The 56,531-nt window shown below is 42.8% G+C and overlaps 1 protein-coding gene across 1 annotated transcript; it reads right to left on the reverse strand.

The window, feature by feature from the left end:
• Positions 1 to 243: 243 nt before the first annotated feature.
• THOC1 (THO complex subunit 1) lies at positions 244 to 31,409 on the reverse strand. Its single transcript, XM_075826368.1, has 21 exons — positions 31,302 to 31,409; positions 31,083 to 31,156; positions 30,925 to 30,985; positions 30,187 to 30,253; positions 29,027 to 29,145; positions 28,292 to 28,340; positions 28,097 to 28,192; positions 22,948 to 23,030; positions 22,749 to 22,822; positions 21,004 to 21,112; positions 13,163 to 13,294; positions 12,454 to 12,554; positions 10,079 to 10,145; positions 9,946 to 9,996; positions 9,796 to 9,866; positions 9,156 to 9,251; positions 7,849 to 7,914; positions 6,532 to 6,615; positions 3,884 to 4,031; positions 2,001 to 2,079; positions 244 to 666 (listed from the first exon to the last, which is right to left on the reverse strand). Exons 1-21 carry the CDS (start codon positions 31,347 to 31,349, stop codon positions 377 to 379), a joined length of 1,965 nt encoding a protein of 654 aa, XP_075682483.1. The 5' UTR covers positions 31,350 to 31,409; the 3' UTR covers positions 244 to 376.
• Positions 31,410 to 56,531: the final 25,122 nt, after the last annotated feature.

Genomic DNA, 56,531 nt, shown 5'->3' on the forward strand with positions numbered 1-56,531 from the left:
ACAATTCAAAATTTAATAAAATCAATAAAATTAAAATTGGCAGTGCACTTTGAACAAACCTTGCATAAATCAGTAGCATAAGCGAATATAAGGAACTTTGTCATATAACTCAGCAGAGAAAAATGCCTGTCCCCACTTCAGACTCCTCCCCCACTCCCTAAATTTAAAATGCATCTAAACAAATATTGCAAAAGCCAAAATATTTATTATTACAGGTACTTCAAAAAAGTTTCATTTAAAAAAAAAAAAAAAAAGTCCTCCTACAATATCCCAAACGCTGCATTATAAAGCTTTACTTGGCATTTCAGTGTCATACGAGAGCCAGATGGAATGATGTGTATATCTCCCTTAACATGCAAATCCAACCGGTTTATGTTCAATTTTCCATTTCATTGGACAGGTTTTCAGCCAGGTCACTCAACAGAGCTTGATTCAAAGCAGCTATCAGATTTTCAACAGTCGCGTGAGCTCCTTCTCGATCCTGCCACGCGACCAGCAGGAGTTTGGCCCTCATTTTCACATCCTCACTGTCAGATTCAATGCCTTGAATGTCTGAGTCTTTCATCTCTAAGTGAGGGGCCAAAGACTTCCACTGCTCTCCTAGCTTATTAGCAAGTAACTCGATGAGCTCACCAGTGACTACCTTCTGCTGCTGGACCTCTGGACCTGGAATAATATTTAAAGGTTATGATTTTACTGCACAAATATTAATGACTTCATGAAAAGCTAGCCCAAGTAGAATTAAAAACCTGAAAAGCTAGATCTCTAGGCAAGAACGATACATAAATTGTTTGCCCATCTATACGCAATATACAACCATAAAAGAAAATCAAAACAAATAATTTTATAAGTGAGAAAATGTCTAAAGAGCAACTGTATTATATTTTTTAGGATAAAACAGAAAAATGTAACTATTTAACCACAAGAAAAAAAAGAAACAACTAATTTCTAAAAAGTTCTACAGCTCACGACAAAATGTCTTTATTTATTTATTTATGTATGACAGCTCTGGCCTGTCAGAAAAGTAGAACACCTGTATAAGGGCCCCATGCACGAGACCGTATTTTCATCTATCAGTAAATACTGCTCATAAATAAGGATCCGTAATTCATCCGTATTTACGGATTGTTATCCACAAATACAGTCCGTATTGCATCCGTATTTGATCCGTATATATGGATCAGTTTAAAAAAAAAAAAAAAAAGGAGGGCAACTGCAAATGATGTCAACATGTTGCCTAGCAACTCTTCCATAAATATGGACGATTTACGGATGCAAAGCCGTAGCCGTCTGTATTTACGGAAGCTCCCATAGATATAAATATACTGAAAGGTGTCTGTGGCCAATAGAAACGAATGGGTCCGTAATTACAGATGAAAAATATGGTCGTGTGCATGGGGCCTAAGTCTGTGTTCACACTGAGGTTATTCTGAAAGGGGTTCCGATATCTTTGACAGCAATAGCATAATCTGCAGAGCTATTTTTTGAACCCCGACGGAGCCCATTAGAAGTCAATTGGATCCATCAGGATTTGTTGGGATCAGTTTAAAAACAGATCTGTCATAGCTCTCATGGTCCATTATAAACAAAAGCCAAGGAGCTAGTTTGAACAGAGACAAAAGCTGTCTTAGGTTATTGATAAAATGCACAAATATGACTAATAAGCCTCTTTTGAAAGACCATAATAAAAGAAAAAAAAAAAAAAGGGAGGCATATGTCAGGGAAGAGAAGGGTCAAGTATGTTGAAATTCAACATGCCCGATCCTTTTGCTCGATAGTAGATAAGCCGCAGCCAGAGGAGTCTAAGAGCAGGTTTCTGCCTTCTCCTCATTGAAAACACAAGCAGGCTCGGCAGCTGCAACACATTGAGAAGTTTGGCCTATGGTTTCCATTGCACTTCATTCACTATCTTTTTGTTGCTTTGTTTTGAATCCAGACCATGTGGAGATCCCTGGTGTTTATAGACCTCTTAAGTTTAGTGATGTGTAGAATATACTTACTTTCATTGTTTTCCTTCAACAAAGATTCATTATCTTCATCATCCTCATCTTCTCCTGTTTTTATCTCCTCTGAAGGGGGCTAAGGACATTATGCATTTTTAGTATTATGCAAAGGAACAACAGTTGGCACAGACTATAAAGTTCTATCCTCTAGTAAATTAGAGAGGCTCTGTCACCAGTTTATAACTGCCCTATCTTCTACCTAATCTAATAGGCGCTTTAAATGTAGATTAGGTGTTTGTTTTTTTTAAAAAACAAACTTATTTTTGACAAAGTTATGAGCATTTTAAGTGTTGGGAATTAAGAATAAATTTGCATAAGTGGGTGTAGTAAAGAGAAGTGTATGATGCTGACCAATCAGCGTCATACACTTCTCTTCATTCATGTCCAGCTTAATCCACAGCACAGAGTGATCTCGCGAGATCACGCTGTGCTGTCACTTACTCCCGTAGTTCCTTCACACAAGCAACGGGAGTATAACCAGACGTCGATGTCCAGTCATTTTCCAGTCGCTTGTGTGAAGGAACTACGGTAGTGACAGCCCAGCGTGATCTCGCAAGATCACGCTGTGCTGTGGTTTAAGCTGGACATGAATGAAGAGAAGTGTATGACGCCGATGGGTCAGCGTCATACACTTCTCTTTACTACGCCCACTTGGTCAAGGGTAAAAAAAACAAAAACGCCCACTTGGGCATTAAGAATAAATTTGCATAACACTTAAAATGCTCATAACTTTGTCAAAAATAAGTTTGTTTTTTAAAAAAAAAAAACAACACCTTACTTATCTACATTAAAGCGCCTATTAGATTAGGTTAAAGATAGGGCAGTTATAAACTGGTGACAGAGCCTCTTTAAAGGGATTGTGTCGCTAGAAATTATTTATTATTTTCAGTTAAACAATTTGTATTTGAGTGATTACACATTGTTTTAATTTTTCTATTTTTTTCACAAGTCAGGAAATATTATAAATTAGATTCTAATTTATAACATTTCCATGTGCTGGGCACTAGAGGGAGCAGTTCCCAAAATTGCAGCATGGTCACTGTGGTAAAGCAACCTCATTGATTTATGCTGCAAATTTGGGGTGGACACACTCTCCTCTAGTGTCCTCACACAATCCCACCTCCCTTATTCTGGCTAGTGCCAGGAGGAGGGGTTTGAATCTTCAAACCTCCTACACTGTGTGCCGCCATTTTCTGAGCGACTGCACAGTTTAGGAGGATTAGATACAGGGCTCAGCAGACCGTATCACACGAACATAATACACACATCACATACACGAACATAAATTACCTGCCGCCGCCGCCGCCTCCACTAGTCTACGCTCCTATTCCTTGCGCCCGAACATATGGCCGGAAGCCGCGGCCGGAAGTCGTCATCTTACTGTCCGGCAGCGGCTTCCGGTCCACAAGAAAATGGCGCCGGATGTCGCTTGGCCGAAGACCTTTCATTTGGACTGTGTGGGAGCGGCGCATGCGCCGTTCCCACACAGACGGCGTACACTATAGTGAATGGAACGGCTCCCGTTCGCATTCTCTATGGGGTTGTATGTGCCGTATTCCATGTCTGTATGTGTCGTTAATCGACACATACAGAGATGAAAAAAAAATGGCAGCCCCCATAGAGAAGTAAAAGTTTGAACACAGTAAAAATTAGAACGTGACAACACTAATAAATAAAATTTTTGTTTATATTTTATTAAAAGCAATATAATAAAAAAAATTTAAGGTGCTTTTCTTTTTTCTGCTGGGATCATGCGATGTGATCTCTTAACGTTTTATTCTCTTTTAAACCATGAGTTTGAGCAAGTTGGGAGCTAGATGCCGGCAGTAACTGGAAACAATACGTTGTGACTACTTACTGGCAACGTTGTGACTACTTACTGGCAACTCTTTTGCTATCTTGATCACCATATTCTCCAAGTATTCTGGTAAACTCTTAAACTGTTGATTGGTAGGCTGGAAAAAGTGGGGGCTTCTACGAGCCAATAATCTCAGTGCTCTCCAGCCATAATTAGAGTTGTTTACCACTCTGAAAAATAAAAAAATACACCTTAATATTGATACAGCTATATATCTATATACACACATATACATTATATATACACACACACGCACACACATTATATATACAATTATAGAGAGTGTGTGTGTGTGTGTGTGTGTGTGTGTGTGTGTGTGTGTGTGTGTGTGTACACACTATATCCAATTTGAGGGGGTTGATAATTCTTAGGTTTTTTTTGTCTGCATCTCCCAATTTTGTCTGCGTATTGAAGCCTTTTTTTACCCATCTCACATGCCTTTTTTTACCCATCTCACATTCCACAGTCACTCACAGACTATAACCTATAACTGAAGACAGTCAAATGAAAATTGGGCCACCTGTCAGGAGGGTCGTTTAAGATCAGCAGCCATCCTTCCATTGAGTCATGTTCGACACTCTAAAATAGGGGTCTCAAACACATGGCCTGCGGACCGCATGTGGTCCCTGAGGCAATCATCTGCGGCCCGTGGGGCACCGTAGCCCCCTCGGGAGAGGAGAGCAGGTCGAAGCAGAGTGCGCCAGCGAATGACGAAGCCTCTGACGTCATTGTCCCTATATGGACAGTGATGTCAGGGGCTTCCCCCGAGCAGAGCTTATAATAGCTCTCTGCTCTGGGACTCCTGCTCTGAGGGACCCCCTGCCATCACTGTCCATACATGGACAGTGATATCAGGAGCAGAGATTGAGCCCCAGGCAGAGAGCTAGTAGCGCTCTGCCCAGGACTCCGGGCCCTAGGGTTGCCCCTGACATCACTGTCCATATATTGACAGTGATGTCAGGGGCTTCCCCAGAGTTCCGGAGCAGAACCTATACTAGTGCTCTGGGACTCCGGCTCTAGGATTGCCCCTGACATCACATTCTGGTCCAGGAGGATCCCCTGACGTCACGGTCTATGGACAGTCACGTCATGGGCTCCTCCAGCAGAGGAATCCCCTGCCTAAGCGTCGGCAACGCTCTGGCTGGGGATTCCACTCCTAGAGGGAGCCCCAATCGAGCTATCTACAGGGGTGTATGTGTGTGGGTGGGTGGCACCATCTACAAAGGGTACTGTGGCACGACCTAAGAAGGGGCTGCCCAATTTTCATATTTTTGTGTCAGCTCAGTTGGCAGCCAGACTGCATTTAGCGACACTTAAACTGAATTGTTAAAATAAGCACGTGGAGTAAACTCGCAAATTTCTGTTGTTAAGTTTAAACCTAGCGCTATTATTATAGTAATGTCGTATTATACTAATGTAGTATTATAATAGAAGTTCAAATAACTAATTGAGTAACAATAATTTTGTATTATATCAAATTTGAAAGTAATGCGGCCCGTCAACTTGAAATTTTTTCTATGTGCAGCCCATTTACTCGGCCAAGTTTGAGACCCCTGCTCTAACATCATTCTTCCTAATATCTCACTGTCTAAAGAAGCGGCAATGGACGTGAAGTGTAGAATACCACAATCTTGAATCAGGCAGGAAATTGCCAGAAGGGGAAGAAGTTACAAGTTTTTGGGTTTCCTCCACCACTTAGGAAGCCAGTTGATCTATCAATATGTTTTCAATGAAATAGGCCTGTCTCTGTGTGTCTCAAACATGGCAGGACAAAACACTGGAGCCAGGTAACCAATACAGCTAGAAAGTAGTTATTTTTCTATTGATGTTTAACCCCCTAAATGACCTGGCCTGAAAAGGCCTTAGGTAAAAATGTGCTGGTCACTCCCTGCCTTTCAGCAGCCATAACGGTTTTAATTTTTCATTGACATGGCGGTATGAGGCCTTTTTTTATGCGGGAGAATTTTTTTTCTCGCAGTTTGGGGATAGAATTCTTTTTCTTGTTTCTTTTTTATCCCGTTCACGTTTAATCCTAAATAACCTGTTGGATTAATTCTTCAGGTCGTTTAGATACCGAATATGTGTAAGTTTCTTGTTTTTAATGTAGGGACAATAAAATATATTTTATGCGCTCATCAGCCTCTTCTACATAGACGCTACTGTAGACGAAGCACCTTCACCGCCTGCCGCCAAAAGACGGTGGGTGGTCGTTAAGAAAGTTTTTTGTTGGTTGAATACTAAAAATCAATCATAATAGCTGCTAAAGTCTAGACCCGGATCTTAAATAAGGAAAGGATGTGGGTAAATACAATATTTGATATATAGTGCCAACATGCCCTGTACTAACATTACATAAAAAAATAATTAAATGACATCACGACTCTGTGCTTCTTCTAAGCCAAGAATGCTTCAAAAGGGCCTGTACGAAGCCCTGACAATCAGCTGTGAAATCGCCAGAGGAAGCAAAGAGCAGCCATACATTTCATGTGCGGTCAATTACATGGTACTTTGACCACTCGGAGACCCGCTAAAGCACCAGCTGCTCTTTCAGTGGCTCCCTACTCTAGCTAGAGGGAGGGGGTTTCTTAATGATGCTCACATGCTTTAATAGGGATATGGACATGGGTTGCCCATTTGGGATATCTGTAAGAGTACGCTGTAGTGACATACTTGTATTGATCCTCAACCATGTTTTCAGGGTCTGCTTGCTCCATTGCCTCTTCAAAGAATTGTTCCAAAGATGGCATAAATTCCCTAAGATATAAAAGAAACGTAAGACAATTGGGAAGTTGTTAGTAGCACATCAATTTAAAAGGCACATTGTCTTCTAGAAATTGGATCTTATCTGGTTAGGGAGACCATGTGGGAGATCTAACAAAACTGGTGAAAAGCAAAAGTGGAGCAGTCGCCCATGGCGAACAATCAAGGTCGCTGCGTTTATTTTCCAAAGCGCCTCTAAAAAACAGGAGGAGGAATCTAAAGGGTTTCCATGGGCAACTACTAATATGTGCGAACTAACATTTTAAAATCAAGAACTTACCAGGTATGTTTATGGTTTATTAACCTTCTGTGCCCCAGGTCTCCCTGCTGCACACTGTAAAATAGGTTTCTAGGAATCCATATTCAGTACAGGGGTTCGTAAACAGGTACACGATTGACTAATAGGTGATGGCCAGCAATGATCGCTATAGCAAATATGAATTCTTAGGAGCCAGAACAGGTGCCGAGGAGAGTTAGGCTGAATTTCAGATTTTACTTGAAGTGGGAAAGAATCTTTAAATGAACCCTTAATATTTCATAACTACCTTGACATTGTCCATCCGCTTTAGCTCCTTACTATTCATTCTAAAACCATTATACTGCAGATTGTTATACATTAAACTTTTATGCCACTGTCTGGTTAACAAATTTAAAGGGGTTATCCGGGGACCAAAAATTTCATTGCATTAATATTTTTATGTGAAACGAAGTCACTTACTAATGTACTTTAAAATTCGGTGCTAAATCATGCAGTTCAAACCCGATGAATTGTTCCCGGAAGTCCTGTAGCTCTTCTAATATTGAGGCCGCTCCGACACGGCCACACGTGACTGAGGGCTTGATTGCTGTGCGTGTTGGCGTGTTACTAAGCGCATGACCGCAAGGAGCGGTCACATTGCCTATTGCTGGAGTCCCGAGCAAAGCGCTAGCTGATGTAAATGAGTATAGTATATGCTGTCCTGCAATGTTTGCTTACCGATTTGTATTTTTAGTAATATTATTCTAATTAAATAAAAACTTTATTAAGAAAGAAAAGAAAAAAAAAAAAATAAAAAAAAAAAAATATATATATATATATATATATATATATATATATTTATTAGAAGAGCTACAGGACTTTCGGGAACAATTAATGCAATGCAATTTTTGGTCCCCGGATAACCCCCTTAATGCAATTCTCGGCAGAAGGTGGTTACTTATGACAGACAGGTATATGTTCTACCTCACCTGGTCTCGGACTTGCAGGCTTCTATGTTGTCAGGACACAGATTCCAGAGCCTTGTTAACTCTTCACTGAAAAGACAGATTCTAGTTATAAGAGCAGACATTCCCATGTGTGCAAAAACAGCTTTTCCAGCTTAAAGAGGCTCTGTCACCAGATTTTGCAACCCCTATCTGCTATTGCAGCAAATAGGCAGTTATTACAGTAACGTTTTTATTTTTTAAAAACGAGCATTTTTGGCCAAGTTATGACCATTTTTGTATTTATGCAAATGAGGCTTGCTAAAGTCCAACTGGGCGTGTATTATGTGTGTTACATCGGGGCGTGTTTACTTCTTTTACTAGCTGGGCGTTGTGTCTCGAAGTATCATCCACTTCTCTTCAGAACACCCAGCTTCTGGCAGTGCAGACACACAGCGTGTTCTCGAGAGATCACGCTGTGACGTCACTCACTTCCTGCCCCAGGTCCTGCATCGTGTCGGACGAGCGAGTACACATCGGCACCAGAGGCTACAGTTGATTCTGCAGCAGCATCGGCGTTTGCAGGTAAGTCGATGTAGCTACTTACCTGCAAACGCTGATGCAGGTAAGTAGCTACATCGACTTACCTGCAAACGCCGATGCTGCTGCAGAATCAACTGTAGCCTCTGGTGCCGATGTGGCCGACACGATGCAGGATCTGGGGCAGGAAGTGAGTGACGTCACAGCGTGATCTCTCGAGAACACGCTGTGTGTCTGCACTGCCAGAAGCTGGGTGTTAACGAACAGAAGTGGATGATGCTGATTCGTCAGCATCATACACTCCCATTCCTAACACCCAGCTAGTAAAACAAGTAAACACGCCCAGATGTACTTTTACTGTAAACACGCCCAGTTGGACTTTTGCAAGCCTCATTTGCATAAATACAAAAATGGTCATAACTTGGCCAAAAATGCTAGTTTTTTAAAAATAAAAACGTTACTGTAATCTACATTGCAGCGCCGATCTGCTGCAATAGCAGATAGGGGTTGCAAAATCTGGTGACAGAGCCTCTTTAATAGGCAAATCGAAGAGCAAAATGTTTTCCAGAAAACACACAAGGACTGCTGCAGAAAGCAAATTATTTAAAGGGATTCTCCAGGACCAACACTGATAGAAAGAATAGGCCATTAATGTCAATGAACTGAGAACCCCCTTTAAATAGGGAATAACCATTTTATACAGAGCCAGAAAACAAAAATATAACCGTCACAAAACTAAAATCTGAAAGGGCAGATCAAAAAGAAAAGATCGACAAAATCTCAAACAGAAGCAAACAGGTCTAGAATCTTACTTTCCCATTAACATTTTTTTGTTTGACCCTTTGCCTAGAAAGTCTTCAGGGGACGGTCGTTTCCTTGCCATTTTCAAAGGTTTACTGTCAGGTTGTCTAATTTGGAATGGAACAAAAATACTAATCAGAACAAATTACACAGAAATTCACAAGTTTGTACCATAAAAGATATAAATAATTTAGATGGAAAATGCAACAAAAATATAAATTAAAAATTCCCACATGAACTACCCATACACTAGTTAAAGCGTACCTAACTCTCCTAACGATTCCTGCTCTATCTCTGTAACATGCATAGAAGCTGCAGCAGCGTGGAGATTATACAGCAGTAATGAGCAGTGTGGCTGAGAATCCAGCATTGGGGTGACATAACTCTTACCAGCTGCTGCTCTCCCCTCCCCATAGACCTCTATGGGCAGAAGTAACCTGATTTGAGCTGATAATCCATCTGGTCTAAGGCAAGACGGGGAGAGCATTTAATTCAGAGTGAGTAAACAGTTTAGGAGAGAGAAAGATACTTTTTTTCCTGTAATAAGATATACTACAAAGTTTCCTATATTTTTAAGCTCTCTTATACGGTTGATTTATACAAAGTTTGGTGAAAGGACAGTGCCTATTTAGGTGACAAAAAAGCCCATACCTCTCTTTCACAAAACTGGGGCAGCCTTCATTTTTCCAGGAGTTCCAGTTTTCTTCTGTATTGAGTATGTGCTGAAAACAATGTTTTAGACATTAAGTGCCGCAATGTGATCTGCCAGCTCGCAATGCTATTGAATCGGAAATAGCTCACCTCCACCGTTTTAGAAAACTTGTCTCCGGCAGAAGGGGTTTCACAGAGTAACTGAAATGAAGAAAAGAAGAGCTATTAGCCATGGTCTCAGAGTTTAAAATGTGACAAACTTCTGTATTAAAGTCATACAAACCTGGTGAACAAGTTTGGTAGTGTCCTCAATCCAGTGAGATTGCTCATCCAGCAAGACATAGTTAGAGCTGAAATATAAGAGAGTTATTTCTATTAGGTTTAGAGGTAAACAATTAGATGTGCCCAGACTGTTTGAATCTATTAAACCAAAACCTGTTTGGGTAAGTTACAAGCAAACATAGGGAAATATCAAAGTTCATTAAAATATAGAAATAACCCTCAGCAAGACACTTAAAGCCTGTGGGCACCTTTGGTGTTTTTTTTGGTTTTTTCATTCATGAAATTTACCACAAAAGCACTTTTGTATTTAGCTTTTATTAAAAATGTTGTACTGTTTAGCTTCTGCAGCTTAAAGAGGCTCTGTCACCAGATTTTGCAACCCCTATCTGCTATTGCAGCAGATCGGCGCTGCAATGTAGATTACAGTAACGTTTTTATTTTAAAAAAACGAGCATTTTTGGCCAAGTTATGACCATTTTTGTATTTATGCAAATGAGGCTTGCAAAAGTCCAAGTGGGCGTATTTAAAGTAAAAGTCCAACTGGGCGTGTATTATGTGCGTACATCGGGGCGTTTTTACTTCTTTTACTAGCTGGTCGTTCTGACGAGAAGTATCATCCACTTCTCTTCACAACGCCCAGCTTCTGGCAGTGCAGACACACAGCGTGTTCTCGAGAGATCACGCTGTGACGTCACTCACAGGTCCTGCATCGTGTCGGACGAGCGAGGACACATCGGCACCAGAGGCTACATTTGATTCTGCAGCAGCATCGGCGTTTGCAGGTAAGTCGATGTAGCTACTTACCTGCAAACGCTGATGCTGCTGCAGAATCAACTGTAGCCTCTGGTGCCGATGTGGCCGACACGATGCAGGACCTGGGGCAGGAAGTGAGTGACGTCACAGTGTGATCTCTCGAGAACACGCTGTGTGTCTGCACTGCCAGAAGCTGGGCGTTCTGAAGAGAAGTGGATGATACTTCTCGTCAGAGCGCCCAGCTAGTAAAAGAAGTAAAAACGCCCCGATGTACGCACATAATACACGCACACTTGGACTTTTGCAAGCCTCATTTGCATAAATACAAAAATGGTCATAACTTGGCCAAAAATGCTCGTTTTTAAAAAATAAAAACGTTACTGTAATAACTGCCTATTTGCTGCAATAGCAGATAGGGGTTGCAAAATCTGGTGACAGAGCCTCTTTAAAGAGGCTCCGTAACCACATTCTAAGTGGCCCATCTTCTACATAATGTGATCAGCATTTTTGACGGAGTTACGACCTATTTTACCTTTATGCTAATGAGTTTCTTAATGGACAACTGGGTGTGTTTTACTTTTTGACCAAGTGGGCGTTGTGGAGAGAAGTGTATGACGCTGACCAATCAGCATCATACACTTCTCTCCATTCATTTACACAGCACATAGTGATCTAGCTAGATCACCATGTGCTGTGTAAATGAATGGAGAGAAGTGTATGACGCTGATTGGTCAGCGTCATACACTTCTCTCCACAACGCCCACTTGGTCAAAAAGTAAAACACGCCCAGTTGGGCATGAAGAAACTCATTAGCATAAAGCTAATATAAGTCATAACCGTCACAAATTATTGTTTTTGTAAATAAACAACACTGCGGAGATCTACATTACAGCGCCGATCATATTATGTAGAAGATAGGCCACTTATAATGCGGTGACAGAGCCTCTTTAAATGTCTCAGTACGTAGAAACTGCAGAATGCCGTTCTCAGCCGAACCGGTCAAACAGATGGTATAATGGCTTGGTCTAAAGCAGCTCCTGAGCCATCATCTAAGCCTAATACTGCTCAAATTAAAGTTGGAGATTTTCGGGGCCTTTATAGTGAACGTTTCCAACATACACTTCAAATGCAGTGTGGATAGACATACTTTGTTTACTTTCTGCTAGAAGGGGAACTCTCCTAGCAGATATATTGGACAAGGGACCACGATAGCCACCACCTAAAAAGAGGGGCCACACTAGCTTACCCCTATATGATCACATTGGGCAGGGCCAGGGAACGGGGTAGCAATACATACACAGCAACATTGGAAGCCCATCTTACATCTGTATATTCTTTTGCCAAATACAAGAGCAAATTGCAGTAATTGGAAGCAGGTAAAACTTTTACGTTTCAAAAAAAAAAAAAAAAAAAAAAAAAAAAAAAAGGAAATAGTCTTCCTATGGTCAGATGAAATGGCATTTAAAAAAAAATAAAAAAAATTTAAAAATTCAAAATAAGTCCTGGCTGAACGTGATGCGCAACCTTCTAAAAACGACACATTTGAGCCCCCTCCCTATATCAGTATTGCCAGATGACAACCACCGAGTTAAAACTACATATTGAAACAAAATAAAAAATTACGTTTTAAACTTCACTTGGCCTTTCAAGTACTGGAACAATATGAGATACTGCAGCAAAATATGTCGACGAAAGTTGCTGTCACTTAGTTGCAAATCCATTAACTAAAAGGAAAAACAAAAAAATTAAATTAATTTTTCACACAAGTTTAATATTTGCTTAGTTAATTATATTATATTTAGTTAAAGGGGTTGTCCACTTCCTGAAAACTGATGACCTATCCACCAGATAGGTCATCAGTATATGATCGGTGCATGTCCAACACCCGCAACTCCGGCTGCTTACGTGCACCGGATGTTTGGAATGGTATGCAGTAGTTGGAGCCGGAAGTAGATGGCTCCGACCACTGCATAGCGGCCATTCGCCGGAACTGCAGATCTGCTCCTATTCACTTGAATAGGAGCCGAGCTGCAATACTGCAGCTGGGCCATTGTTCTTTGACCGGAGCCATCAGATTCCGGCAACATCGTCTGGCTCCCGGAGGCAGCAGGCGTGCCGGATCGGTGCGGGGTCCGGGTGTCTGACACGTACCGATCATATACTGGATGACCTATTCGGTGGATAGGTCATCAGTTTTCAGAAAGTGGAAAATCCCTTTAATTATACCATGTAATTCTAACATGTATGTAAATAGAGTAATTTCTGTAAAACATTGGAAGATCACAAAATGTAGAACTCAAAGTAAAGCGCCAGTGGGGTAGTTGGGCGTTACCTTCTCACTTGTCAGGAATTTAGCAAAGTATACGTGTTCACCTCCAGATTTCAATTCCTCAATTTTTTTCCGTGATGCTTGTGTGTCGTCCAGCTTGTAACTCTTAAATACTTGCAGAACCTCTTCTGAGAACTATGGGAAGGACAAAGTAATAAATATATAAAAATGATATGCAATGGGGCTATCAAGGAGGTTAGATGTGTTAGGAGAGGGCAGGAGGGGCTTGGCATGCAACGTGGAGATATTATATATTTAGGAGCGCTTTTTACTTTGTGAGTACATGGAATAAAGTACCAAAAGATTTTATCCAACGCTGCAGTCTGCGCTATGTCTGTCTGCTTTTATCCTCTGCAGAACCACTTTATGTGAAGGCTGGGAGACTGCGCAGTAGAAACATCAAGCGTGTTCTGATACTTCATCTACCAAATCTAACCTCCTTGATATTGGGAATGGTGAGGAACTTTTCCTGGAATCAGTGAGTTTAATTTTTATCCGGACTATACAGTGTGTAGCCACATTACATATCATTTTTATATATGTATTTCTGAGTGAACGGGTGGACTTTATTCACTGCAATTCTGTGCTCCACTGAATACAGAAACAGTTTAGTGCAAAACATATATGTTAGTACATTATATAAAAGGACAAAGTAATGTAATGAGTTCAAACTAAATTATAGCACTACTCAAAAGGTGTCCAGATACACTGTCCAGTTATAGCATTAAAACCACCTAGCGAGTATTGTGTAGGTCCCCCTTGTGCCGCCAAAACAGTTCTGACACGTTGAGGAATGGACTCCAAGAGACCTCTAAAAATGGTTTCCTGTGGTAACCGGCATCAAGACATGAGCGTCAGATCGGGTGAGGCCTGTAAGTGGCGATGTGGGGCCTCATGGATTGGACTTGTTTTTCCAGCTCATCCCACTATGCTTAATTGAACGGAGATCTATAGAATTTTGAGACCAAGTCAACCCGATAAGCTATTGGACATGTTCCTCAAACCATAATGGATTATTTTTTTTGCAGTGTTGCAGAGCGCATTATCTTGCTGGAAGAGGCCACTGCTATTAGGGAATACCGCTGCTATGAAGGGGGTGTACTTGGTCTACAATAAGGTTTACTTTAGGTAGCTGGTATGTGTCAAAGTAACATCCACATGAATGCCAGGACCCAAGGTTTCCCAGCAGAATGTTGCCCAGAGAACCACACTGCCTCCGCTGGCAAGCCTTCCTTCCATGGGACAACCCGGTGCTATCTCTTCCCCAGGAAAGCGACACACATGCAGCCAGCTGTCCAGATGATGCAAAAGGAAAACTTGAAGCATCAGACCAGGCCAACTTCTTCCACCGCTCCATGGTCCCGTTCTAATGTTACTCTGCCATTTGTAGATTCTTTCCACATTGAACAGGGGTTCGCTGGGTATTCTGACCGGTCCGTGCCTACTTAATCCCAAACGCAGAAAGCGGAGATGCACTGTGTATTCTGACAGCTTTCTATCATAACAAGCATTAACTTTTTCTTTTTTTTTTAAACTTGTTTTTATTGAAAAGTGAGTTTGTTTTATCACATTATGAAGAATAAAAAAACAAAATGCAAAGGACAACAGTGTCCCTATCAATACACCTAAGCACTCGCAGGTGCTGAACAAATCTCAACAGTATTGCCATCCTGTTTACTTCACTTACCCAAAAAAAAGGCATAATAAATTTTTTTAACAGATAGTACATCCATTCGCTTCACATTTTCACAACTGTATAAAATTCACACAATATGTTTATATGTGAGAGGTCCGGGAGATCCACTACATTATCCGTCTCATCCCTACCTGCCTATCTTCTCCTCCCCCCCCTCCTTGTATCCACAGCCGTCTCTATTTCCCTCGGAGTGTATGTTGTCTCAGTGCTGTTGCACCATATGTCCCATATTTTGTGGAAATTGTCCGGCCGATCTCTATGTTTAAAAATGATACGTTCATATGATATAGTGGAATTAACCATCTGCTTCCATACTGTAACCTTAGGAGGTCGACGATCCATCCATCTCATAGAAATGCCTTTGCGGGCCAAGAAAAGGGTCTCTTGTAGAAATATTTTGGTATGACGGGACCATATGTCTTCCTCCAGTATTCCAAATAGACACAACTCTGGAGTCCCTACAACAGGAAATGGTAACATTAAGTTGAGGAAACCGATGATCTCTGACCAGTAAGAGCGGAGGTGTGGGCACATCCATACCATGTGCCAGAAGTCAGCTGGGGCATGTGAACATTTCGGACAAGCCGGTTCTGATATGTATTTCATTTGAAATAGGCGCTGAGGCGTCAGATACGCCTGATGAATATAGTACAGCTGGATGAGCTTATTATTAGCAGCGGGTGACACATGTAAGTGTGATTGTAGTAGGTCTTCAATGGAATCCTCCGTCAAAGAAGGGATTAGTTGAGACCACCTGGAAATAATCGGCAGTGGGTTCGCATTAGCCTTCTGTTCAATCAAGTGAGCGTAAATAGTAGAGATCAGACCTCTGGGGCCCTGTGATCGGACCACCCCGATGAGTGGGTAGGAGGAGATGGGTTGACGCTGTCTCGGAAACTGCTCAGCAAGGAGGTGACGCATCTGCAGATATCTGAAGAAATGCTGTCGGGGAAGCCGAAATTTTTCTTGCATTTGTTCGAAGGACAAAAGGATATTATTTTCATACACATCTCCAAGCACTGTGACACCCACATCAATCCAGTATGCGGCATCTGGGAACTTTACCAAGGATTCCAACACCGTGTTATGCCACAGAGGAGTTTCTGCGGGGATGTCTGAAGAACTCGATATAGTCATAGCCACTTTCCAGACTTCCCTTGCCACTCGACAGACAGGCAGTAAAGAGGATCTTGGCACGTCCTGATGAAACAACACCGGCCACAATGACTTATGTGCAGAATAGTCCAGTAACATACCCTCAAGGCCCGGGGGCCGTTTGGTTTGCGTCCAGGTGCTTAGGTATTTGAGTTGGCCGGCCAGATAGTATAAATAAATGTCCGGGAGAGCAATACCAGCCATCTCCTTTGGTCTTTGTAGCTTCTGTAAGGCCAGTTTTGACCTAGACCTTCCCCATATAAAGGAAATGATGAGGGACTCCAGTTTCCGGAAGAAGGACTTTGGTATGGGAGTGAATATATGTTGTAAAATATAAAGACTCTTAGGAAGTATCACCATTTTAATCAGATTAATTCGTCCCATGACCGACAATGGGAGGGCCGCCCATATCTTAAACTTTTCTCTGGCAATGGATAATAGAGGATACACATTGAGTTGTAGGGAGATTGCCGCCTTTCTGGTAATGAGTATACCCAGGTATTTAAATTGGTCAACTACAGCAAGTCCTTCTCTCGTGGAGCCCGCCGACTGTGTTTCCCCAGGCTGTAAAAACAAGATGGTCGATTTGGACCAGTTAATGCGCAGTCCAGAGTAATCTCCAAAGGTGTTTATAAGATGCATCATTCTCGGGAGGGAAGACTGTATCTGCGAAACAAATAACATAATATCATCTGCGTACAGTGCAATACGGTCCTCACCCGTCGTGTGGGACCCCTTTTACTTCCGGATCTGATCTGATGAGTATTGCCAATGGTTCCATTGCCAGTGCAAATAGTAGGGGTGACAGGGGGCAGCCCTGCCTAGTTCCCCTACCTAGGTCAAAGGAGGTAGATGTGAGGCCATTCAGCGCTATATTAGCCCTGGGATGCTTGTAAATTATCTGTATCCATGACACAAATGCAGGGCCGAATCCAAAACTAGACAGAACACTAGCTAAGTAGGTCCATTCCACAGAGTCGAAAGCCTTAGCCGCATCCAAGGAGGCCAGGGCCCAGTTGTTTTTGTTACGCTCGCCTATCTGCGCCACCGTCTGGACTCTCCTCAGATTATCAGACGTACTCCTCCCAGGGATGAACCCCGATTGATCCGGGTGAATAATGTCAGAGATGACGGAATTTAGTCTAAGAGCCAGTACTTTAGTCAGCAGTTTGTAATCTGTGTTGAGTAAAGAGATGGGCCTGTAAGATCCGCAATCCATTGGAGTTTTATCCGGCTTCAGAAGTACAATTATAGTCGCATCATACATTGAGGCCGGCAGAGTTCCTTTTCCAAAGGAGGCATTCAATATTTCCAGTAGTTGTGGTAGGAGTTGCTCCTGATATTTAGTGTATACCTCCAGGGGGAGTCCATCAGGGCCCGATGCCTTGCCCTTTGCCATGGTGGTCAATGCTTCCGATAGTTCAGGTAGCGTGATAGGGGCTTCCATAAACTCCCTCTGTGACTCCGTTAGTTGTGGAATCTCCATGTCCAGTAGGTAATCCCTGATGTTCTGTGGAGACACCTGTATTTTAGATTCGTAGAGTTCTTTGTAGAATTCAGTGAAGCGAGACATAATCCGCTCATTGTCGTGTACCACTACCCCTGCCGCGGAGTGAATACGCAATATTGCTGGCGAGGACGAATTACTATGAATCATGTGTGCCAGCAAGCTGCTGGATTGATTACCCAGTTCAAAGTATTTCTGGTTGGAGAAGAATATGCGACGCTTCGTTTTTTCCTGCAGGAGATGAACATATTCCCTGCCTCTCTGTAGCCACGTCTGTTGGTTCAATGGGGTGGGATCTTCTATGAATGCGGCCTCTAAAGTTGTACATTCAGCTGCCAGCAGTTGTTCCACCTCAGAGGCCTGCCTTTTGTGGTAGGAGATCGAGGACTGCAAACACCCACGCAGGTATGCCTTCAATGCGTCCCATAAGGCTGAGTGGTTGTCAAAGGGAAGATTTTCTGCAAAGAACACGGTCAATTGATCCGGGATGCGGTCCTGATCCCCAAATACTTTAAGCCAGAATGGGTGAACTTTCCTAGGCCCTCTATATAGGTGATGGGGTCGTAAATTGAGCTTTACTATTATAGGAGAGTGATCTGACATTGCTCTAGTTAAGTGAGAGATACTTTCCAACATGCCGTAAGCTCTGGCGTTACTACACACATAATCAATCCTGGATAGTGAGTTTCTCCCAGGTGTGAAGCATGTGTATTCGCGACCATTGGGATGGCGCTGTCTCCACATATCTATCCAACCCATCTCCCCCAAAAAGCCCGCCAGTGGAGTAGACCCGGGCAGATGCCCAGGGACCGGACCTGGATAAAACTTGTCTGTGGAAGGATCTAGAAGAAGGTTGAAGTCTCCCATACATATCACCCCAGCTGCTGGAAATTGGGATGCAAATTTGGCCGCCTCATATAACACAGTCATGGAGGCCGGAGGAGGAAGATAAAGCCCAATCAGTACGAACTGCTGACCTTCAATCCATGCATGCACAAAAATTGACCTGCCCTCCTTGTCTGTCTGCAGTGCACCCGGTTCCCATCTGAGCGATCTATGTATCAAAATGGAAACCCCTCTAGAATATGTACTGTGCGTAGAATGGGCCGACCACTGAATCCATGTTCTATTTAAGCAGCTGACAGTAGATTGTATAAGATGTGTTTCTTGAAGGCATATTATCTGTGGACCTTGCTGCCGGATAAATGAAAAAGTCAGGTTCCTCTTATGGGAGTCTCCCAGACCCCTCACATTCACAGAAAGAATAGATAATGTCATAATACTTCAATTGCTAAGAATATACCAATAAGAGAACAATGCTAAATGCTTTCAGTTGAGATATGCAGTAAAACAGTCAGGTTATCAGCAATAACAAATATAGAACAACCAATGCTATGCACTGATTGCTACGCTTTTTTATTATCACAAAAGTGATAATTGAGGCAAAACGGGGGATCACCTATATATCAGATGACTAATACAGGTGAGCAGGAACAAAGAAAAAAAGGAAGGAAGCACAATTGAGGTAAAAGGAACCGGCGTTGTGATTCCCAATTTCGCGGGTAATTGTCCGCTAACTACAAACATTACATATTGTTTTTCTTAGAAAAGATAAGCCAGTTTCCACCCGCCCATTATGCAAATTATCAACTTAACTTGAGGGGTCATGTATACAGAGAGTAATACCCTTTATAGTCATCTGCTTTACGGCGCCCATTACATCAATATAATAATAAACAACGGTATTACTACATGTTTCGCAATTCTTCTCTCAGAACTTTGCATATAAGAAATTACGAGAATAATATAAGGCAGAACTTGCATGAGAACATCGTTCCAGGATAAGATAGATTAATACTCATCTGGACATCCAAAACGAGATCCCGTGTAGGAAGGCAGGTGTAACAAGTGTTCACAGTGAACAGTTCCATATGTTGTTGCAGTCTCCAGTTCTATCTTCGAGGAGAGCGTCCCAGTGAAGACAGCCATTCATCCGCCTCCAACGGTGTGTTGAAGAAAACCGTCTTGTCTTGGTGTATAACCCGCAATCGCGCTGGAAACGCCATTGAATAAATAATTTGATGATCTCGCAACCGTTTCTTGACTGGTACAAATGAAGCCCTCGTTTTCTGTAATGCCGCAGAAAAATCCGGAAAGAGCAGGATAGTGGTATTCTGGAATCGGATTTCTCCATGCGTACGGGCAGCTTGCAGGATAGCGTCCCGGTCCCGACTGCTGAGGAAGCGTGCTAGCAGAGGTCTCGGTGGGGCGCCCGGCGGCGGTGGTCTGCCAGGTACACGATGCGCCCTTTCAATGGTATAAGATGACGATAATACAGCATTTGGTAGAATTTCTTTAAACCAGGCTTCAATAAAGGAACTGGGGTCTCTGCCTTCACAGCGCTCAGGGAGCCCAAGGATCCGTATATTATTGCGTCTCAGGCGATTTTCCAGGTCGTCTGCTCGCTGTAGCCATTGAGTCGCCACTCTATCCAGCTGTGCCAGCTTTCCTGTCTGTGGCGCCACTTTATCTTCTAGCCCAGAAATGCGGTCCTCCGTCTCCCTCACCCGGTCCCTTAAGTTCTGCAGGTCCTGTCTGAGGAGTCCCACATCCGACTTTACTTCAGCAATCTTTCCTGTCAGGGAAGAGGTGGAGAGCTGTATAGCGTCCAGGAGCTTGGCTGATACCTGCGCCAGCGTTAGTTCCGGCTCAGGAGCAGGCTGAGCCTCTGGCTGTGTGTTCTCTGGTGGAGGAGGCGGCAAGGAGGAAGAGGCGTCGGCGCCATCTTGAGGAGCAGCGCGGGCAAACTCCTTCAACTTCTCTGCAGCCATGGAATGCCGTGTACGGTTCATGTTACCCTCTTTATGTCGGCGAGGTTGTCTTCTGGCTCTGTGAGGAATTGTAGCGGTATGTCAGCAGGATAAATGTAGGGAAATCGGGGCCGAAAGCGGAGCTCCTAAATCATGCGACCGGTCCCGTCGGCAGTTGGCCACGCCCCCACCAACTTTTTCAGTCATTTATGCTATTGTAGCTCTTCTGTGGGATCGGACCAGACAGGCTAGTCTTCTCTTCCCATGCACATCAATGAGCCCCATCCCCAGGTCACTGGTTGGCCTTCCCTTGTAACCATTGCATACCGGGAACACCCCATAAGACCTGCCGTTTTGGAGATGCTCTGCCACAGTCGTCTAGCCATAACAATTTGGCCCTTGTCAAAGTCTAGGAGAACCTTACTCTTGCCTGATTTTCCCTCTGGTTCCAACGGATCAACTTCAAGAATTGACCGTTCCCTTGCTGCCTCATACATCCCATCCTTGGACTGGTGCTATTGTAACGACATAATTAATGTTGTTCACTTAACCAGTCAGTGGTTTTGGGTTATGACTGAACGGTGTATAGTCAGCAGATCACTAATGCTTTGTGTACCATGAACCAATGCCACGTAAAAGCAAAACCGCACTTCTAATAAATACAAAAAACATTTACCTTGAGGAAGGTTTTCCAAGAACTTTTGTCATAGCACTGAACAGGATTCCTGAAGAAGTCCTGCAGAGACCAGAATTTTCTATACAGATTGTAATCTATGGGAATAGAACTGAAAGAAAATTTATATTTTTTTTTTTAACAAATTATAAACAAAAATATTAAACAGATAAAACAACAAACTTAGCACATTAAGTAAGAAGATGCTGAATATTTTAAAAAGTAAAGTGAGTTTTAAGGGTTTGTCTGGTTTCAGCAAATTCTTATGATTTTGTGTATAATTAAGTTATACAATGAACCAATATACTGTCTGTATTGATTCCTCGGTTTTCAAGATCTGTGTGTGTTGTCATTCAGAAGGAACATTCATTGTTCACTTCCAGTGTATAAAATCTATCCTGGTCATGTGATTGGCACACAGGTGCACAGTTCGTTACAGTATGGCTAGGTTCACTCATCGCATCAATATGGCACAGTTGTGCCGTAACCGTGGCAAAAAAAAGCATTTTGACCGTAATATGTGAACTCAGCTTAAAGGGAATGTGTTGCTAGCAAAAAATGTTTTTTTTTTTAGTTAAACAATTAGTGTGTAGGTGATTAAACATTGTTCTAATTTTTTTTATTTTTTTCACGAGTCAGGAAATATTATAAATTGGATTCTAATTTATAATATTTCCTATTGCTGGTCACTAGATGGAGCCATTCCCAAAATTGCAGCATTGCATGTGGTAAAGCAACCACATTGCTTTATGCTGCAAAATTGGGAAAAAATCCCTCGCTCTAGTGAGCTCTCAGAATCCCCCCCTCCTTTATCCTGGCTAGTGCCGGGAGAAACGAGGGGATTGAACGGTCTAACCTCCTACACAGTGTGTCGCCATTTTTTGAGCTAACACACAGTGTAGTAGGTTTACATACAGTAGTAAACACACACTGAACACAAACATACATAGAAATCCCTTACCTGCTCCAGTCGCCGCCGCTCCCTCCGGTCCATCCGCTCAGTCTGCTGCCGCTGCTCCATGTGCACAAGTCCGGAAGCCGCGACCGGAAGTAGTAATCTTACAGTCTGGCCGCGACTTCCGGTCCACAGGAAAATGGCGCCGGACGGCGCGCATTTCAAATTGGACTGTGTGGGAGCGGCGCATGCGCCGTTCCCACACAGACGGCGTACACTATAGTGGATGGAACGGGCCCCGTTCGCAGTCCCTATGGGACTGGAGCTGCCGTATTCCATGTCTGTATGTGTCGTTAATCGACACATACAGAAATGGAAAAAAAAATGGCAGCCCCCATAGGGAAGAAAAAGTGTAAAAATAAAAAAAAGTAACACACAAACAAATACAAACGTTTTTAATAAAACACTAACATCAAACTGATATAAAAAAATTTTTGTTGGTGACACTGTTCCTTTAAGTGTATCAAAGCAATGTGTTCTAATGATCCCAGCATCTGTGTGTAAATCACAAATGCTGTGACAGGATGTTTATGGAGAGTCTATAATACATTTTGAGCATGTCTACACACACAGCGTTTCTGTTTGTGGCGCTTTTGGGCTCAGGTTGTTTTTGTTTTAAATTAAACATGCTGAAGTTATGGTGCTTTTCAGGTGTTATTCTTTTTTTCAAGGTTATAACTTCAAAATGGGACAACTAAAACCACATAGATTATTTTTTTTGCCTTGATTTGGGGTAGTGATAGGACTGTTGAAGGTACCCCAATTCGCTTATTGTAGATAAAAGTACACTTACGAACTGTTAGGTGCTTCATCATCTCCCATTTCACCTTCCTCTATCTCCATTCCATCTTCTCGATCTTCCACTTGCTGGAAATTAAAAAGAGGTTTGATATTATGCAATGAATAAGTCAGATTTTAATGGATGGTGGCATTCTGCCTAGTGCAAGTAAAAGCTTAGAAAAAAAATACTGCTAAAAGACATTACCACTTACTTTTTGCCCCAGAGTGCTCTCCTGTTCATTGACGTTAAAAACGGTGACATTCTCCAAGTTGAACTGACTTTGCAAATTCAAACCTTAAAAATAAAATACTGATAATTATTACACGCTGAGGATTTCCTGAATGGTGCTGAAGCGAGCCAGATGTGTAAGGGTATGTTCACATGATGAGAGGCATTTACGTGTGAAAAGACAGACTGTTTACAGCTGCCTCGTTTCACACGTAAATGCTCCTCCTCGTAATTTACGAGGCGTCTGAGACGCTCTGAGACGCTCGTAAATCTTGAGCTGTGCTTCATTGAGTTCAATGAAGAACAGCTCAAATTACGTGGCAAAGAAGTGCCCTGCACTTTTGCCGAGGCAGTCCATTTACGCGTCGTCGTTTGACAGCTGTCAAACGACGACGCGTAAATTACAGGTTGTCTGCACAGTACGTCGGCAAACCCATTCAAATGAATGGGCAGATGTTTGCCAACGTATTGTAACCCTATTTTCAGACGTAAAACGAGGCATAATACGCCTCGTTTATGCCTGAAAATAGGTCGTGTGAACCCAGCCTAAATGTATAAACTAGGAAATTATTCGCAGCTCCCGATAGTGAGGCGGGCAACCAAGATGTACTAGTCAATATGATATTCATAAGAAGCAATATTTATAATGGCAAGGTCCATCATCAAGGCGATTTTTTTATGTCTTTTTTTTTATGAGGGGCTGCAAGCATTATGTAGGGATGCCATAAATAAGATCACCAGTTGAAGAGAAGCTCCAGCTTTATATAAGATCAGCTAATTTGTCTCCCTGTACTTGCTTTACGATCTTCTCACTGAACTCCAGTCTCATGCAGACCATTTATACTGCGGATTAATTACAAACTGCTGCTAGTTGCCTAGGGGAGCCCCTCACAAACGGATACGTATCCTCACACAGGCTCCTTCCACTAGGCAGAGATAACAGCTTCCATTATGGTTACCCCGAGTTTCAATGCCTGACTGCCGACACGTTTCTGCATACTTATACATGTAAGGCGGCGTTCACATCTGCGTCAGGGCTCCGTTCCGACGTTCGTTTTGATTAAATAAATAGCGTAGTCGACTATGGTATTCATTCCGTCCAAACGACGGATCCTCTGCACAATAAACGGAAACTATTTACACTGCATCAGTCTCCATTTAAATCAATAATGTCAGACAGGGCTCCCTTCCGACAGAATTTTTTTTGTCGGAACAGAGCCAAGACGCAGGTGTGAACGCATACTAAGTTGTAGAGCCTTGCTTCTCAGAGGGTAAAGAGGCGGTTATCTCTGCATAGCAGGAGGAGCCATCACAGGTTACATGCTGTGCAGACCACAGGTAAACACATTACTGGGGGTCAGGAAAGCACATGAATAATGGCAGAACAATTCCTCATTAAACACATTGGTGCTCAGGGATGAATACTACATACAGCAGTACTGAGCTGAGAAGTAGTTGTCAGTCATCACACAGAGGGCGGAGGTCATGGCCTCACAGCAGACTGGAGAACGGAACTTTGCAGAATTATTGGAGAAATAAAGACACAAATCTCCCAATGAAGTAACTTATACCTGTATAACCTGTTAGAAGCAGAATCATAGCTGCTATGGACTGACTAGCCATCATTTTTACAAGCATATGCCCGGAGCTTCTCTTTAACCCGTTAGGGACCGCCCGTAGGTGTTTTTACGGCAGCCACTAACGGGCTATTCTTATGCAGTAGCCTATTTATGGCGCTGCATCAGAATAAATAAACAGAGCAGGGAGCCGTTAAATCTACCAGAGGTAGCTGAAAGCGGGGAGTGGACCTGCTCTAACGGGAGAGATCGATATCAGTATTGATCATGCCCGTTTAACCCCTCAGATGTGGCACTCAATAGCGAGTGCCGCATCTGATTGGTTTTGGAGAGCGGGATGGAGCTCCCTCTCACCCCACCGGCACCCTGCGTAAGATCGCAGAGTGTCTGTGTCTTCTATGGCAGCCTCATAAAAGGCCCCCAGGTCTGCCTGTAGTGAATGCCTGCTAGGCTTTAGAGGCATGGCCTAGCAGATGCCTGTCCATTTTAAACAGACAGGCAGTAATACACTACAATACAGAAGTATTGCAGTATATTATAAAAGCGATCAGGTGATCGCATAGTAAATTCCCCTAGTGCGACTAGTAAAAAAAAAAAAAAAAAAAAAAAAAAAAATAATTAAAAACCCACTTTTTCCCCTTACAAAATGCTTTATTATTATTAAAAAAAAAAAAAAAAGTTACACATATTTGGTATCACTGCGTCCATAACTAATCCAGCTATAAAGTTATTACATTATTCAACCCGCTCGGCGGACTCCATACAAAATAAAATAACAATGCAAGAATTGCTGTTTTCTGTGTATCTTGCCTTAAAAATAACGTGATAAAGTGATCAAAAAAAGTCACACGTACTCCAAAATGTTACCAATAAAAACTACAAGTCGTCCCGCAAAGAAAAACGCCCTCATACAGCTGCATCGGCCAAAAATAAATAAATAAAAAGTTATGGCTCTTCAAATATGGAGACACAAAAAAAAAAAAAAGAAGTTTTTAAAAGTAGTAAAACTAGGGATGTCACGATACCTGAATTTGGACTTAGATAACAATACTGTGTGTAGTATTGCAATTTCGATACCAAAACAATACTTTGCCAACAGTAATAAAAAAAAATATTAAAAAAATTCTTCCATTTTGTGATGACGTGTGATGAATTTTGAATGTGCCTCACATTAATAGTAATTAATCCCATTATGTTCCTCAGTCATAATGGGTTAATGTGTAAGGTACATGATGGGGTTAATTACTATTAATGTGAGGCACATGGAGGTTAAATTCATTGCACCTCGCGCCCCACATTAATAAGTGACAGAAAGCCGTTTTTATTTGATTTTTTTTACAGCGTACACATCATAAATGACGCAAAACTATTGTTGTGCAGGTTATTACGGCCGCGCCAATACTGAATATGTATATTTTATGTATTGAGACTTATTTTTATGTTTATTGTAAAAATGATGTCTTTTTTTTATAGAATATTACTTTATGTTTTTACTTTAATGTACTGGCATATATCTATATTACAGTACATTAGCCTGTGTACGGATAGTACACAGGCAGTTGTTAGGACATACCTCAGTATGCCCTAACAACAGGAAATATGGTCAGACAGCCCTGGGGTCCTTCAATAGACCCTGAGCTGTCTGCCCATATATGGTATGTCCCTCAATCGCGTCACAGGAATTCCCTGTGATGCAATCCAAGTGGCATCCCCCCCCTTCTCATTTTCCCCTGAATGCTGCAGTCAGCTTTAATCGCAGCATTCAGGAGAAAAGTGGCGGAGATGAGGTTTTTCTGATCTCCGCCGTTTTAGAGCGGGACTGCGGTTGTGTAATACAGTCATTGCCCCGCTCCTGACATTAAGTGCGCGCGCCGTCAGCAGGAGGTAACGCGGGCGGCGCTGCACTAATGAGCGGCGGAGCAGGCATGGAGGACAGAACATGGGGGTGTTTTGCAGCGCGCCCGCCATGTTCTCTGTCTTCATTTACGCTGCTCATTAGTGCAGTGCTGGCTGCATCGCATCATCCTGACCCCGCGCACTTGCCAGGACTCAGGAGCGGGGCAATGGCTGTATTACACAGCCGCAGCCCTTCTCTCATACATTCAGGTGTTACTATACTGAGCTGTGCAGCCGCACAGCTTAGAATCGAAATACATAAAATAACGGCATCGAACCGTTTGGGGATGCACAGTATCGAAGTTTCGATGCATCGTGCATCCCTAAGTAAAACATAAAAAAAACCTATATAAATTTGGAATCGTTGCAATTGTAACGACCCGCTGAATAAAATTGTGCTATTTATACCACACGGTAAACTGCGTAAATTTAGGACGAAAAAAAAGAGTGGCGAAATTGTTTTTTTTTTTTCTATTCCCCACCCAAAAAAAGTTAAAGCAATAAATTATATGTACCCCAAAATGGTGCTATTAAAAAATACAACTGGTCCCGCAAAAAACAAGACCTTACACAGTGAGGTCGACGCAAAAAATAAAATAAAGTTAAAACGTAAAAAATAGCTGGTCATTAAAGAGGCTCTGTCACCACATTATAAGTGGCCTATCTTGTACATGATGTGATCGGCGCTATAATGTAGATAACAGCAGTGTTTTTTATTTAGAAAAACGATCATTTTGACGGAGTTATGACCTATAATAGCTTTATGCTAATGAGTTTCTCAATTATATGGCCAAGTGGGAAAAAGTACAGAGGATTGCATGACGCTGACCAATCAGCGTCATACACTTCTCTCAATTCATTTACATAGCGATATAGCTATATCGTTATGTGCAGCCTCATACACCCACACTAACGTTACTGCAGTGTCCGGACAATGAATATACATTACCTCCAGCCAGGACGTGATGTGTATTCAGAATCCTGACACTTCGCTAACACAATCCCGACACTACAGCACATCAACTGTAATCTCGTTTGAAATGACCGTTGACAGCATAATCTCGCGAGATTACGCTTGCTGTGCTGTAGTGTCGGGATTGTATTAGCGAAGTTTCAGGATTCTGAATACACATCACGTCCTGGCTGGAGGTAATGTATATTCATTGTCAGGACACTGCAGTAATGTTATAGTATGTGTATGTGGCTGCACATAGCGATACAGCTATATCGCTATCTTCAGTGTAAATGAATGGAGAGAAGTGTAGGACGCTGATTGGTCCACGTCATACACTTCTCTCTATAACGCCCATTTGGCCAAAAAGTAAAACACGCCCAGTTGTTCATTAGGAAACTCATTAGCATAAAGCTAAAATAGGTCATAACCCCTTCAAAAATGATTGTTTTTCTAAATAAAAAACACTGCTGTAATCTACATTACAGCGCGGAACACATTATGTACAAGATAGGCCACTTATAATGTGGTGACAGAGCCTCTTTAAGGCCTAAAATAGGCTGGTCATTAAGGTGTTAAATATACAACTTATATAAACACGTAAATACATAGAAGACATATAAACTGTCTCTAGAACGTGTCCAGGCGAATTGAAATAGAATATAAAATCATTACTTAATTATATAAATAAACAATTTGAATCTCACCAGATTTTTCGGACAGGGGAAACAAACGTGCAAGGAATAGCTGAATTCTTCCGCAGAATACAGTATTTTGAGATTTTGAAAGTCTTCTTAAGAGATCTGAGAAAATACATTTCGATGATCATTCAGCCATTTAACAGTATGCAGCATTGATGCTTTAGTTTAGGAACATCTCCAACAGCTTTCCAGGGATCTTACCATTACACATCCGAAGCAAGTAGTTCTTTCCAGCCGAATAAAACATATTCTGAAACCAGAAGAGACAGATTATGCTTTAATCTAATAGAAATGATAGATATACACACACATACTTATTTCAGATAAGTTATGCAAAGTATAACTAACGAAATCAATAATATTTAACAGGGTTAAAATAGTGATGACTTGTTAACTAGATATTTGCCATCAATGTCAGTAAGTGTCTGACTGCTGGGACCGCGATCAACCCCTAGAACGTAACCGGCTATAGTGCCCTCAGTTTTTATTCCACAACAGCCCCATTCTCAACTCAGTGCTGTCCAAGAACTTGTAGTGCAACACAGCCCTAGTCTAGCTTGCGGGTGGATTAGAGGTTTGGGCATGGCGTCTCTTAGCACTGATTGGACTGCATCAGAGTGTTAACAGCGTCAGACTGTGCAGAGAAAAACCCAGTTGTCAATGTAGTCATACATTTCCAGGAAGAGTAACAGAAGAATTGCACAGAGCGGAGTTCCATAAAAGATGCTCAAGAATGGTAATGTCATGGGGAATACGAGTCAGGAAAGCTGATAAATCCTTTTTAAACACATGACATTGTATAACCAGTTCATTTTTGGTACAAAAGAAAGAAAAGAGGTTTAGATAAGTTCGCATGAAACCTCAAATTTATCCACGTTATAGTATCATTACTGTCAGATTTACTTATGCAACATAAACTATATAGAAAATACTTACAGATTTCCAGGTTCCAACATTTTTCTCCACAAATGTGAATATTTTATCGCACTGATCCAGAGGAAGACAATCAAGCACATCACCGAGCAGCACAAACGGTGTGGTAGCGGTGCATATGCCTGGAAAGAAATGAAAGTCATATGCACATTTAGAAATTGGCAAAAATGTCCCGTCCCCCCCCCCCCCCCCCACACTTACAACCCTTTACACTATGGCACGGGCCCACTGCTTCACTGCCTTGAACTTATACAATGGTCAGGACAACAGTCAGTGTTTACATTCAGAACACTAATTCAGCTACAGGCTTTTCACTGAACTCATCGACATAACTAAAAATAGACGGCCAAAAGATGACCTGAAGGTGGATACATATAATCAGATCACCATTAAGACTAATGTACAAAATTGGTTCAGGACCGGGCTATTTTGAGCCTTCAGGACCAGACACCGTTTAGCCCGTGTTAGTTAAATGGCTATAACTTTTTTATTTGTTGGGCTAACAACGTGATTTTTGCGACGTTTTTTCCGTAGGCAATGCAGGTTTCATTTTTTATTGTTTTTATACACACCTTTTTTGCTATTTTAGAATTTTTATTCATAAAGTTTGAAAATAGCAAAAAAATAAGATTTTTTACGTTTCAGCTATTTTTTGGGGGTAATAACATAGTTTTACCCTAAAATAGACCTTTTATTTGTGATCGTCATTGTCTACCGTAAATTTTAATATATTACATGTCTATATTAGGGTAATTGGGTCAGCGCCAGCGGTCGGGAACCTCTTAAAGAGAACCTTTCACCTCCCCATACATGTGCAGCTGAGCGCAGCATGTAATGGGGAGGGCTGCACAAAGCATGGGGCACTTTAAAAAAAAATTCTACCTCTACCGCTATTTAGATATTGGTGCTGTTATATTTGGCGCCCGATATTTAAATAACCCCCTGAACTGTCAACGGGGCGTGTTACTATGGCTGTGACACTGTCCAATCAGATATGGACAGTGCCACAGCATGAGACAGTGTGCGATTGCAGTCTTTTCATCCGAACAGGTAAGGGGGCGTGTCAGTGCTATGGACAGAGCTGAGGAGAGAAGAGCGCGCTGAATAATAGCAATACATAACTTGAAAACACATTCATATTCTTTTCTATAATGTCTAGTTACCTTCTGTAACTCCATTGATAGCAAGTGAAATAGTTGCAAGGCAGTTTTCACAAGAAGCTTGATTTATCTGCATTTAGAATAGAGAATGCCACGTTAAAAAAATAAAATAATAATAATTCATAAATACAAGCAAGCTTCTCTAGCAAGCAAAAATGCTAAGAGTCCCTACCTCCCCGCGGGAATACGGTCCCATACTGTAATCATGTTTTCAGAACGGGGCAATAATCCCGTAGGCAGGCAGGGTCTCCTAGCATCATTTCCACCATGTCTGAACATGCCCTAACACTTCGCCGGTATTTTATACCCAATCCACATGCTCAGGAGAATATCTGCGCTGAAAGATGAACATGCTGCAGATTTTGAAATCCACAGCATGCTCAATTATTGCTGTGGATTCTGCGCTTTCCACGCTGTGTGAACATGTTCCTGTGGCTTTAGATGCAAATACAATAGTATCCATTCACTTACATAAAGCAGAGATCTTGAAAACGGTGAAGAATTTAAACAATGTATATTAGAAAGTTGCAGAACTTATACGCATAAAACTCTGTAAATTATTTGAGATCTAAGACAGCCACAGTTCACGGTCAATGGTGAGAGGAGTAGATGAAAATCCCAATCAAGCAACACAGCACAGAACTGTATCTAGATCTGCCGCATGGTTTAACCCAGCATGCACTACCCCTGGCATTTTGGTTGGTATTATTGACCTAATCATCAGCCCAACAAGTTACTTACAATTTCCTCCTCCAAAACAACTCTGAAGACTTGATCGAGGGTCGGCTTCTTCTCATTTTCACTGTAAGACAACACAATGCATAAGTCAATGGCCACATACAGTACATGGAGAGAAGAAGACATGTATGTGTCAGGAGGGCTTGTCATCATCTTTATACCTTCCAGGGACTTGACTGAACACATTTAATAAATGCTTGACGTTCCGGCTGGGCACAGCCTCCCTGGTCGCACTCTGATATAAAATACAAAGACAAGGCTGTAATTACAAATACTCTCCTCCGGACTGGGTAGGTCACTCGGTAACTCACAGTCACACGAACTAAACAGCAAGATATAATATCCCGGTGACAGGGCAAATACACACAGAAGTCTCTCACCGTAAGTTTACTCCGCGCCTCCGGAAGACTGAACAACGGAGGAGACATAGTTCACCGAATATTCTCAACATCTACGGCGCATCCTGATGACGTAGCGACACCATCGGCTGCATTGAAAGGAGTGCAACGAGAACTTCCGGTGAATTAGTGACGTTCTAGCCGAACAGAATAGAACTCTATGCTACTTGGCGGTATTGCGCATGTTCATGTCGGCTTTTTTGCTCGCTGTAGCTGGAAAGACGTAGGTTTGCCAAAGTTATAATAGGAATAGAGTAATAATATTATGACGATATGGTGACTATTACTGGTAACACGACGTATATGTTAGTCAACAAAGGGGAATAATTATAATGTAGACACATCAAATGGACCTTTCAGGATTTATCTTTAAACCATGTAGGTCAGAGGTTATATAATCCATGAAGCCTTCAGATACATTCAAGAGCAGCAAAGAGTCTCGTGATTTTCGGTTTTGAGTCTACAGGTCAATACCTCCCAACTTTCAAGTATGGCATAGAGGGACAACCGCTCTGGTAGGGGATTTCGCTCCAGGAGTAGCCCTTGACGTCACTGTCCATATATGGACACTGACGTCAGGGATTCCCTCTAGAAGCGGAATCCCCGGCCAGAGCGTCGGCAATGCTCTGGCAAGGGATTCCGCTGCTGGAGTAGCCGCTGATGTCACTGTCCATATATGGATAGTGACACCAGGGGCTTCTCCAGGAGCGGAATCCCCAGCCAGAGTGACGTTAAGGGCTTTTCTTAGACCGGAGTCCCCGGACCGAGAGCTTGCAATGCTCTGACCGGGGCTCCATAGTTGAAAGTCCGACATCACTGTCCATATATAGACAGTGACGTCAAGGGCTTCCCCGGGCTCAGCACTGAAAGTAGCGCTGTGCCCAGGGTCCTTGACAAGTGGAGGAGCTCCCTCTGCTCCTTAGCTCTACTAATGCGGAAGCAGGGAGCTGACGGTTCCTTCTCAATTGTGTCTGCATCCTGACATTTTTAGTTGCTTTGTGAGGTAGCCTACTTGCGGTGTTTAACTGTCCCGCGAGATTTACTTACAATTCATTATCGTGTAGCGCTTACCTTCTCCTATTTTGGCAGTCTGGGCGAATTGTCCCTGACTTCTACTGCGCCTGCGCGTGCGGCTTGATGCGGCCGATGATGACCCCTGGTTGTCAGCTGACGGCGGGGGGTCACATGGGCAGGTGTCACTAATCGTGAGGGTGTGGGGATTGGTCAGTTCATGTTTGCCGCTAGAATACGAGGGGTGGAGTTTAGCGTTTATAGTAACGTAGCGCCTGCAATGAAGTATGCCGTTGACATCAATACGTGCATCTTTGCCGTGACGCACAGCAGAATATCTGCTGTTAAAGGATTTTATCGCTGGTGTGAAGGCCAGAGTTACCATTATACGGACCCCTGAGGATGAGTACCTGAAACGCGTAGGGTCGTTGTTTTGTTTATGGAATGTTTGCATTGGGGATAGTCATATCGTGTTACACCCAGCACTAGGAGACCCGATCTATTCGGACGCCTGTGCTTTATTTTGGGATTGTACTACTGATGTGCCCTGGATATATGCTGTTTCCAGACATAATATTGTTATAAACACTGAGTTAGATGTATCACAATGACTCAGTGTTTTTTTGTTTAATACATTTTTTAACAATCACGGTGGGGCTTATGTCACAGTGGTGTGTTACCCCTGTTTTTAACTAGTTACTAATTAAAAGGTATTTTTTACTTTATTGTTACTTCAGTGAACTATAAAATTTACTCATTTTGTGGGAGCACAATTAGATTTCTATCAAACTAGACAGTGAAATTACATTTAATCCATACAGTTAATAATTTCAGTTTATCTAGGTATGGCAGCCTTTGCACTTTCTGAATTAAACACAGATGGGTGGATGAGTGAGGCCAAAAGCGTCTTTTCAGAGTGTGAACTGACGTATACAGTTCAGGGTGCATCTCTCAAATCCACCTTTAAAAATCTTAATAGACTGCACAAAGATTATACCAGAAGTTGGTGGGAGATCCAGAGTCTGGAAAACTATTTAAAGAATAAGATAGTTCCCAGAGGTCTCAGGGTCCCCATTGTCCCAGCATTAAGATTAAAAACCGCTAATATTAAAGAAAGGTGGGAACAGGAGATTACAGGGAGCTCACTTAGGCTGATGCAGATCTTGGTAGAGGAAGAAAAAGTCCAGTTTGACTTTATTAGTGTTGAGCTTAAAAAAGAGATTGAGGCAGCCAAGTCCTTGGTAGATACCCCAGGTTTTGAAAAAAGGGACAAAATCCTCCAACAAACTTTGGAAAGGTTTACTAATCATCTTAAAGAACGAAAACACTTCCAATTCCAGAGAGACCTACAGGAATTCAGGGAGAAAAAAGCGTATGATTTTGTCACTACACAACAACAGCAATATCAACAGACCAATAGGGGGCCGAGGGAATCTGACCCTTCCACATCAGAGAGTGAAACTACAGACTCTGAAAGAGTGGGCCCATTCTTTGGCGGTAGTGGTGGGAAACACAAATTTAGGGGAGGAGCAAGAAGTAGAAACAGAGGCCGTGGGAGAGCCTCTTCTAATAGTGGCAATAATTTTTTAGCCAACAATCCTCCCATTTCCCGCTATATGCTGAGGGGTCAAAAGGATTAGTGAAGGGGAATAACATGGATAGGCTTCAAATCATTAACCTTTCTGAATATAATTTGAGTGCATCAGAGATTACACTATTAGAAAAGGGACTTTCCTTTGTCCCTACAGTTAAATTTGACTCATTTTCGTGGATAAAAGATCTTAATTTATTTGCTCGCAAACTTAAATGGATAAAATTTTTTAAACACCATAATAGAAAAAAATGCATGGAATTAGGCCTAGAGGAGTCTGATATGGAAGGTCTTTCGGCCCTTGAGGGGCTACTAGAGGAATCTGGACGCACTCCAGGTATAGGTCCCTTCACCAACCTTAAAATGAAGAGTAGGAAATTGCCACCTATGGGAGACTTTACCAATGTGGATTTATTTGTGGATATGGTGGGAGACGAGATCAAAAGTCTCAGTCAGGATAGCAGGGGAATGGATAATAATTTGTCTTGGTCTGAACGATTAGCTCTGACCACTTTAGAGAAAAAAGAGAATATTGTTCTCAAATCATCCGATAAAGGTGGGAACATTGTGGTCATGAGCAGGGATGGCTATAAGAAGATGTGTGAGGACATCTTATTTAACCATGACTGCTATACCATTTTAAAGGATAACCCCACGGCATTATTCAAGAAAGAGTTGCTGAGCATTTTGAGTGATGCAAAGAGCAGATCTTTGATTAGTGCAGGGGAATTTGGGTTTTTATACCCACAATTTCCTGTTATGGCGTGCTTCTATAGCCTGCCCAAAATCCACAAAGGTTATCCTCCTTTACGTGGCAGACCTATTGTTTCAGGCATAAATAATTTAACTCAAAATGTGAGCACGTATGTTGACCAAGTGTTGCGTCCCTTTGTTTTGAGTCTCACATCATATGTGCGTGACACAATGGATGTCCTGAAACAGATTGATGGCATTTCCCTGGAGAAAGATACAATTTTGGCGAGTCTGGATGTCGAGGCGTTGTATTCATCCATACCGCACAAATGTGGCTATAAAGCGGTCGAGTACTATTTGGGATCTAGAGGTACCCAGTTTGTAGCTCATAACCAGTTTGTCATGCAGTTATTACAGTTTGTTCTTGAAAGAAATATATTTATTTTTGAAGACAAAATTTTCCATCAGAAATGTGGTACTGCAATGGGGAGTCCTGCTGCTCCCACCTATGCAAATTTATTTCTTGGCTGGTGGGAGGAGACAATTGTCTTTGGGGACAAATTTGTCAATTGGACTTCATCTGTTGGATTATGGATTAGATATATTGATGACGTGTTGATCCTCTGGAACTCTACAGCGGATGAGTTCCATAATTTTGTAGCAGCCCTCAACAAGAATGATGTAGGACTTAAATTCACATGTGAGATCAGTGAAAAAGAATTGTCTTTTTTAGATTTGAAAATCACAAAAACATCAGATGGCACAATCCACACTAAGGTACATAGGAAAGAAACAGCAACAAATAGTTTCCTACAATGGAATAGCTGTCATCCCCATTCCCTCAAAAGTGGCATACCAAAAGGCCAATTTATGAGAGTACGTAGGAATTGTAGTTCTATGGGTGATTTTGAGTTCCAGGCCAAGGAGCTCAAAACTAGATTGAAGGACAGAGGTTTCCCCGAGAGGGTTATCAGGAAGGCCTATGAGGGAGCAAGGGATGCTGATAGGCAATGTCTTCTGGTCCCTAAAAAACGGAAAGAAGAACAGGTCACAAGACTCATAGGTACCTATGATTCCAAACAAAATGATATTATGCAGATACTGAATAGGTATTGGCGTATTCTCAGTTCTGATACAGATCTGGTAGATCAAATCACACAGAGGCCGTCTGTCACCTATCGGAGAGGGAAAAATATAAGGGACAGAGTCATGCACAGCTGTTTTGACCCCATTTCACCTAGGGGCACGTGGCTGGACAGACAAATACCAGGCACCTTTAGGTGTGGTAGCTGTAAAGCCTGTGATTTCATTTTTAAAGGCAATAGCTTCACTAGCGTCACCACACAGAAACAATACACTATTCGGGATTATGTCAATTGCAAGTCTGCGGGAGTGGTCTACCTAATCACATGTCCATGCCCCCTTAACTATGTGGGAAAAACAGCACGACAATTTCGTCGCCGTATTAGGGAGCATGTTGGAGACATTGTCCATGATAGGGACACCCCAATATCTAAGCATGTGCATGCCAAACACCAAGGCCAGGCAGCATGTTTAAAGTTTCAAGCTATTGAACTTGTTAGACCCCCCAAAAGAGGAGGTGATTGGGATAACCTGATTTTACGCAAAGAAGCACAATGGATCCACAGATTGGAATGCATACATCCAGCAGGTTTAAATGAGCAGACTAATTATACATGTTTTATTTAACACTCCGTATGGACGACCTATCTCCCTTGGGTTGCCCAGGGGGTGGGTGAGTTCATTTTTGCCCAACACATGTAGTTTTGAGATGGCCCTATTGGTCTGCCGTTTTTTAACGGCGATCGTCTCTCGATCCCCCATGTCATGAGGGATCGTATTTCCTTCCACCCTATATGTGGTTAATTACATTTTTAGTTGCTTTGTGAGGTAGCCTACTTGCGGTGTTTAACTGTCCCGCGAGATTTACTTACAATTCATTATCGTGTAGCGCTTACCTTCTCCTATTTTGGCAGTCTGGGCGAATTGTCCCTGACTTCTACTGCGCCTGCGCGTGCGGCTTGATGCGGCCGATGATGACCCCTGGTTGTCAGCTGACGGCGGGGGGTCACATGGGCAGGTGTCACTAATCGTGAGGGTGTGGGGATTGGTCAGTTCATGTTTGCCGCTAGAATACGAGGGGTGGAGTTTAGCGTTTATAGTAACGTAGCGCCTGCAATGAAGTATGCCGTTGACATCAATACGTGCATCTTTGCCGTGACGCACAGCAGAATATCTGCTGTTAAAGGATTTTATCGCTGGTGTGAAGGCCAGAGTTACCATTATACGGACCCCTGAGGATGAGTACCTGAAACGCGTAGGGTCGTTGTTTTGTTTATGGAATGTTTGCATTGGGGATAGTCATATCGTGTTACACCCAGCACTAGGAGACCCGATCTATTCGGACGCCTGTGCTTTATTTTGGGATTGTACTACTGATGTGCCCTGGATATATGCTGTTTCCAGACATAATATTGTTATAAACACTGAGTTAGATGTATCACAATGACTCAGTGTTTTTTTGTTTAATACACATTTTTTAACAATCACGGTGGGGCTTATGTCACAGTGGTGTGTTACCCCTGTTTTTAACTAGTTACTAATTAAAAGGTATTTTTTACTTTATTGTTACTTCAGTGAACTATAAAATTTACTCATTTTGTGGGAGCACAATTAGATTTCTATCAAACTAGACAGTGAAATTACATTTAATCCATACAGTTAATAATTTCAGTTTATCTAGGTATGGCAGCCTTTGCACTTTCTGAATTAAACACAGATGGGTGGATGAGTGAGGCCAAAAGCGTCTTTTCAGAGTGTGAACTGACGTATACAGTTCAGGGTGCATCTCTCAAATCCACCTTTAAAAATCTTAATAGACTGCACAAAGATTATACCAGAAGTTGGTGGGAGATCCAGAGTCTGGAAAACTATTTAAAGAATAAGATAGTTCCCAGAGGTCTCAGGGTCCCCATTGTCCCAGCATTAAGATTAAAAACCGCTAATATTAAAGAAAGGTGGGAACAGGAGATTACAGGGAGCTCACTTAGGCTGATGCAGATCTTGGTAGAGGAAGAAAAAGTCCAGTTTGACTTTATTAGTGTTGAGCTTAAAAAAGAGATTGAGGCAGCCAAGTCCTTGGTAGATACCCCAGGTTTTGAAAAAAGGGACAAAATCCTCCAACAAACTTTGGAAAGGTTTACTAATCATCTTAAAGAACGAAAACACTTCCAATTCCAGAGAGACCTACAGGAATTCAGGGAGAAAAAAGCGTATGATTTTGTCACTACACAACAACAGCAATATCAACAGACCAATAGGGGGCCGAGGGAATCTGACCCTTCCACATCAGAGAGTGAAACTACAGACTCTGAAAGAGTGGGCCCATTCTTTGGCGGTAGTGGTGGGAAACACAAATTTAGGGGAGGAGCAAGAAGTAGAAACAGAGGCCGTGGGAGAGCCTCTTCTAATAGTGGCAATAATTTTTTAGCCAACAATCCTCCCATTTCCCGCTATATGCTGAGGGGTCAAAAGGATTAGTGAAGGGGAATAACATGGATAGGCTTCAAATCATTAACCTTTCTGAATATAATTTGAGTGCATCAGAGATTACACTATTAGAAAAGGGACTTTCCTTTGTCCCTACAGTTAAATTTGACTCATTTTCGTGGATAAAAGATCTTAATTTATTTGCTCGCAAACTTAAATGGATAAAATTTTTTAAACACCATAATAGAAAAAAATGCATGGAATTAGGCCTAGAGGAGTCTGATATGGAAGGTCTTTCGGCCCTTGAGGGGCTACTAGAGGAATCTGGACGCACTCCAGGTATAGGTCCCTTCACCAACCTTAAAATGAAGAGTAGGAAATTGCCACCTATGGGAGACTTTACCAATGTGGATTTATTTGTGGATATGGTGGGAGACGAGATCAAAAGTCTCAGTCAGGATAGCAGGGGAATGGATAATAATTTGTCTTGGTCTGAACGATTAGCTCTGACCACTTTAGAGAAAAAAGAGAATATTGTTCTCAAATCATCCGATAAAGGTGGGAACATTGTGGTCATGAGCAGGGATGGCTATAAGAAGATGTGTGAGGACATCTTATTTAACCATGACTGCTATACCATTTTAAAGGATAACCCCACGGCATTATTCAAGAAAGAGTTGCTGAGCATTTTGAGTGATGCAAAGAGCAGATCTTTGATTAGTGCAGGGGAATTTGGGTTTTTATACCCACAATTTCCTGTTATGGCGTGCTTCTATAGCCTGCCCAAAATCCACAAAGGTTATCCTCCTTTACGTGGCAGACCTATTGTTTCAGGCATAAATAATTTAACTCAAAATGTGAGCACGTATGTTGACCAAGTGTTGCGTCCCTTTGTTTTGAGTCTCACATCATATGTGCGTGACACAATGGATGTCCTGAAACAGATTGATGGCATTTCCCTGGAGAAAGATACAATTTTGGCGAGTCTGGATGTCGAGGCGTTGTATTCATCCATACCGCACAAATGTGGCTATAAAGCGGTCGAGTACTATTTGGGATCTAGAGGTACCCAGTTTGTAGCTCATAACCAGTTTGTCATGCAGTTATTACAGTTTGTTCTTGAAAGAAATATATTTATTTTTGAAGACAAAATTTTCCATCAGAAATGTGGTACTGCAATGGGGAGTCCTGCTGCTCCCACCTATGCAAATTTATTTCTTGGCTGGTGGGAGGAGACAATTGTCTTTGGGGACAAATTTGTCAATTGGACTTCATCTGTTGGATTATGGATTAGATATATTGATGACGTGTTGATCCTCTGGAACTCTACAGCGGATGAGTTCCATAATTTTGTAGCAGCCCTCAACAAGAATGATGTAGGACTTAAATTCACATGTGAGATCAGTGAAAAAGAATTGTCTTTTTTAGATTTGAAAATCACAAAAACATCAGATGGCACAATCCACACTAAGGTACATAGGAAAGAAACAGCAACAAATAGTTTCCTACAATGGAATAGCTGTCATCCCCATTCCCTCAAAAGTGGCATACCAAAAGGCCAATTTATGAGAGTACGTAGGAATTGTAGTTCTATGGGTGATTTTGAGTTCCAGGCCAAGGAGCTCAAAACTAGATTGAAGGACAGAGGTTTCCCCGAGAGGGTTATCAGGAAGGCCTATGAGGGAGCAAGGGATGCTGATAGGCAATGTCTTCTGGTCCCTAAAAAACGGAAAGAAGAACAGGTCACAAGACTCATAGGTACCTATGATTCCAAACAAAATGATATTATGCAGATACTGAATAGGTATTGGCGTATTCTCAGTTCTGATACAGATCTGGTAGATCAAATCACACAGAGGCCGTCTGTCACCTATCGGAGAGGGAAAAATATAAGGGACAGAGTCATGCACAGCTGTTTTGACCCCATTTCACCTAGGGGCACGTGGCTGGACAGACAAATACCAGGCACCTTTAGGTGTGGTAGCTGTAAAGCCTGTGATTTCATTTTTAAAGGCAATAGCTTCACTAGCGTCACCACACAGAAACAATACACTATTCGGGATTATGTCAATTGCAAGTCTGCGGGAGTGGTCTACCTAATCACATGTCCATGCCCCCTTAACTATGTGGGAAAAACAGCACGACAATTTCGTCGCCGTATTAGGGAGCATGTTGGAGACATTGTCCATGATAGGGACACCCCAATATCTAAGCATGTGCATGCCAAACACCAAGGCCAGGCAGCATGTTTAAAGTTTCAAGCTATTGAACTTGTTAGACCCCCCAAAAGAGGAGGTGATTGGGATAACCTGATTTTACGCAAAGAAGCACAATGGATCCACAGATTGGAATGCATACATCCAGCAGGTTTAAATGAGCAGACTAATTATACATGTTTTATTTAACACTCCGTATGGACGACCTATCTCCCTTGGGTTGCCCAGGGGGTGGGTGAGTTCATTTTTGCCCAACACATGTAGTTTTGAGATGGCCCTATTGGTCTGCCGTTTTTTAACGGCGATCGTCTCTCGATCCCCCATGTCATGAGGGATCGTATTTCCTTCCACCCTATATGTGGTTAATTACATTTTTAGTTGCTTTGTGAGGTAGCCTACTTGCGGTGTTTAACTGTCCCGCGAGATTTACTTACAATTCATTATCGTGTAGCGCTTACCTTCTCCTATTTTGGCAGTCTGGGCGAATTGTCCCTGACTTCTACTGCGCCTGCGCGTGCGGCTTGATGCGGCCGATGATGACCCCTGGTTGTCAGCTGACGGCGGGGGGTCACATGGGCAGGTGTCACTAATCGTGAGGGTGTGGGGATTGGTCAGTTCATGTTTGCCGCTAGAATACGAGGGGTGGAGTTTAGCGTTTATAGTAACGTAGCGCCTGCAATGAAGTATGCCGTTGACATCAATACGTGCATCTTTGCCGTGACGCACAGCAGAATATCTGCTGTTAAAGGATTTTATCGCTGGTGTGAAGGCCAGAGTTACCATTATACGGACCCCTGAGGATGAGTACCTGAAACGCGTAGGGTCGTTGTTTTGTTTATGGAATGTTTGCATTGGGGATAGTCATATCGTGTTACACCCAGCACTAGGAGACCCGATCTATTCGGACGCCTGTGCTTTATTTTGGGATTGTACTACTGATGTGCCCTGGATATATGCTGTTTCCAGACATAATATTGTTATAAACACTGAGTTAGATGTATCACAATGACTCAGTGTTTTTTTGTTTAATACATTTTTTAACAATCACGGTGGGGCTTATGTCACAGTGGTGTGTTACCCCTGTTTTTAACTAGTTACTAATTAAAAGGTATTTTTTACTTTATTGTTACTTCAGTGAACTATACAGTTGACACCGGGACAACGCCTGGAATCCGGGACTGTCCTGAATCCGGGACGGTTGGGAGGTATGCAGGTTAGTGTGCAAATCCATGTGGGCAATTCTAATTGTCCAGGATGGCACAGCAGGAGGAGGCAGGTGCTCCCCCCTCCCTCAACAAAAATAAAATAAAACAATACCAAAAAATAAATACTACATTTTGGGTGAGGGACATGATTTCAGATGTACCCATTTTCTCCCCTCTAATAACCCTGGACACCACAGCGCTTTATTGCTTTGTGATTATTGCGCTATGTAATTGTGTCGGATCACAGTATTACATCCTTCTGGAATATTGAGCTCCACCGCTACGAGTGTGACTGTGTTGTACAGTGCAGAGCAGTGGAAAGTATGAAAGGTAAGAGGGGCCACTGCCCCTTTAAACAGCTTAAAGGACCAGTGTCACGAAAAAAAATTTTTTTATATCAATTTGCTTTTAGTGTTTTATTAAAAAAAAAAAATATTTATGTGTGTGTTTGTGTTTTACTTTTTTTTATTTTTTCACTTTTTCTTGTCCATGGGGGCTGCCATTTTTTTTTCCATCTCTGTATGTGTCGATTAACGACACATACAGACATGGAATACGGCACATACAGTCCCATAGTGAATGCGAACGGGGTCCGTTCCATCCACTATGCTGTACGCCGGCTGTGTGGGAACGGCGCATGCGCCGCTCCCACACAGTCCAAATTGAAGGTCTTCGGCAGAGCGACGTCCGGCGCCATTTTCTTGTGGACCGGAAGCCGCGGCCGGACAGTAAGATTACTACTTCCGGTCGCGGCTTCCGGACTTGTGCACTTGGAGCGGAGGGTTCAGACTGAGCGGACGGACCGGAGGGAGCGGCGGCGGCAGAAGCAGGTAAGTTAGGTCTGTGTATGTACATGTTTTACTGTGTGTTTACTACTGTATCTAAACCTACTACACTGTGTGTTAGCTCAAAAAATGGCGACACACAGTTTAGGAGGTTTGACCGTTCAATCCCCTCGTTTCTCCTGGCACTAGCCAGGATAAGGGAGGGGGGATTCTGTGAGCTCACTAGAGCGAGTGAGTTTTCTCAAATTTTGCAGCATAAAGCAATGTGGTTGCTTTACCACATGCCAATGCTGCAATTTTGGGAATTGCTCCATCTAGTGACCAGCACTGGGAAATGTTATAAATTAGAATTTAATTTATAATATTTCCTGACTCGTAAAAAAATTAGAACAATGTTTAATCACCTATACACTAACTGTTTAACTAAAAAAAAAAAAAAAACATTTTCTAGCAACACATTCCCTTTAAAGATAAGCCATTCATTTTATCTCACTGGGCAACCACTTTAAATTTTTTATGTTTTGAAATCGTGAACAAACAACAGCATGCTACCCCCATAAGCTTGTATTAGTGGCAATGCAGCACTGAATAGTGTTATAATTCAGTTGCTTAAAAAACTCCCTAAAGCCCCTGCCTTAGAGCCTTTTTTAGGTTCTCAAAGTTAAAACGATAAGTAGAAGATAAATATGAATTGTTTGCCTTGTTTTTTTTCTTAAAAAACTGCTATTATAGCAAGCCACATGTTTTCAATTGCCCTTCTTGTTTGAGTATTTAAAACTTGCCTTTATTTAAAGAGTATTGTCTGGTGATAAATCTAGAAGCAGATGTTAGTATTGGTACTGTAATAATATTTTGGCAGTAAACGTTTTGATTGGGACTAGAGTCAGCTCTATTAGGTTGACAGAGAATCATTTAGTGAAGGAGTAGACTCCCGCAAGTTCTCCCTAGCATGGGGCAGGCCCAAGTCAAGGTCATAAGAAGCTCACTGTGGGAACTCTGAACCTTCACTCTTATAATCGTGTGTCTACAAGATATTATGAGGTAGATATTTGCAGGCAGGCAGGTACCATAATCACCTCTCGCCAGCTCCTTCCAAAATACTAAACAGCTAAGTTAAAGATTAAAACTCTTCTGACCCATACAAGACCATTTGTCCCACCTCTGGTACCCGCACCTATCTCTAGAACGGGGGCCCCCTGAACCCTGTTCTACCTTGCTCAGCTCCCGCTGCATCCCGGCTACTTCCTGATTAGGTGGTCGGGAGTTACTGTTTTCATAACTCCCAAAAAAGTGAATGGGAGTTACGGAAACAGTGTAGCATGGCGAGCTCGGCTGTTTCCACAATTCCTGACCACCTAATCAATCAGGTAGTAGCCAGGAGGCAGCGGGAGCAGAGCAAGGTAGAACGGCTCTTAGGGGGCCGCTTTCTAGAGATAGGCGTGGGACCCGCATCTATCTGACATTTATGGTATGGTCACTACTCCCTTCCTAATATCCACATAGGCGCTGAGCAGACTCCTCCTCTAATAGACCGGGAGTTTCAAATAACATGAAGACCATCTATGCAGTCTGGCAGCAATTTAAAAGCAGCACATTGCAGATACATGTAATGATTACATAGAATTATCAGGAAAAGTAGAGGACTTGCTTTGATCGCTGTAAAGAGGGTCTTGATTCCTACAGTGTACCTCCAGGGCTAAAGTATATAAGAGTCACCCAAGATACAGTGCATTAGAAGCAGTTAAATGCTTTCTACCAGCAGCATGAATGGCATAATAACAAATATAGGAGTCGCATGTAATGATCACATGCGACTCCTGTGTTTGTGATCACGCTGATTGTGCAGCTAGTCCACATTAGCTGAGGACCATATAAGATTATGTCGTGGAAGTCAATGGCTCAAAATATATATTAGACTGAAATTTAGATGAGGAACTTTATCCAACATCCTAATCAGGAGATTTCATACCGATATATATCTAGAGAGGAGAAATAACACACAGACGCTGCTGGTATGCTCAAAATACTCCTCTGAGGGTTTATTGCCAAACTGAATTACAATAATATCATTCAAAAGGGTTGTAGGCTTGAGGTTAACCAATCAGAGGCAATGTGACAATAATTCTTATTCAGCCAATAGCAGACCATACGAATATTTCAAGTACATAATTATAATTCTTCATTAAAATGCTGACATCAGGTAACACCTAGAGACATGCATACAATGGGGTGGCGTTAACTGTTCTTTCCCATGAGGGAGTTTGTTGCGATAACCACAAATAGTTGCATTTTATGTCTGGGCGTTCAGCCAATCCGCTAGCCATGGATGCATGAAGGCCACACATGAACACATAAAGATAACACATTTCCGAGCAGAACTATGTAGAGGAAAGGTCTTTAAAATAATGGAGAATACATATCCTAGTAATTCGGCATCCTGCTTGATAATTCATAATGTAATTTAATACAGAGAATATAAGCAAATAGACCATCCTTCACAATTATTAGACAGCACCTGTGGAGAGGGGTTAGGGTTACAACCATACTGTGTTACAAAATGCGTCCTTGCTCACTTCTTCCCTGCTGGTATCATAGTTTTTGACCCTGGTGGGATTAAATGGGTTGTCAGGGCACGGACCAGTTTTTTATACTAATGACTTATCCACAGTATAGGTCATCAGTATATGATCGGTGGGGGTCCGAGACCCAGCACCGATCATCTGCTTCGGCTGCCTCCGGGCACCGGATCTCCGTTCCGGAAGCAGATGGCTCAGGTAACAGTATAGCGGTCAAGCTGCAGTACTGCAGCTCTGCTCCTATTCAAGTAAATAAGAGCAGAGTTGCAGTTCTGCAGCATTGCCGCTATGCAGTGTATACTGAGCCATCTGCTTCCAGCACTGAATACTGCATAGCAATCAGTGCCTGGAGGCAGCCGGAACAGCTGATCGGTGTGGGGTCCGGGTGTCGGGCCCCCACCGATCATATACTGATGACCTATGCTGTGGATAGGTCATCAGTATGAAAAACTGGTTAGTGCCTGGCATCAAGTCAGTTTGTGAAATTTCTTCCCTCCTCGATATTCCACAGTCAATTGTGAGTGGTATTATTGCAAAGTGGAAGCGTTTAGGAACCACAGCAACTCAGCCATGAAGTGGCAGACCACGTAAAGATACAGAGCAGGGTCGCCGAGTGCTGAGGTACATAGTGCATAAAAGTCACCAACACTCTGCTGACTCAATAAATGCAGAGTTTCAAACCTCCTCTGGCATTAACATCCACATAAAAAATGTGTATCGGGGTTTCCATGGCCGAGTAGCTGCATGCAAGCCTTACATCACCAAGCACAATTCTAAGCATCGAATAGAGTGGAGTTAAGCCCGCCACCACTGGACTCTGGAGCAATGTAAATATGTTCTGTGGACTGATGAATCTCACTTCTCTACGTGGCAGTCTGATGTCCAAGTCTGGGTTTGGCGAATGCCAGGAAAACGTTACCTGCGTGACTGCATTGTTCCAACTGTAAAATTTGATGGAGGAGGGATAATATTTGTGGTTGTTTATCAGGGGTTGGCCAAGGCTCCTTAGTTCCAATAAAAAGAAATCTTAACGCTTCCATGGAAACGAAACTTTTTAAAAACTTTTGACATGTCAGAATGTTTAGATCGGTGGTGGTCTGAGCACTGAGGCCCCTACCGATTGCTAAAACGAAGCAGCAGAAGTGAACGAGTGAAAGCTATGCCGCTTTGTTTGTGATCAGCTTTCCTTGGAAAACCGATCGAGTGGTGTACGGATTCATAGACTTTGTATTGGGCCCGTACACTTTTGGCTTTCCATGGAAAGCCGATCAGAAACGGAGCAGCAGAGGGCTCTGCCGGTTTGTTATACCAATCGATGGGGGCCTCAGTGCTCGGACCCCCACCGATCGAAACTTCTGACATGTCACTATAACATGTCAAAAGTTATCCAAGACATTTTGGACAATTATATGCTTCCAACATTGTGGGACCAGTTCGGTGAAGGCCCTTTTCTATTCCAGCATTACTGTGCCCCAGTGCACAAAGCAAGGTCTATAAAGACATGGTTGGGTGAGTATAAGTGTGCAAGAACTTAACTGGCCCGCATAGAGCCCTGACTTCAACCCTATCCAACACCTTTGGGATGAACTAAAATGGAGATTGTGAGCCAGGTCCTCCCATCCAACATCCCTGTCTGACCTTGAGAGTGGAAGCTGTTTTAGCTGCAAAAATGGGGGGGGGGGGGGGGGGGGGGGTGACGACACTCTTTATTGATGCCTATGGATTTGTTATAAAAGCTCCTGTAGGTGTAATGTGTAGGTGTCCCAATAATTTTGTCCATATACTGTATCTTGAAATTGTGAGCAGACCAGCTCTGAATCTAATGTGTATGGATGACTTTACATCATTTTTTTCATGAGATTGATTTCTCCATTCTTATTCAGCTTACAAGATATTTTTTGCATAAAGTATTTCATTATTTAATACTCTGAATACATAAACAACATGTGCATTTGCCTACAGCTAACAGAAACGTGAGAAGAATTAATCAGTGAACTTGTTTGGATAAGAAATGTACTTTGTATCTTGCAACGTTAATGACAATGAATGTTCTTCACTGATATAGAATAATTAGACTTATAGTCCCCTGTAAAAGAGATTCTCTCTAGTTATAAAATGCATCATATCTGGTCGCTTAAAATTCTGAGATGTTGCAAAATGAAAGATCAAGCATGGTGGTAAGTGCTGCATAAAGGTAACCACTAACAACCCTTGTCATGTAGTGCATGAAACCTCAAACACCGGGCCGTGGACCAATACCGGGCCGCGGATCATTTGGTACCGGGCCGCGGTATCAGGTATCCACCCCCCGTGGCCACAGGGAATTTCGAGCGAAAAACTGCACCAAAATGTGGTGCAGTGTAACGTCCACAGCCGTGGACCAGCGTTCTTACCTGCTCCCCGACGGCTGTGGCCATAGACGAGTGAGTGCCGGGTGGCATCTCCCTCCTGAGAGACGCCGGCACTCACTTCCGTATCGCTGCACTGGTTCCCGTAGGGTGCGCGCCCATCCTTAAAGGGCCAGTGCACAGACATGAGTAGATCTGCAATTAGCCCACGATCACCCTGGACTATAAAAAGGGCTCTGCGCTTTCACTCATTGCCTAAGCGTTGTTGTGTTTACCCATGTTAGTTTTAGCAAATGGTTACATAGTTACATAGTTAGTACGGCTGAAAAAAGACACATGTCCATCAAGTTCAACCAAGGGACGGGAAAAGGGAAGGAAAAATTTCTACACATAGGAGCTAATATTTTTTTGTTCTAGGAAATTATCTAACCCTTTTTTAAAGCCGTCTACTGTTCCTGCTGTGACCAACTCATGCGGTAGGCTATTCCATAGATTCACAGTTCTCACGGTAAAGAAGCCTTGTCGCCTCTGCAGCTTGAACCTTTTTTTCTCCAGACGGAGGGAGTGCCCCCTTGTTTTTTGAGGGGGTTTTACAAGGAACAGGATTTCACCATATTTTTTGTATGTGCCATTAATATATTTATATAAGTTAATCATGTCCCCCCTTAGTCGTCTTTTTTCAAGGCTAAATAGGTTTAATTCTTTCAATCTTTCCTCATAACTTAAATTCTGCATGCCCCTAATTAGCTTCGTTGCTCTTCTTTGTATTTTTTCCAACTCCAGGGCATCCTTTCTATGAACTGGAGCCCAGAACTGAACTGCATATTCTAGATGAGGCCTCACTAATGCTTTGTAAAGTGGCAATATTACATCCCTGTCCTGTGAGTCCATGCCTCTTTTAATACACGACAATATCCTGCTGGCCTTTGAAGCAGCTGATTGACACTGCATGCTGTTATTGAGTTTATGATTTACAAGAACACCCAGATCCTTCTCAACAAGTGAATCCGCCAGTGTAGCTCCCCCTAGGACATATGATGCATGCAGGTTGTTGGTACCCAGATGCATTACTTTACATTTATCTACATTAAACTTCATCTGCCAAGTGGACGCCCAAACACTTAGTTTGTTTAAATCTGCCTGCAATTCATGAACATCTTCCATAGACTGAACTATATTACATAGCTTGGTGTCATCTGCAAAAATAGAAATAGTGCTAATAATCCCATCTTCTATATCATTAATAAATAAGTTGAATAATAGTGGTCCCAGCACTGAACCCTGGGGTACACCACTTATTACCGGGGACCATTCAGAGTAGGAATCATTGACCACAACTCTCTGGATACGGTCCTTGAGCCAATTCTCAATCCAATTACAAACTATATTTTCTAAACCTATAGTCCTTAATTTACCCATTAGGCGTCTATGGGGGACAGTGTCAAATGCCTTTGCAAAGTCCAAAAACACTAAATCCACAGCGGCCCCTCTGTCTAGACTTCTGCTCACCTCTTCATAAAAACAGATTAGGTTAGTTTGACAACTTCTGTCCTTAGTAAAACCGTGCTGGCTGTCACTTATAATGCTATTTATTGTCACATAATCCTGTATATAATCCCTCAATAGCCCCTCAAACATTTTCCCCACGATGGATGTTAAGCTTACTGGTCTATAATTACCCGGGGAAGACATAGAGCCCTTTTTGAAAATAGGCACCACATTTGCGCTGCGCCAGTCCCTTGGCACTATACCAGTCACTAGAGATTCTCTGAATATTATGAAAAGGGGGACAGAAATAACTGAACTAAGCTCTTTAAGAATTCTAGGGTGTAATTTAGCTTGGACCATATCTACATTCATCCAATTCAGTATATCAACTGATATATTAACAGCACTGGCACCGGCTACATCAGCTGCTCTTTCTTCTGTTGTATATACAGAGCTAAAGAACCCATTTAGTAACTCATATACTATATATTTCTTTTACACTCACACTTTTTCTGTGACCTATCTGGTCCGTTTATACATATGTATTCATCTTTATTTTATTTTATTTTATTTTTGGCTATATGTGCATACTTATGGCCATATATACACATCAGTATTTATGCACGTTTATAATTTTTAATATATATGATCATTTTGTCTTTATATACATTTACTTTAAATGTGCATTCTCTCATACATCTACTTGTTTGTCATGGATGCATTTAAACCACTTATGTCACATTCACCATTTATATTATTATTTTTACACATTTTTCTTTTTTCTTTGATTTATATATTCTTATCCATCTACTAATCAGGTATGATGTTTGGTCATATATATATATATATGGTGATATTTCACCCTAAATATCTTTGACTGGTGCGCACAGTGGGCTCCTAGGCATGCATTGGGTCCCCCTCTGTACACTTTGTTCATCTATACTATTGCATGATATGCTGTTGCCTGTATTCGATCCATCGGAACCAATGTTTGCTTTATGTTATATCCGTACATTTCAAGATGTCTAAATATGCTCTCATCTACAATGTTTTTGCTATTTTGTAATGTAGTAAACAAGCATAAACATATTCTAACTGCTAAATAGCGCTCCTGTATACATACCGCTTTCCATTCTTTAAACCCTCTGATCACACTCTTTCAGCACCCCCTGACGAAGCCAGGTGCGAAACGCGCGTTGGGGTGTTCTGACAGTGTTGTGGCAGTGGAATGGCGCATGGTGGGTCTTTTGGTATGCGTATCTTGAGGTCTTAATGAGTTTCTTCTCTATGACTGTGACTTTACAATTTTTGTGGCCATTCTATAGGCCCTTGTTATGGTGATCATCATCAGTATACATACTGTATAATCGTTGATATTGTTATACTACCATTGTTTGCCCTGCCTCATATTCAACACTGTCTTCTGTGTACTGTTGTACATTGTTTTTATGGGTGGTAATTTTTAAATTGTCTTGATCAACTGTGCTGTCTGTCTTTAATAAAGTCATTTTGTATTTTTTCTAAGATACGTTTGATCTTGTCTCATTATAGCATATGGGGGATAACTTTTTGGTGTTTCTATGCATGGGGTCCCATATATGCAACTTTATTCATTGATATATGACCTTGAATTTATAGGTATTCTTTTTTGGCTTAACCATTTAGTAACTCTGCCTTCTCTTGATCCCCTGTGATCAACTCCCCATTACCATTATCTAGGGGTCCTACATGTTCAGACCTTGGCTTTTTAGCATTTATATACTTGAAGAATTTTTTGGGATTTGTTTTACTATCCTTGGCCACCTGCCTTTCATTTTGTATTTTTGCTAATTTTATTACATTTTTACAGATTTTATTAAGCTCTTTATATTTTACAAAGGCTACAGCTGTACCCTCAGATTTGTATTTTTTAAATGCCCTTTTTTTGTCGTGTATTGCCCCTTTCACAGAAGGTGTAAGCCATGTGGGGTTTAATTTGAGTTGTTTATACTTGTTACCTATAGGAATAAATTTTGCACTATAATAACTCAAAGTAGATTTGAAAATCTCCCATTTATCATTTGTTCCATTATTTGACATTAGTTATTCCCAGTCCATATCCTGAATTGCAGCCCTCATCCTGGGGAAATTGGCTTTCTTAAAATTAAATGTTTTTGCCCTCCCAGCCTGCGTTTGTTTTTTACAGTATAGGTAAAATGTAACTATATTATGATCACTGTTACCGAGGTTTTCACGAACATTGACATTCCCAACAAGATCTGCATTATTAGAAATGACCAGATCCAACAGAGCTTCACCTCTAGTCGGGTCTTGCACAAACTGGCCCATAAAATTTTCCTGCAACAGGTTGAGGAAATGTCTCCCCTTTGCAGTTGAAGCTGAACCATGACACCAATTAATATCCCGGAAATTAAAATCTCCCATTATCACTACAGTACCCGCCTGTGCAGCCCGCTCCATCTGTTTATATAGCTGAACTTCCATCTCCTCAGTTATATTGGGGGGTCTATAGATTACACCAAAAGTAATTGTTTCAGTGTTTACCTCCCTTTCTAGTTCCACCCACAAGGTTTCAACCTCCTCACAGTATTCACCCACTATTGTCTCTTTCAGACTCGCCTTCATATCATTTCTCACATACAGACATACACCACAACCTTTCCTATTTGTCCTGTCTTTCCGAAAAAGTGTAAAACCCTGTAGATTTACAGCCCAGTCATGTCAAGAGTCCAGCCATGTTTCAGCAACACCAACTATATCTATATTTTCTTCCAGTATCAAGGCCTCCAGCTCCCCCATTTTGCTTGCTAGACTTCTGGCATTTGTGAACATACACTTTAACTTGCCTGTCAGTTTTTCACTTTTATTATCAGAAATGTGATTTGACATTAATTGGGCCTTTTATTTACACTGATGTTTTGTAACGAAAGGATCTCCTTATCTTGTTGTCTAGTCCTCTCCCCACATTCTGTTTCTCCCCCTACCAATATAGTCTGACCCCTCTCTAACCTGGCTACCCCTTTTTTTTCTACATTGACCTCCCTCCTCAGCCCTAGTTTAAATACTCCGCCACCCCAGATAGAATTCTCTCCCCCAGCACAGCGGACCCCCTTCCATTTAGGTGCAAATCATCTGCAGAATACAGTTTGTACCCCAATGAAAAGTCAGCCCAGTGCTCTAGGAACCCAAATCCTTCTCCTCTACACCAAGACTTCAGTCCCTGAGTGTTATCCTGTTCCCGTGCCCTGCTACCTGTATCCCGTGCTATATCTGTTCCCGCGCCTTAACCTGTTGGAGTCGTGTTGTGCCACCGGTCACGCCTGCTGATATACACTACGTCTGGTGTCTAAAAGTTCATTACTGTCTGGACTATTAAAGTTACTATTGTACTAGGACTGTTGTTTGGCCAGCTTCTACTCCGCTATGGCGGTGCGGCCTAGTGGGTCCACATACCCACGGATCGTGACAGTACGCTCAGGCCATTGACCCCGCTGGTCAACACAAGACCATGATGACGTCACAAGCCATGCAGCAGACCTGTGAGAACTTCGGTCACGACAAGGCCAACTCCTCCTGGCAGTGAACTCCATTTCACAGCGACTGGATGCCCAAGCTGCAGCCATAACGGCACCTGTTCCTGTTGCTCCGACTGTCCATCCTGCTACACCTCCTGTCAGTAACGGTGCCAACTCATGATTTTCGCTGCCACTACCTCCTTGCTATGACGGAGAAGCGAGTTCCTGCAGGGGATTTCTGAACCAGTGCCAGATCCACTTCAGTCTACATGCCAGAGCATTTCCTTCCAATGGCGCAAGGATCGCTTTCATCATCTGTCTCCTTACTGGCAAGGCCCTAGCATGGGCGAATCCTATCTGGGAGCGTCAGGGACCAGAGACCCGTGACTTCCAGTGTTTCCTATAGACTTTTCACATGGTATTTGAAGAACCTGGATGAGTCTCGTCAGCAGCTGCATCTCTGCTGACCTTTCATCAGCGAGACATCTCCGTGGGCGAGTACGCCATTCAGATTCGCACCCTGGCGGCAGAGCTGTCCTGTAACAACGATGCCTTGGTGTCTACATTCTGGCAGGGACTGTCTTCTGAGATTAAAGACAAAATTGCTGCTCGTGATCTGCCACCTACCCTGGATGACCTCATTCTTCTTGCCATCCGGATTGACATGGGGATCCAGGATTGATCCCAAGAGGTTCGTCGGTAGAGAAGATTCCCCAGGCTGGCTCCTACTTTCCAGCAATCCCTGTTGCCCTCACCAGTTGTTTCACCAGAGGAGCCTATGCAGGTGGACTGGCTCAAATTGTCAGCCCAGGAGAAACAACGCAGACACACTTCTGGACTTTGTCTGTATTACGGCCTTGGAGGCCATGTTGTGCGTTTGTGTCCTCAGAAGCCAAAAAGACTCCAATGCCTAGGCTTGGTTGGAGAGAAAACCCTAGGTGGAATGGCCCCGAATAAAAAATTATCTTCAAGACTGTCCACCCCCGTGACCATTTTGTCTGGCGAGAAGACGCACTGGGTCTCTGCCTATCTGGACTCTGGGTCCGCAGCAAACGTCATCGAGAAAGACCTAGTGGATCTACTCTGGTTACCCACAGTCCCTCTGGAGATGTCTTTGGCTGTTGCTTCGGTGAATGGACTGCCTCTGCTAGACCCGATTGTGTCACGAAGCGGGTTAGTGGACCTACTAGGCCTTACCACCGTAGCGGGGAGGCAGCTGGCCAAACAACAGGAAACCCCAGCAATACAATGTCCCGCACAAGGGTACCTGGATAGTCTGAACAGTGGCCGCAGCTCTGGCACTGATGGAGATGGGTGCAGCAGGTAACGCCAAACGTAGCGGATGACACAGGTGCCGCAGGTTGCGCCAGACGTGGCTGGATTCCTCAGGATGTGGCAGATGACACAGGACATGGCGGATTCCTCCGGACGTGGCAGATGACACAGGGCGTGGCGGATTCCTCCGGACGTGGCAGATGAAACAGGACGTGGCGGATTCATCCAGACGTGGCAGATGACACAGGACGTGGCGGATTCCTCCGGACGTGGCAGATGACACAGGACGTGGCGGATTCCTCCGGACGTGGCAGATGACACAGGACGTGGCAGACTCAATACTAAAGGCAGAACACGGGAAACAGGAACAGGAACAAGGCATGGGTAACAACTGGAACGGGAAACACTAAGGGACCATTTGCAAAACAGACTGGGAAAAATAACAATGCTCAGGCAAGGATCAGAAGGCCTGGGGCCTTCTTATAGACCACGAAATCATGGCAGTTGATGATGATGACGATTTCCTAAGTGCGCGCGCTGGCCCTTTAAGGCCAGGCACGAGCGTGCACGAGCACCCTACGGGACACAGCAGAACGGAGCGGAAGTGAGCGCTGGCGTCTCCTAGGAAGGAGATGGGGAAAAACGGTGCGGCAGTTTCGGCGCCTTGATTGTGGCCTCTACTGCACCTGCGCGTTCGGCTTTTGATGCGGTCGATGTTGGTTCCTGGCTGTCAGCTGATGACCGGGAGTCACATGGACAGGTGTCACGAATTCGATTGGTGAGTGTGATTGGCTGTTTCGATTGGCGGTGCCGAGGACAGGGGGAGGAGTCAGATGCTTTAAATAACTCAGAGTCCCAGAATGAAGCATGCCGCTGACATCTATGCGAGCATGCTTCCGTGGAGTACAGCAGAATATCTGCTGCTGAACTAAATATCGCTGGCATCCCGGCCAGAGTGACCAAGCTACAGACCCCTGATGATGAGTATTGAAACGCGTAGGGTCGGTTGTGAATAGGAATTTTTTAGCATTGGGAACACTAGCATTGTTTGTATACCTCAACACTAGGAGCTTCCGGTGCGGTTATCACGGACTCTAGTGTGAATTAGGGTCAAGACTATTGTTATGCCCATTTTTCAAATGCTGATTCCGTATTGATATTCTTGTTGAACACTGAGCTATAGTAGGTTCACAATTGAATTAGAACTCAGAGTTTATTATTTAATACGTTTTTATACACACGGTGGGGCTTCTTCACAGTGTTGATTGTACCCCTGTTTTTAGAGAGTTATAAATAAATGTTATATTTTACTCATATATCACACCAGTAAGGAGATGGGGACCAGCGCTCACGGATCCATGGCTGCGGGCGTCGGGAGGTGAGTAAACCTGATGGACGCTACAGATTGTATCTGAAACCAAGCCCTTGAAGCTCCAAGGAGCACTTCATTTTGAACTTATTTTGTTTCTTATTTTGCCTAAAGCCGTCAATCCTGTCCTACTTGGCCTGCCTTAGCTCCGACTACATGCCCCAGTCCTGGACTGGAATTCCAGAGAGGTTCTCCAATGGGGCTCCAAATGTCGCAGCCGCTGTCTGTTGCAGATCCATCCTGTCCAGCGTCCTCTGCCTCAGTTATTGGCAGAATTGCACCCTCATTTCTCTCAGTTTGCGATGTCTTTTTCAAGAAGGAGGCTGAGACGCTTCCCCCACACCGGGCTTATGACTGTCCCATTGAACTGGTTCCAAATGCTTCCCCTCCCTGTAGACGGGTATACCCTCTTTCCTTGCCAGAGACTCAGTCTATGTCGGTCTATATCAAGGAGCATCTGGAGAGGGGTTTCATACAAAAATCCTCCTCCCCGGCCGGGTTCTTCTTTGTCAAGAAAAAAGACAGATCTCTTCGACCTTGCATTGACTACTGGGGTCTCAATCAAATCACAGTCAAGAACAAATATCCGTTGCCACTAACTTCCGAACTATTTGACCGCATACGAGGAGCCAAGATTTTTTCTAAACTGGACTTGCGTGGGGCTTACAATTTGATCCGGATCAGCTAGGGTGACGAATGGAAAACGGCATTCAACACTCGAGACGGGCACTATGAATACCTGGTAATGCCTTTCAGTCTGTGTAACGCTCCTGCAGTCTTCCAAGAATTCGTCAATGATATCTTCCGAGATCTCTATGTCTGTGTTGTGGTCTAGCTCGTTGATATTCTGATTTTTTCTCCAGATCCGACGACTCATCGGAGGCATGTCCGTGAAGTTCTGCTGCAATTAATGGAGAATCGTTTGTATTACAAGCTAGAGGAGTGCCTTTTTTACAAGAATTCTCTACCCTTCCTGGGATACGTCATCTCGGACCAAGGCCTCAAGATGGATCCTGAAAAGGTAAAGTTTGTCCTGGAACGGCCACGTCCTCAAGGCCTGAGGTCCATACAGCGTTTTTTTGGGATTCACCAAATTCTAACTGCAGTTTATCCCAAACTTCTCTTCACTGATGGCTCCCATCTCTACCCTCACCAAAAAAACGTATGTATGCCTTAATAGCACTCGCCTTCACGTCAGCCTCAACCCTCCATCATCCTGATGTATCGCAACAGTTTTCGTTGGAGGTGGATGCCTCCTTTGTTGGTGCAGTTGCACTTCTGTTCCAGAGAGGTTCAAAAGGGAAGGCAGTGATATGTGGCTATTATTCTAGACTTTTTTCTCCCGCAGAGTGCAATTACTCTATTGGAGATCGGGAGTTACTGGCCATCAAATTGGCTCTGGAGGAGTGGAGACATCTACTAGATGGCGCAGCTCACCCCATCCTGATATATACCGACCACAAGAACCTCACCTATCTCCTGTCTGCCCAACGGCTGAAGATCGACTTACCTGCAAACGCTGATGCTGCTGCAGAATCAACTGTAGCCTCTGGTGCCGATGTGGCCGTCACGATGCAGGACCTGTGAGTGGGCGTTCTGAAGAGAAGAGGATGTTACTTCTCTTCAGAGC

This window comes from Rhinoderma darwinii, chromosome 5 (assembly GCF_050947455.1).
Source record: "Rhinoderma darwinii isolate aRhiDar2 chromosome 5, aRhiDar2.hap1, whole genome shotgun sequence".
Taxonomy (NCBI): domain Eukaryota; kingdom Metazoa; phylum Chordata; class Amphibia; order Anura; family Rhinodermatidae; genus Rhinoderma; species Rhinoderma darwinii.

Excerpts from the sequence above, each read along its gene's own strand:
- THOC1 (XM_075826368.1), bottom strand. The coding sequence starts at position 31,349 with ATGTCTCCTCCGTTGTTCAGTCTTCCGGAGGCGCGGAGTAAACTTACG. Across the intron at positions 23,031-28,096 it reads TCCCCTGTCCGAAAAATCTG|GTTTGAATTTGCAAAGTCAG; the intron begins GTGAGATTCAAA and ends TTTATTTTTAAG. Across the intron at positions 2,080-3,883 it reads AGATAGCAAAAGAGTTGCCA|CCCCCTTCAGAGGAGATAAA; the intron begins GTAAGTAGTCAC and ends TAATGTCCTTAG.